Here is a 72,089-nt window from a genome sequence, read left to right as displayed (position 1 = left end):
ACTTACTCAGAGAAATGAAAGACACCTACAGAGAAAATGTCAAGACATTGAAAAAGAAAATAAAACAATATACTAAACAAGGGAAAAGAACTTCCATGATCCTGGATTGGCAGAATTAATATAGTAAAAATGGCTATATTACCAAAAGGAACCTATAGATTCATTGAAATAACCATCAAAATTCTATGTCACTCTTTACTGAACTAGTAAAATCCTTGCAAGAATTCATATGTGACTCCACAATGCTATGAATAGTCAAAGCAATCCTAAGGAGAAAAAACACAGATGGGGTATTACGAGAACTCACCTCTAGTCATATTACTGAGCTATAACAACATAGAGAGAAAGACCAATAAAACAGAATAAAGAAAATGGAAGTAAAATGACAAAGCCATGGCCACCTGAATTCTGACAAAAGAGACAAAAACATGAGATGAAACAAAGAGCCTACTCAAAAAATGGAGCAGGCAAAACCATATATCCATACCCAGAAGAATGAAATAAGATCTCTATCTTCATCCTGTGCAAAAATCAACTCAATGTCAAAGACCTTAGTTTAAAACATGAAAGGCTGAAACTATTAGAGGAAAACATAGGGGATACTTTTCAAGACAGTGGCATTTGAGCGAGAACTTTCTAAAGAGAACTCCAATAGCATAATAGCCCCCAAAATGGGCTTCCAAAAATGAAAACTTTAGCACAGTCAAAAATCCTGTCACCAGAGCAAACAGAATGGAAGAAAAATCTTTACCTGCTATACTTTAGACAGAGGGCTAATGTACAGAATTTACAAAGAACTACACAAAGTAAACATGAAGAATACCACCAAATAGTGAAAGGTTTAATGAAGTAAATAGATAGTTGTCAAAAGAAGAAATAACACTCAATAAACATATTTTAAAGTATTCAACATCCCTACTCATCATGAAAATGCAAATTAAAACCAGTTTGAGATACTACCTCATTTCAGTTAGAATGGCTATCATCAAGAAATGTTGACAACCTGTGCAGGTATGCCCGGCCAGTGGCTGACCAAATCAACTACCATCCAGATCCAGATCCAGTGCTTTGAGTCAGTCCACCCCACCATCTACCCTATCTACAAGCTACTGGAATGTGTGAAGTTGATCCTGCAGAACTAGAGCTGCAGAATCACCTTGACTCTGGAAGCAGCAGGATATCTGAAATGAGTCTTGGCAATGGTCCAGAACTGATGGTGTGTGAGAAACCAGAAACATTGAATCAGACCAATGACTCACTGCAATGGCTCAGTTTGCTGAGGGAACAAATCATAAAGAGATAGTTGCACAATGTCATGGGTCTGTGGAAATCAAGAACAAAGCTATAGCCTTTTGGAGGAAGACAGGATTTGTAGATGAAACTGAAACTGATAGAGTGTGAAACAGGAGAGAAGCACTTTCTGGGAAACTGTTTCTAAGGTGATTGAAGAAGCAAAGATATTGGCTTTACAATTCCCAATGCCACTACAACTAATATTTGATGGAGAGGTGGGAAATATAGAGGAACAGAGTGATGAGATTCAACAGCAGTGATAGGTATGAGAGAAGCCTACAGTGGACTGGGAACATCTTGCTGCTGAGTTGGGCCAACAAAGTGGTACCTAACAGCTGGAGCTTGCACTCAGACTCATAACCTCAGCTACCAAACACACTGCCCAACCACTCGATCACCCTGGTACTGAATAATGATGGGATGTCCAAGATGAAAATGGTTCATTTTCTAGTTTGGACTTCCTTGAAACCCTCTGTGATCTGTGCTGTCCCTGGAGGCCATTTTGGTATCTGTGATTCACTGCCCCAGGTCAGGTTAAAGCCCAAGATTCATATGGATGTCCATGGTCCTATAGCAGGAGCTCAATTGACTTCAGTGGCCTGAGTTACCAAAGAAGGCCATACAGATGTCCTAGGTATGGGGTGCCACCTGAGGCCATGCTGATGTCCATGGGTATACCTTCGGACAGGGAAGTCATGTTTATGTAAGTGGCCTCTAAAACCACCTGAAGTCATGTTGATGTCTATTGTTGCACTGTCACTGAGGGCTGTGTCTGGGTCCTTGGCCCTACTGTAGCTGGGGGCTATATTGATGTCTGTGGCCCATGTTACCACCAAGGGCCAAGAAGATGTCTGGGATATGTGCTGCAACCTGAATCCATGTTGACATCCATGGGCTGTCCTGCCACTGGGGCCCCATATGGATGTGAGTGGCCTACACTGCCACCTGAGGCAATGCTGATGTCCTGGGCCTATATTGCCACTGAGGGCTATAATGATGTCTGTGGCCTATGCAGTGGAAGAGGGCCAAGTCATGTCCATGATCTTTACTGCCACTAGACACCATAGTGAGATCTGTATCATGTTCCGACACCAGAGCCCATATGTATGTCCATGGTCTGTTCTGTCTCCAGAGACCATGTGTAAGTCCATGATTCATGCTCCAGCTGACTGTAAAGGAAGCTACTTTTGCCATGATATTGATGACTGCAGAATCACAGTTGAGAAAACAGGACATAGAAGGCTTCAGCGAAAACATTTAACTCCAGATATAAGCTTCATCTAGCTTCCTTTATGTGATTTTAGACTTGAGTCTGAAGCAGGTATCTAGGAAGTAAGTTTCTATATCCTGGATGTATTCAACAGATTGTAGCCCTTTAACCTCTCAGAGATCTGCTACATATGACCTTTAAAATATTTAAGTTTTGTGCATTGAACCATGACCACTCCTGGCAGGGACCTTTGAGGTCTCCAAGAAGATGATGGGGCCCTGCAATGATGAATCTATCTAGATTGTGATAATGGCACTACAATGACAAATACCACCCAAATATCAGCTTCAGACTAAAACCTGCTCAGGACAGCTTTAAAGAAGTTAGCTAAGAAGGTTCAGCCTCATAGACTACTCCAGTCAGGACTTCAGATAAGTCCTGCACTTTTCCATCATACTGCAACTGGACAGCAGCTAGCTTTCCCAGGACTTGACCATTATCTCAATTTACTCAGGGTCCCCTAAACATACCATCACCCCTAGACAACAGGAAGTAATTTTAAAAACATGATGGCCCACATTCTCAAGAGCTGGGGTAGATGGATTTTGGTCATTCAATGAGTTGTAGATGTTTATCATAATTTAGGTAGGTTGGTTACAGGTTGTTATTGGTCATGGTCAGAGAGGAAACTAAGGAAAGGAGGTTAAATTCAGGGATCTTTTTCTGAAAAGATAAAAAGGGGTGGGATATAGGAATGATAGGATGAAAGGGTAGATCAATGAATCTACTTTTAAATTAAAAAGCTACTTCTAGTCTCAAATATTTTACACTGGTATGGATTTTTGAACATTGATACAAACTTAAGTTTATTTTTCTTTCAACATACCATATATGTATGTATGTATGTATGTATATATATATATATATATATATGTTTCTACTCTTGTTTAAGGTATTGTGTTATGCAATTCATTTAAAAATGTAATGAAAAGTTCTAGTCCTTCAAAGCTATTATTATAAACTATTTAGAATAATTAAGAAATACAGGTTAGTAATTAGTCATCTATAGCAATCAAACTTGCATTCATGTTAAGTATGTTTTCAAGGTCAAAAAGAAATATATTTCAGATTAATAGATGGTCTTCCAACATTTCAGGTATCTACAGACTCTGGCACTTAAGATGTTTTAATATCATAAGTCCTTTCATGACAGTGAGACATGTCTTCTGCTAGTATCACCAATCAACTTCAGAGAAGATAATGAGCATAAAAGAACCTCCAAATGGAGTTTGCTTTCTATGTGGCAAAGCTAGTCATTGGAAAAAAAATTGCCCTTACCTCCACTGCTGACAGTATACTGTCCAAATTGGGCAAGCGGGACATAAAGGAAGTGACTATCAAACTTTGCCAAGACAAGGTAGTACAGTCCTTCAAAAATTCCTGCTTCACAGAAAAGTCTTTCAGATATTCTAGGGCTGTAGGCAGAAGATGGATGTCACAATGTTGCAGAGTAATCTTGGATGACTACTCAGGCAACCAGCTGTCTTGGTCATTTATAAGTATTGGAAGTTGCTGCTCTGTACTTCCTGTTTACGCAAGTAATATTTTATCCTTGTCAGGTCTATGATGTGCTTAAAGATTAGATAGTTATATAATTTTCATTGTTACTAAATTTGGAAAAAGAACTTACAAAATAGATATAAAGTTTATAAGGTTAAGAGACATAAAAGCTTAATAAGATGTTTATCTAAGAAAATGTTTTAAGATCTAAAATGGTCTTTTTAGGATGGGGATACATTATTATAGAAAGTGGCTTTGGTATATAATTTTGAACTCATTAAGATAGGATGAATAGGGTAATTTCTCCAAACTTGCCAAATACAAATGGACTGAACATTATAAATGTAATTCTTACCTGATAACTGTTCTTATTATATATAGTATTATTATATTACAGTTAAAACCTTTCCTTTTTATTTAGACAAAATCAGGGAAATGCTATGGGATGTCTTTCTGTATGTTTTGAATATGTGTTGCTCTGATTGGTTGATAAATAAAGCTGTTTGGCCAATGGTGAGGCAGAACAAGGTTAGACAGGACATTCCAACGGGAGAGAGAAGAAGAGGAAAAGAGACACCAGCTGCCACAAGGAGAAATAAGATGTGAAATTACCAGTGAGCCATGGCCATGTGGCAACATATACATTAATAGAAATGGGTTAAGTTATAGGAGCTAGCTAGCAAGAAGCCTGAGCCACTAGGCCATACAGTTTGTAAGTAATATAAGCTTCTGTGTGTTTACTTGTCTGAGCAGCTGTTGGACTGAGTGGAAAACTTCCAACTACAGGGAAATGTTGCAGTGTAGTTGATTACACTGTGACACTTTGAGACTGTATATAAAGTTAACCTTGCATCAGGGGATGGAGTCAATGATTAGCTAACTGAAATTAGCCATAGATATTTTGGAGGACCCAGGAAACTATATAGAGGCACAGGAAATAATAGGAAGGATCTTAGAAAGATTCAAAAGCCCTTTTGATCTTAGAAGCATGGAGGGAGAGGGTCAGCTTGCCACTTTCTTGATCTATCAGGTTTTTACACAACTATCTGATCCCAAGCTTTATTGCTAATAGAACAGTTTAGATAAACACTTCACCAATCCAGCCACAAAAACCTCTACCACAATTTGTCCTGCCTGCAAGATGTTTTGGGGCAATGGCAGCACAGAACTTGTTGGAGTGGCCAACCAATATCTGGTTTAACATTGGGCCTACTCCAAGAGAGGGAGCTCTTACCCTACACTGCCTGGATGGCCATGGATATGGTCCAGAGACTTGGGTCAGAATCAAACATGACTAGCCAGAGAGAGAGAGAGAGAGAGAGAGAGAGAGAGAGAGAGAGAGACTTCCTCCAACACCAGATGGGAGAGGGTGCAGAGACCCAGCCAGATACGTGGAAAGGGTCTACATTGGAGTTCTCCATCAGGTCCCTCCTTTCAAAGCCTGTGGAATGCCATAGAAGGAGGAGCAAAGATTGTAGGAGTCAGAGGGGATAGAGGACAGTAGGAGAACATGTCCCACTGAATCAACCAAGCAGGGATTATAATGCCTCGCAAAGACTGAAATGACAAGTGCAGGCCCTAGAAAAATCTGTACCAAGTCCTCTGTATATGTTATGGCTCTTAGCGTGGTGTTTTGGTGGGACTCCTAACAGTAAGAGCCAGTATGTCTCCGACTCTTTTGCCTGCTCTTGTGACTCTTTTGCTTCTATTCGTTTGTCTTCTCCAGCCTTAATATGAGGCTTTTTGCCTTGTCTTATTATATCTTGTTTTATTGTGATTGGTTGTTGTCTCTTGGAGGCCTGCTCCTTTCTGAAGGGAAACAGAGCAGGAGTCCATTTGGGGGAGAAGGGAGGTAGTTGAGGAGCTATGAGGAGTGGAGGGAGGGGGAACTGTGGTTGGGATGTATTGTATGAGAGAGGAATCTATTTTCAATAAAAAAAAAGGAAAGAAGGGAGGGAGGGAGAGATAGAGGAAGGGAGGGAGGGAGGGAGGGAGGGAGGGGTGGGCAATAGGAAACATCAGGGCAGCATTCATTGAGCCACTGGTCCACCAAAGTCCTAAGAAGCAGCCAGGTATTCTTGTCCACTATACACTAGATCCAGGGGAATAGGCAGAGACCCTGCCTACAAACTCTAGGTCATGTCCACCCACCTGGAAGCATCCATGCAATTCACCCTCTACAACTGCCAGAAGGCAGTTGGGAACTAATCTTCTCCTATGGTGTAATATGCAACCAGGCAACCCATCCTGAGGCCAATGTAAGATTCTGTCTCAAAAACCAAACCATATTCAGTTGCTTACATTAAGTATTGTATCAAGGTAAAAACTACTGCCTTTATTGTTTCATTGAAAAAAGAATAAACTGCTATATATGTATCTAGTAGTACATATTGTATCAATAGTTAGCTATAATTTATGGCTAAGATAGAAGGTACAATAGTTATTCATATCTTAGCAGAATGCCAACATTTTTATCTGGAATAATAATGCTTGCACCATACAATAGAACCACTGAAACCACATTTTCTAGGTCCTAAGTTCCTTGAAAACAAATTCTATGGACCACACAAAATACACTTATTTCTGTTACAATCATAATTGTGAAATTTTAGGTCATTTTGAGCCTGGATGTGGTCCCAGGGTTTCTAATTTGTGACCAAGGAAGAATCTAGGCCCTTAGAGAAGCTTCCTCATTATAATAAGTATGTTCCTTTCAAACTACAAAGCCTACAAGTTACGTGAATATGACTGCCCACATAGTCTGAGCATGGTACTTCAGAGGATTCTGCTTAAAAGCCAGACTCGGCCTGGATATCTTCAAGCCATCTTTGACTCTTCCACCTTAATGAGCCTTCACGTTCAATTGGTTATTAAGTCTTACAGCTCTGGCCTTCATCTTTCTCACATCTGTTCCTTTATTTCTATTTGTTCTGTCACAAGCATAGTCCTCCATCTGACTAAAGTTTGATTTTTTTCCTCTAGTTTTCCCCTTCATTTCAGTCTTTGAGTCCCTAACCACTTACTTCTCTGTACTGCTGTAGCTGAAGTTTTTGTGTGTTCTGCCCAGTCCACAGCCACTCAGACCCAAGTAAACACACAGAGGCTTGTATTAATTAAAACTGTATGGCCTACTGGCTCAGGCTTCTCGCTAGCTAGATCTTACATCTTTAATTAACCTATTTCTATATATCCATACTGGGCCATGTGGCTCATGGCTTATCAGTATCTTTACATCTTGCTTCTCATGGCAGCAGCTGGCAGTATCTCCTCTGTTCTGCCTTTCTCCTTCTTCTCTAGTTAGAATGTCCTGCCTAGAATGTTAGGACACACAACTTTATTTATCAACCAATCAGGGCAACATATTTTCAGAGCACACAAAAAGGCATACTCCCATCATACTGTTAGTCCACACCCTGACACATCATGCCCAGAAATCCACAAGACAATTACTCCTATAGAAAAAAAAATGATGTCCAGACTGCAGGAAGAGACTCTGAACTAAATTAGCTGTGATGGTGCCCAGTCATTGATTCTTTAGAAAACTTCTCAAATGCCCCTAGTATGTGAATGTTCATGATCCTTACACATCAGGATATAAGTCCTATAGAAGATGTGGCCATATATAGAGGGGAAGATAGATGCCTATATATTAGCATTATTAGTAACAGAATGCCAAAATTTTTAGCTGTTTTTCTCAGGTCCTTTGCAATGTTTTTTCTATTCCTCCCTCAGATACTGTTTGCTTCTAACAGCCCTTAGTACATGCTGTCTTAACCTACTAGAGCTCCTTGATCCCTGATCCTGCAAAGAAAATAAGCAATGCCTGAGCATCCTTATCCACTTAGGGCGGCAACTGACCAATGTTCCTCTAAATTGCAAGCTGAATAGCTGGCTCCTTGCCTAGGTGCAGACATATTCCTGAGGTGTTTATGACCAAGAACACCTCAGCAAGATCAAGTTTATACTTTGTCTCCACAGCACAGAACCTCTTGCTCACTTCCTTGTTCTCTAAAACCTTCGTTCTTCTCTTCCTGAAAAAATTCCTAAGAAAGCACTCTCAAGTCCTCAACACAAGCTCTGTTTTGAAGAAACCAACATATAGAGGAAAACAATCCTTGCCAAATTAGTTCATAACTTGGTTACATAGTGTTTTCTGCAGTTATTCATCATCCCCAAGAGAATTGCTTTTATCTTCCACTATGCTTATTCTGCACAACTCTTCTATTTCTTTCTACCCAGGAGACCTATTTCCTGCTTCAATACTTTTAAAATCAAGACCTATGCCAACATCTTACCTGCAACAAGAACAAAAGTGAGATGGAATGGGTGCTCACACCTCCTGAATCCTGCCATGACCTGTCTACATTTTATGACACTGCTATCTCTTTTATATGTAATGTCAAGACTACCCTCACCCTTTAATTCATTCAACTAGCATCTATATAATTACTATGCTCATCATGTCCAAAACGAAATGCTGAATGAGTATATTCCTGCTTCCATAATAAAGGTACATGCATAAGATAATCATAAAAATCAGTACTGATTTATAATAAGAAATATTTAAGGAGGAAATTATAATGTGTAAGAGATCACTATGCAACAAATATTCTTATCTGGGATATATTTGAATAAGTAACCAATAACCTAGAACTAAGAAATTTTTTTAGGACTTCTTCTTGGACATCTACCCCCTCCCAGAACACTACATAGAACTTTTAGGTAACTATGTGTTATTCTTTTTTTCTGTATTTTTAAATAGATTTTTTTCACATAGTATATTTCGATTACAGTTACCCTCTTCCAACCCTTTCTAAATCCTTCCCACCTCTCTTCCCACTGAAATCACCACTCTTTCTTTCTCAAATTCATTAGAAAACAAATAAGTATCTTAACAATAATAACAGGACAAAAATAAGATAAATAAAAAATAAACAAACCAGAATAGGACAAAACAAACAGGAGAAAAGAGACAAAGAAAAGCACAAAAAACATTATAGTGATATTTTATTTGTGCTAAAATGTGATTTTATTTGTATGTCAATAATTAAAGTTGCCTGGTGATCAGAGGTAAAAGGGAGTCATTAAGCAAAAGTCCAGCGTGGTAGCACATGCCCTTATTTAGATCACATGGCAGGCAGAGTCTCTGTGTGGTCAAGGACACAGCCAAGCATGGTGACAGGAAACTTTAATCCCAGTACCAACCATAGAGACCTGGAGGTCTGTATAGACAGGCAGTGACTCTGTATAGACAGGCAGTGACAAGGAAGTCATGTGGTTGGGTTTAGAGTCAATGAGAAGGCAGAACAGAAAGACAATAAAAACACAAGGAGGCAGGAAGAAACCCTCTCTCTGGGGAAGCTACTTCTGGTGGTAAGCTAAAGTTAGTTGTGGCTATTGCTCTGATCTCTTTGGCTGTTTCCTCTGTATTTGGCTCTGTGTTTCTTATTTACAAAGACTGTATAGAATTTCATCTACAAAACACACATAGACACTGACACACATTTGCACATACAAAAATTTCATAAAAACATGAAACTGGAAATCATAATGTATATGCAAAGGACCTATCAGGTAAAAACAAATAAATAAAATAGCCAGTTGTGGTGGTGCATGCCAGTAGGATTTGCTGAAGGAGGCAGAGGCAGGAGGATCACGAGTTCGAGGCAAGCCTGGGCTACACATTTAAGAAAAAAAGTAAGCCGCACCCCTCCATGGCTCTGCATCAGCTCCTCCTTCCAGGTTCCTGCTTGAGTTCCTGTCCTGACTTCCTTCAGTGATGGACAGTGATTTGTAAGCATAAACCAAGTAAACCCTTTCCTCCCCCCAAAAAAATAAAAATAAAAATAAATTGTAGCTTGAGTTTTCCTGCCTGGCCCACAGTCAGGACAAATCTCTATCACCTGCCAGTCCCACAGCCTCAGACCCGACCAAGTAAACACAGAGACTTATATTGGTTACAAACTGTATGGCCGTGGCAGGCTTCTTGCTAACTGTTCTTACAGCTTAAATTAATCCATTTCCATAAATCTATACCTTGCCACATGGCTCGTGGCTTACCGGCATCTTCACATGCTGTTTGTCATCGTGGCGGCTGGCAGTGTCTCTCTGACTCAGCCTTCCACTTCCCAGCTTTATTCTCCTTCTTGCCCCGCCTATACTTCCTGCCTAGCCAACGGCCAATCAGTGTTTTATTGATTAATCAGCAACACATTTGCCATACATCCCACAGCACTTCCCCTTTTTTTTTTTCCAAAAAGGAATGTTTTAACCTTAACAAAGTAAAATTACATATCATTTGGGAATTTGGGCGTAGCTTCTCTTACTACTTCCTGCTGGAAGGGGGCGCTGTATCTTATGGGGAAACAAAGAAAATTTTAGAATTATGGAATAGTCCATGAAGCTGTATTGTCTGAGCCAGATGCCTTCAAACCATTCTGGATGTTGGATCATCTGGGCCATGGTGTCATCAGAGATCTTTCAGGGGGTCTTGGCTGGTCAAACCTGATGTATCTTAATCTTGAACAAATCCATAGCCTCTGGCTTTCTGTGGGAACAAAAGCAGAGTCTCCTTTCCAAAGTAACATATCCTTATATCCAAATTTTGAAGTCAAGGTACCTTTAAAATATACATTTTGGCATAACTCAACAGCTTTTACAATCGAATGTTTTTCTGCAGTTAAAAATCCCAAAGACAACACAATCCAGATTCTCTGTGTAATATTCATCTTTATGTGGCTTATTTTTTATATTAATTTTACTGTCTCTTTAAAGACTTTATTTTTTAAACTATGTATTTGTTTCTATAACTGTATATATCACCTTTTTTGTCTCTTTTAAGCCTACGTATATTTTACACACATTGTAAACTATTCCATCTGAATCTGTCTTATTGTGAACCTATTGCTTTAAACTGCAGCAGCTGTGGCTGCTGGCTCTGCCCACCTCAGCTTCCCATGATGGCTACGTTTACCGCCAGCTCTGGGAGCCATCCTGGGTCTATGCTTTTATCCAAGCAGCGTGTAGCCCAGAAACCTCTTTTTTTTTTGTTTTGTACTAATAAAGGCTAAATCCACCATGCAGCTTAATGTGCCACTTGCAGAGGCCTCATTCCCGCCAAACTGCAGGTCGAGCGCACACGCTAGGAACCGGCCAGTAGCTCAAACCGGCAGCTGCCGCTCATTTGAGAGAGACAATTAGGAACTGTTTTTAAGCTCCGTTTTAGAATCTTTTCTCAGGTTTTAGGTGGAAACTCTTGCCCCCACGTTGGACGCCATATGTAGATGTAACCAACCTTCTTATTAAATAAGAAACACAGAACCAATGCAAAGAAGAAAGCCAAGAGGTCAGAGCTAAGAGCTAAAACCTTACCCTTCCTCCTGCAGTGGTCCTACCTCTCCGAACTCACTACCCCTGTGTTAATGTCTTTATATAGTGTTCCTGTTCTGCCTTCTCATTGGTTGTAAACCCAACCACATGACCACCTCGTCACAGCCTGTCTGTATAGGCCTCCAGGTTTTCCTTGCTTGGTATTGAGATTAAAGGCATGTGTGTTCAATAATGGCTGTATCCCTGAACACACAGAGACTTACCCAGCTCTGCATACCAAGTGCTGGGATTACAAGTGTACGCCACCACTGCCCTGCTTTCCTATGGCTTGCTAATAGCTCTGACCCCCGGGCAACTTTATTTATTAACATACAAATAACATTTTAATACAAATAAAATATCACCATAATAAATAAAATAAAATAGGGCATCACAGAAAAAAAGATCTTCTAAACAATGCAGGACTGATGTACATATGCATTCACCAAGACTGTATTGTTTCTTTAGTAGATTTTTCTGGTTTTTTTTTTAACTATTATTTGGATTTTATTTGCTTTATTTCACTAGATTTCGAAAGAAGGACTTCATATAAGCTCCAAGCTGATCTCCAGCCTGAAGTTGTTTTACCTTGCCTATAGGTTGTTGAGATTGCTGGAACATACCACCACATCTAGCTTCTTTAATAGGTTTCTAAGAACCCCACATTCTGCATGGTGCCAATCTGTTATCTAATGTACAACCATGCCTGATTCATGGTCTACACGTGCTTTGTTTATGTATTTCCATTCATAAAGTGTTAGTATAATATTAGAGATGCACTCCTCCCACATGAAAACATTCTTTTCCTTCCATTTTTACCTTCTTTCCATAGGATTCAGATTAAAAACAAAACAAAACAAAACAAAAAAACAAAGAGAAATGTCTGTTAGTCATCTCATGAGAAAGAACTAGGCTGAGTTGCTATGACGATGTAAAAATTCTCTTGGTTGTGTTTGCCATCAAGAAAACAAGAGCCACAGGGTGGAATTTTCATGCTAAAATCATCTTGTGTTAGGCTAGTTCCAAACAGCTGTCACTAACTGCTTTTGAGTTCTGTGTCTATGGGGAGTTTATACTGTAATTGTGGAAACTCCCTGCTGCTTTCCCACTCATTGATTCTAAATACCCTAAAAAGAGTTTACAAAATAAAAGCAAAAATTATTAATTGAAAAAGAGGAATGCTAACTACTTCATCATTTACACTGATCAGTTTATAAGGAAAACTGAATGGCACATTAAAATTTCATTACACATACCAACAAAAAATGCATGACTATATAGACAGTGAAAATGAATGTTATGCAATTATAGACTAAAAATGCACATATACTTGTAACATAAATTTGCTTTTAATAGATTATATTAAAGAATTTTGTGTAGGTTATGTAGGCTAATTTTGTCATAATTTCTAATTTTTATCAATAAATATGTAACTGTAAATTAATAAAACAAGTAATATTATACCAAATACCAATACAACATAAAGTATTGTTGAAATAAAGCAACTGTTTCTGTAACTCTTACTTGAATCTCAGGATTTGAAATATTCCAAGGTGACATAATTGTGTAAAATGTGCAAAACAAAGGTATTGGCACAATCAGATATGATAATTAAAGGAATAAAAGACTTTTGGGTTCATTGTGTATGCTCATCAAAGATAAGTAGAGAGAAAGAGTGCATAATTATATATTCTCAGTTTGGTAATTTCCTAAGCATCAAGCCCACAGAGTCTCAAAGCCAGGTTGCTGCTAGAATCTGCCAAGCATATGGTATCATGTGCACACATCAATATTTTAACAGAATACCAGTTTTGAGTGGTTCAGGAACCAAGTACCATATTTTAAAGTTTTATTTAGCTTTCTCATAGGTTGCCCGTTTACCTTTGGCCTTTACATGTATGTCATTAAGTGTATAGACTAAAATGAAAGACACACACACACACACACACACACACACACACACACACACACAATATTAACATTTAACAGCATTCAAGAATAAAGTCTAGTACAGTAGGTTGAGATCCAAAGCTACCCTCACAGCAGTTGGCTTGCCATTTCGGATTGAAAGTTTTCTTTTCTTATTAGCTGCAGAATTGAGTGTGACTAAGAACTCATGTATCAGAAATAAGCTTCTAATAAGACTTTCAGAAAGACGCACACATACAGAGTTACTTCTGCATCGAGGTAATGATGACAGAATGAAGGACTATATGTTCCTGATAGTGTCATGATGGTTTCTGTCCTAGGAGTCTTTGGCCTCAGTTGATGGTGTCTGCCCTGTTCTGTCTTTCTGGGAACACTATCCTCCCATTGGACATAGTGAGTTCTCCGCACTAATGCTCCACTCTTCTGTTATTTCAAAGCAAGTAAATAAAAAATGTAGTAGACTATAAGGATTACTTTGATTTAGCTGTAATTTTAAAATAATTGATTCCAAACACCAACATTTTAATCAATAATGACAAATTATCTGGTTAACGCTTCATGAGTGGTATGCCAATATGTTAATATAAGAAATGGGAAAAATTGCTAGCCTGAAACAATGAAGTTGAAAGCACCTATTTTCACAAAAGAACTGAGAAATGTCTGACAGCACCACTGAGAAAGGAAATATTCACTGGCCACTTAGTGCTGTAGAGCATAACTTTCCTGCCTGGAACTCTCACATGTACTGAAATATTATTCTAATTTTTTGTTTCTTACCCACTGAGTTTTTGCCAGGGTAGATAAGGATGAAGGTGATGGTGACTAGCAAAGAAATTTATGTCTCATAATAGAGTGGAAGAAGTCTTGTGTGTGCTATATATGTAAGACTATGGTATATGTATGTACTATGGATGAAATGATGCTAGAGACCAGGAAACAGTAGCTTCACTGTGCCCCCAAGAGGGCTCACTGGGCTGTGGTGACTAGCAGAGGCTCACTAAAATCACTGGGAAAGGTTCACAGAGTTCATTTAATTGTCAACCCCAGCAGGTTTGCTCAAAAGAGATTCATACTTGAGTTGCTTTCCCTATGCAAATTAGACAACTCAAGAATTTTTAATAACAATGGAGTTTTAATTGGCATATTAAATCCCTACTTCCCACACTCAGCAAGCCAAGGCACTCCTCCAGTGACTGTGATTAAGCCTTTTGCAGAATTATGAAGTTGGAGAGGGATTGAACAGCAGGGGAGATTTAGTCAAAGATGTCACAGCTCCAGTCCTTACCCCCAAAATCTATCTCCCAAAATTAAAAAAAAAGAAGAAAGAAACAAAGAAAAAGCTCAAGCATTTGGCTTGACAATACATTTGATGTATTCCTATTTTTCCAGGAAGGATTAATTCATGACTACTGTATGAAAAGTTATAACCCAGAAGAAAATTATTAAATTCATGTGGCATCCCTTTCAGTCAAAATGTTTTATAACTTTCATCTCTGGGTGACAGTAACAGTTATTTGCAATTTTATATTAACATATTAACACACAAACTTTCTCCACAGTTTCCAAGATACATAAGTGCCACATTCATACATCTCCGTACATATGAATGAAGGAGCAGTGATTAGGTGGTTGAAAGCTTGAGTTAAAAAAAAAAAAAAAAAAAGAATAAAGCCAAACCTGTAATATGTTCCTGAAGTAAAGCATTTTCCCAGAGAGCAGAATGATTTTCAGCTTTCTTTGTGACAAATGGAAGGAATCCTGGAGTGCATCATCTCCTTAAATACATAAGTGATCTTTCTCCTTTGTATCTTCACAAATCTTTGATACTCTGGGTAGTTTTGATATTCAAGTAACTTTTGAATTATGATCAGGAAAAGGAAAGTTGTCCTACAAGTACTAAATAGTTGCTTTGTGGCAGGTACAATGGTAGGTAGGTCTGGAATCAGAAGGGTTAAAGAAATGCTGCTTCTGTCTTCTGATGAGCAAGGTAAATACACAATAAATTCCTATCCATTATGATAAAGATCACAATACAGTAGTAGCCATCAAATTTAAGTAAGTGCACTTTGATAAGATGAAGTCAAGACAAAAAGAGGGAAAGAAAGGAAATGAGGAGGGGAAATAAGCAGAGAGAAACATCATGAGTCATGTCCCTCAAAGATCCTTTATAACTAACCTTGGAGACTCATCTTTTATAACCAGTCCTGGAGAATCATTTTTCTCTGGCACTTTGAAGAAAATGCTGAGTGATAAGAGGGCCCACAGTCCCCTTAAATATTCCTTCTGTTATACATTATCAAGAATAATAACAGGTCAGTAACTAAAATTCCTAGTCCAGTTTATTAAGCAAAATACCAACTGCAAGTTAAAACTTTTTTCTTCTGTCAAATTAATAGTTCTCAGGAAGCCTTGAGTGGAGAAGACAACAGGGCATTCCATCTAGTTCTGCACCCTGAACTATTCACCTGTCCAGTTTTCATTTTCACACACAAAACTGCCTCTGCCTCATTTAAAGCATACCTGGAAATCTATGCCATGGCTGTAATATTGGAATCTGAACAAAACATTTTCTGTTTCAAAAGGAGTTTTGAACCAAATATGGTGCCATATGCCTACAATCTCTTCTACTTATGAGACAAAGGCTGTATGAGTTTGAGATAGCTTAGATCACATAATGAGACTCACTATCCTTCAAAAAAAGAGTAATTTAGATGTAAACAAACAAAGGAGTATTCAGTAAGACAACCAATGTCTCTGATTTTATGGAGTAAATAGTCTTATTTGTAAGTCAACATACAATTTATATGTACTACATAAATCTTGGATATAGATATATGTACTGCACATACAATTTGCTAGTGATAAAACTCATGGGAACTAATTGAGCAGAATAAGGGAGTCAGAGTACTTGAAGAGGGAGATGCTATTTTATTTAGGGCAGTCAGTCAGAAAAGATTTCTCTTCACAAACCTGGCCGGGGGGGGGGGGAAGCATTGTACTTTATGTTATGCAGACATCAGAGTGTATCTGATATGTTCTGTAGAACATTCCAGATCAAGGGAGTTATAACTGCAAAGGCCTTAAGGTCGATGAATGTTTGGTATGTTTAGAGGACACCAAGTATGCTAGCACTGTGATAACAATAGAAGAAGAAAATAATGTTGTGGATGAGGTTATGGAAGCAGAGAGAAATCGCATCATGAGGCAATGCCTTTGGACTTTCTTATGACTGAAGGCATTATTCTGGAGGGTTATGGAAAATGGGGGGAGGGGCTAACAGCAGGAAGTACATCACTGGGGCATGCTCTTGGGCATATCCTATCTTACGGTCCTTAACAGCTTTTTTAAATTTTGTTCTTCCATGATGTGAAAAACCTCTGCCTGTTGCCATGGTGTTCTGCCTTACCATAGACCAAGGACTGCAACTGCTGAACCTATGCACCACAACATCCTCAACTAAGCTTTATCAGGCATTTTGTCACAGTGACAAACTTCTGAGACAACATCCTTTGGTTTTTCTAAGGGCTCATTCATTCTCAAGCCATGTGTTTCATAGCCCAAGATGACATCCAAATAGGAAAAGAACCATTGTCTAAGTTTTCCCAGCTCAGGTCATTACATCCAGGGATATAGGATATACATACTAAGAATATCCCAGAAGCAGTCACTAGTAAACAGAATATAATTTTCCTGTTGAAATGTTCAAAGTGAGATCTATGTATCAGTACCTCCCCAGGCATTTTTGTTACAGTCTACAACAAGTATAGAAGTTGAAAGTGGTTGGAAGCCTTTACTCCAATTTGACAGAGTAATTAAATATAATATATACTATTAGAGCTTCTTGTAGTTGGAGTTTTCTTCAGTCCTGCCTGGCCCATGGTCAAGACAAATCTCTCTCACCCATCAGTCCTGAAGCCACTCAGACCCAATCAAGTAAACACACAGAGACTTATATTACTTATAAAGTGTATGGCTGTAGCTCAGGCTTCTTGCTATCTAGTTCTTCTATCTTAAATTAACCCATTTCTAGTAATCTATAAATTGCCACATGGCTGGTGGCTTACCGGTACCTTACATGTTGGTACTCATGGTGGTGGCTGGCAGTGTGTCCTGATTCTCTGCCTTCCTGTTCCCAGAATTCTCTTCTCTGCTTGTCCTGCCTAGACATCCTGCCTGGCTACTGGCCAATCAGCATTTTATTTTTACAGAGTGACATCCACAGCAGCTTCTAGTTTCAATGTTTATTTAAGTGTCATTTTTTCCTGTGGCTTGTTTTTGTTCTCTTTTAGCTGTGTATTAGTCTATTATTTCTCACATGCTAGATACTTGTAATTAAGGTTAGCATTTGAATTGCTGATCCCAGGAAAGCCTACAGCTCCTCTCAATATAGGTGAGTAACATTCAATTGTTTGAGGTCATGAACAAAACAAAATTGTGAATTAAGGAGAGCTCACCCCTTTTCCTAACTGCACAAAAGAGCAGGACCAGGTCAAGAGGATTACAACATGAGCTTTCCTAGTTCTCAGAGCATAGGAATTTGAATGACAGCAGGTTTCCAGTTCTCTAGAAAATAATAGGACTTTCTCACCTTCATGGCTGCATTAATCAATTATTTTCTGTTTTGTTCTTTGAAACAAGGTTTCCCTATACATCTCAGGCTGCTCTCAAACACAAGGTGCTCCTGTGTCATACTTTTGCTAGGATTACAGGCATCTCCCACACCTAGCTTGAAGTCTTCAGAGTGTGTGTGCACTTGTATGTGTGTGTGTCCATGTCCTGTTGATTGTTTCTCTGGGGAATGGTGTTAATTGACTCATCTTCCAAGCCCACAGGAGATTTTTATGGAGAACATTCTCTTACATCATGAGAAGGGGCAAAATTAAATCCACCAGAATCATATAGCCAGACTTAAGGAAGCAATAAACTCTCTGAGATGGACTTTGGCTCTTTCTTCTCTTATTGGCCCTTATTCAGGGTTCCCAGTAAGCATTTACTATTGGTGAAATTATTAAGTCCACTCCACGTAGTTAAAAGGAGATTTATTTAATGGCGTAACTTACAAATTAAGGGATAGGTAGGTTGCGGGGTCTGGGGAAGGTGTATCGCAGTCCAGCAGTGTTCTCTGGAGCTCTGCTTGGCTCACCTCCACCATCCAGGGTCCTGGAACCGCGGGAGCGCTGGCCGATCCAGATCTCCAGTCTCCAGGCACCTCCCTTGGCCCTGCCTTGTAGGCGTGACAGTTGCCGAAGCCTCAATGGGGGTTGGAACTTCCAGATCAAAGCTGGAATGGCTACCCACTACATCTCCCCCTTTTTGTCTAAATAAGAAAGTTCTAACCTAATACAAGACTATATACAAAGGAATGGTTATCAAATATTGTCCAGGAATAATGAGGGATAATCACCTAGATAAGATGGAACTACAACCAATGCAAACAATATCAAGTAAGAAACACATACTAAAATCCAGAGAAGTATAGAGCATAGGTAAATGGCATGTTACAAAGATCATTTCAAAAGGTGTCCTATCCTAAAGAACCTAAATCTAATACTTAACATGTTCTATCTACTAAGTTGTAACTATAACTGTTAGTCTTCAATCTCATCAAAGACCTGAGAAGGAATATAATGGTACCTGAGAAATGGTAGATGGATGCAAGCAACTTTCGGGAATCTTGCAAGAGTAGACCGAGACAGCTGGCAGCCTGGACAGTCACCTAATGTTTCTCAGCATTGTTGGTGCATTCAAATTGGCTACAGGCCTAAAGTATCTGACAGACCATTTTCAGAAGCAGGAATTCTGAAAGACCATCTTACCCTGTCTTGGCAGAGCTTGGCTGACTGAAGCTCGCTGGAGTCAAGATGGTGGGAGCCAGAGCCAGCGCAGGAAGCGAGGGAATGCCTCTTTTGCTGGTCTTGGGGCTAAGCTAGGGAACTGAGACCGGACTAGCTGCTCCCAACCGTGTAGGCGTTCCCTGGTTATATGGAACTTTGTAGGTGGGTTTAGGTACCCTGCTAACTGGGGAGGAGGCTGAGGGCGGGAGCCACCCAGGCCTTTGGAATTTGCCCTACATTGGGCGCCAGATATTGGCGAAATTATTAAGGCCACTCCACGTAGTTAAAAGGAGATTTATTTAATGGCATAACTTACAAATTAAGGGATAGGTAGGTCGCGGAGTCTGGGGAAGGTGTATCACAGTCCATTGGTGTTCTCTGGAGCTCTGCTTGGCCCACCTCCACCGTCCAGGGTCCCGGAACTGCGAGAGCACTGGCCGATCCAGATCTTGGGTCTCCAGGCGCCTCCCTTGGCCCTGTCTTATAGGTGTGACAGTTGCTGAAGTCTCAGTGGGGGTTGGAACTTCCAGATCAAAGCTGGAATGGCTACCCACTACAATTTACTCTATGAGGTGTGGAGAGATGGTTCAGTAGTTAAGTGCTTACTTTCATTCCCAGCACCCATGTTGGGCAGCTCACAGCCACCTTTAACTCCTGGCTCAGGGCACCCTTTATCCTCTTCTGGCCTCCATAGGCACCCACAAACAACACATGGTGTGTGTGAACATTCTTTTTTTTTTCATAATTCCCAGCTGTGTATGGTGGCCCATGCCTTTAATCCCAACACTTGAGGGGCAAAGGCAGGAGAATCTCTGTGAGGTGGAAGCCAGTCTGCTCTACAGAGAGAGTTTCAGGACCACCAGGGCTATACATAAAAATGTGGTCATGAAAAACTAAGAAAAAGAAAAAAAAAATGTCATCTTCAAAGAGCTTTAGAAGTAGCCCCTTTTATAAGCTAAACATTATATAGCCATTCATCTGCTTTTCTCAGTTAGAAGTTTTATCATGAGAATTAAAATACTCAGAAGGCTTTCTTAAGATAGAGGAATACAACAAACTTGAGCTTGATAAGTAGCTGTAATAACTAAGCTGAATTTCTTGGCAATAAAGTTTGGAAATTTTGGAATCCTATGAGGAGTCTGAAGGAAAAATTATTTAAGACACAACTAAAATTCAAAGTTTTTCATTGAAAACTACATTTTTGGAAACTGTTTTATATTAGTTTGCTAGGGCAGTTTCATGACCAGTGTGATGGTCAATTTTGGTTGTCAGTTAATGAGATGAGAATCACCTAAGAGACATGACTCTAGGAGGGTCTACAAGGGTATTTCTTGGAAGGATTGACTAAGGGAGGAAGATCTTCCCCTGAGTGGCAGAACCTTCCAAGTGAGTCCCAGGTGTAAGTTCTGAAGGAAAGGCATTATCCCTCTTACCTTTGCTCCTTGATGGTAAAAGCATCTACTCTGTGGCTGGTTATTTGTTGTCATCCTTGACTTGCATTGGAACCCAGCTCCTGGCTGCTAACATGGATTAAAAAACAGTGGATCTTCTGGAACTCTCCAGGCTTTGAATGAAAGATTGGGAATGCTGATGCCTCTACCCTCATAGACTGGGCAGCTCTTGGGTTCCCTACCACTCCATTGTAAAGCCCATATCATGAAAACAATCAAATAAATCCACCTATGATAAATATCCATCCTATCAGTTGTGTTCCACTAGAGAACCCTATTAAAAGGAATATTCAAGGAAATTTGGAAAATTGTGGTTTTTATTTCTTTTTTAAAACAAAATAGAGAAAAACATGTTAAAAAATAAAATTTGAAAAATAATCTGAAGGAGAAATTTGGAATTTGTTGTGATTAAAGTTCTGTAGGTAGCACTTGGCCACAGAACTCCTTGTTTATTTCTCTGCCATTAAGCTACAGCACTGGCAGCTGGCACAGAAGTGTCGGCCACACTCCAGCTGGGTCATCTCATGGGAGCTACAAAAATCTAGGTTGGCATTGTTATTCCAAAAAGTGGTAACTGGGGCTCAGACTAGTTTATTTCTTTTCTCAATCATTTGGATTGTCCCCCAGGGACCTTGGCACTTGGGTATCTGCACATTTTTAACATAAATTAGACAAGCAATGTGAAATTTCCTCTGTAAAACATTAAATCACCTTTCAGTGCTCAGGCAAGGGCTCAGCAAGTGCCGGCCTTCATATGATGCTTCTCTGAGATGTGTAGCTTTTGTCTAAGTGAAATTCACAAGCAATTGAGAGGCCAATGCTCTTTTCAGAAAATATAACTAAGATAGATGGCTCCAGTAATTTCAACCATGCCCCATATAATCAGTGGGTAAATGCTCCCACACTTTCCATGCGAAAGGAAAAGCCTGTTCAGTGCTCCCTGAGGCATCAAGTTAATCTAATATACAATTGCGTTGCCTCAGTAGAGCAGGTACAGGTAGCCAGAGCCATAAACACAATAAGCATATATTCCAGTACTGGCCCATAAAGTTGCCATTATTGAAAAACAAAACTGTCACTGTAATTTGATAGTTTCCCTCTTCTTCATGTAAACATCATGGTTGTTTATTAAAGACATACACTGTCTTTATTTGACCTGTGACAAAACTGCCTTTAGCAAGTCACAAGACTTTTCTTAAGAATTAAGCCGGGCGGTGGTGGCGCACGCCTTTAATCCCAGCACTCGGGAGGCAGAGCCAGGAGAATCTCTGTGAGTTCAAGGCCAGCCTGGGCTACCAAGTGAGTTCCAGGAGGGGCGCAAAGCTACACAGAGAAACCCTGTCTCGAAAAACCAAAAAAAAAAAAAAAATTAAAGTACTTTAGATAACTATCCATTAATACTATTGATAACTATTATCAATTAGACAGTACATCTTAGGACAAATCATCTTCATAATAATTCACAGGCAAAAATGCCCAGTAGAGTGGGATGCTTCCATGAGGTAAACACATTACATTATAGGCAGTGGGGATCTCCCCACTCCCATTCACATCATACCAGACACCAGAGGAAGATGACAGCAGCAAACATGTAAAGGCACAGCAGAAGTAAAAGACATCCTGGAGTCTGTGGTCTTGAGGCCGTGCCTATCTGAGATTCACCCCTCAGGGATTCTCCTCCTGGTTGGCTGATGCCCTGAAGTCAACTGCCATCTGCTGCTCCTCTGACATAGCCACTGGCAGAACACAGTGATGTAAAAGGGGAAAAAGGAATAATAAAACAGGTAGGATTAAATGAGTTGGAAGATAAGAAGACAAGGCAGAGGAGAGAATATGTGGGGGAATAACTAACACTAAAGACCATCTGAAAATATCATATGAAAAAAATAATAATGTACAAGCTTCCAAAAATACAAACATATACATATATAAAAAGAACTTAAATTAAGTTGCCCTAAAGTGTTGGGGATGTCTTTCTGTATGCTATGAAAGTTTTGCTCTGATTGACTGATAAATAAAACACTGATTGGCCAGTAGCCAGGCGGGAAGTATAGTATAGGTGGGATTAAGCAGAGAGGAGAATTCCGGGAACAGGAAGGCTGAGTCAGGAGTTGCCAGCCAGATACGGAGGAAGTGAGATGTAAAAGTACCAGTAAGCCACAAGCCACATGGCAACTTATAGATTAATAGAAATGGGTTAATTTAAGATATAAGAACTAGATAGCAAGAAGCCTGAGCCACAGCCATACAGTTTATAAGTAATATAAGTCTCTTTATGTTTATTTGGGTCAGAGCAGCTGTGGGTCTGAGCAGGACTGGAGAAAACTCCAGCTACACTAAGGAGGGGCAAAAAGTCCACTACTAGACACTGCACAGGCTAACAAATAAAAAAAAAAACAATATTAGGAATAAGTTGTGTGGTAGTTTGAGTGAGCAATGTCTCCCATAGTCTCAAGCACTTGAATAGTTGGACCTCAACTAATGGTTTAGGAAGTAAGCCCTCACTAGAAAAAGGATGTCACTGGTAGCAGCCTTTGAGAGTTTTAAAGTCTCACATCATTTCAAGTCCACTCTCTTTACTTCCAACTTGTAGTTTAAGATGTGTACCCTCAACATCCTACTCTAGCCTGCTGCTTGCTGCCATGCTTACCTCATCCCTCTGGAACTCTAAACCCAAATAAATTCTTTCTTCCATAAATTGCCTTGATCATGGTGTTTTATCACAGCAATAGAAAAGTAACAAATATGGAAATGGAGAAATGGATTAGCAGTTAAGATAACAGGCCACTCTTCTAAAGGACCTTGATTTGAGTTCCAGCATCTACATGGTGGATCACAACCATCTGTAACATCAATTGTAAGGAATACAATACCCTCTCCTAGCCTCTGGCCTCTGTGGGCACTAAGCATGCACATGATGCACAGACATACATGAAGGCAAAATATCCATATGCAAAAAAATATGATGATCATGATGATAATGATAATGATAAATTTTACTTAAAAAGCATTAAAAGTATAGGTTACTTCTGGAATTATTGGACAATAAGTTCCTATAAACCACCAAATATTGCAGGCTACTGTCATTACTTTTGGTTATCCTCCAGAACTTGACAGTAAGACCATATTACTGAAGACCTCACATTTGTGAGTCATAGAACATGGAAAAAATCAAGTTGGTATTCACCTGGAAGCTTCATTCCTATAGACTAGCTTTTATAGGTGTTTTATAGAAGAAAAGTAATCATCAGACTTATTCAGTTATGAACCCTTAAAGCTACCATAATGATTGCCGTGGTAAGATATGCCCATTTTTGCACAATAGTGCCACGAATATTGCAAAATTAACCAATAACTTTCTGATTGGATTTAAGACCCATATCTAGTACCATTATTGGGAACAATCTATGGATAGACCGGCCATAGACCCTAGATAAGAACCAACTACTATTACACTGTTAGTATGACATAGTATTAAACTGACTCTTAGTGACTTAGTATTATACCCAAAGAGTAGTGCATCTCCCAATTCTTCTCAGAAAAGTTTCCTTTTGCAGTAGATAGAGATTAATGCAGAGACTCACAATAGGTCCAGCTGCAAAGAGTAAGGAGCCTGTGGAATGCTCAGCTATAAAAGAGACATCTACATCTATATCATACCCCTTTCCCCAAGGCCAGAAATTGCTGCATCCAGCACAGCAAAAGCTAAAACTTGGATTTTCTTAAAGAAAAACAATCACCAAGTGGGCAGAGATTCACATGGACTCTCTGAGTTCCTTCTACAGAGAAAAGAGAACAATTTTATTTTACTGTCTGGTATATTTCAAGGGCAAAATAAGATTACTAGAACTATCAGGCCTTGTCTAGAACTTTAAAGGTCATAAGGGCTCAGAAATACCTCTTGAACATACTTCCTCAAAAAACACACTTAAAGGCATTTTTCTGCTGGCTATCATATTGCCTTGCAGTATTCCGAAGAGACATGTATACACCAATGGGAGGATTAACTGAAATCACACCTTGACCTTGAATTTAGGTTTTCCCTTGAAGAAAGCTTCACAGACCTTCTGTATGGCAAAAGGAATCATTGTAGAAGAGGGGCTGGATAGACCATAAGAGTCAAATTTGCTGGTTGACTATAAGTAAACTATCTTTTTGTCACAACAGGAAAGTTTGTTGTATGGATTCACAGTGGTTGTGACATGCTCAAGCTCAAGTCAGATAAAATTGAATCACAGAGCGGGAAAGTAGGCAGGAAGTCCCACTCTTAGCTGAAGAGATAATGGTATTTGATAGCTAATGGGAGATGAAGATCTAGCTTTCTTTTAGAGCGTAGCCCCTGGTAGGTCTGTCACACTCCAGTGGATGGTCACACTCCTAAGAGTATGTGGGGAGGGATGAAGATGTCTTAGCAGTTAAGAACATGAACTGATTTTGTAGTAGAACTGAATTTGGTTCTGAGAACCTATGTAGGGATGTAATTCCAGCTCCAAGGTATCCAATATCTCTGGCCTCCGAGGCAAACTGCACTCATGTACATATAAATACTTCTGCACTGAAACACAAAAAGAGATATAAACATAAAATTAAAAATATTTACCTTTTAAAAAGAATATATGAGTAACACGAATAGGATGTGATGGGTTTAAAATAATGAGTACACAAAGTTGGGTGGGTGTAGAACAGGAGGAGGGATCTGGAAGAAGTTAGGAAAGGGAGATGAATATAATCAAATTATACTGGATGAAACTTTCACATTAATAAAAATATTTTTAAAAGTATTCCATAAAGAGTGTATACCCCACCTAGTGACTGGTATGTGTGTCCTCATCACCATACCCTCTAATTAATCAATTCTACCTCCACCACAATTCAGATACATAGTGGCTTGAATGAGATGCCCTCCACAGGCTCAAATGTTTGGATATTTAGTCCTCAATTGGTGGAGCTCTTTCGGTAGGTTTAGGAGTGTGACCTTCCTAGAGAAAATGCTACTGGGGACAGGCTTTGATGTTTCAAAAGCCTTGACCATTCCCAGGGAGCTCTCTCTGCCTCCTGCTTGTGGTTGTAAGCTGTCAGCTGCTCCTAACATAATGCCTGCCTTGTGCTGCCATGATTCCTTGACATGACAAATTCTTATCCCTCTGGAATTATAAAGCTAAAGAAATGCTTTCCTCTATAAGTAGCCTCAGTCACGGTGTTTTATCAGAGCAACAGAAAAGCAGCTTACAAAAGAGACAAAAGTGAAGGGGAGTTAAAACCAGTTTGAATATACATCGGACTTGCTTATGTGAAAAATATCTAAAGTTAAAATGCCTTTGCTATTCTTTCAGAAGAATTTATTATGTCTACTGTTATCTGTGTTCTGTAGCCAGAAACATCTAAACTTGACTGAACTTGGGTATACATGTAATTCACCACAACTTCTTAATGCTTAACTTTATGTGTCAACTTATCTGGGACACAAGATACTCAGATACATGGTTAAACATGAGGTCTGGTGTGGTGATATTGTGTTCCCCAATATATTATGCACCCTAATAAACTTATCTGGGGTCAGAGAACAGAATGGCCACTAGATATAGAGGCCAGAAAATGGTGGCACACCCACATCTTTAATCCTAGCATTTCAAAGGCAGAGATCCCTTTGGATCTCTGTGAGTGCAAAGCCACACTGGAAACAGCCAGGCTTGATGACACACACCTTTAATCCCAGGAAGTGATAGCAGGAAGCAGAGAGGTGTATAAGGCATGAGGACCAGGAACTAGATCCTGTTAAGCTTTTAGGCTTTTAGCAGCAGTTCAGCAGAGATTCATTCGGGTGAGGACTCAGAGGCTTCCAGTTCAAGGATACAGGATCAGCTAAGAAGTTGGCGAGGTGAGGTCAGCTGTGGTTTGTGTTCTGTCTCTCTGGTCTTCCAGTATTCACCCCAAATACCTGGCCCTGGGTTTGTTTTTATTAATAAGACCTTTTAAGATTCATGTTACAGCCTGGGTGTGTCTGCAAGACCGTTCATGAATGACATTATCATTTGAAATCATAAACAGTATGCCTTTCCACTTGCACCACTCAATGCATTGAAGTCTTAAAGAGAATGAAAAAGCAGAGGAGGATCAATTACCTCTGTTAACTGTTGGAGCTGAAACACCTATCTTCCACTATCCTAAGAATTTCTGTTTCTTGGAACTTCATAACCAAACCAGAATTAATTCCCCTGGTTATTTACCTCTCAAGCCATCTGGGTCTACAATCTACTGAGGCAGATTCTGAGACTCCTCAGCATCAATTTTTCTATGAACCATCAATATCTGATGAATATCCCCCTTATACACACACACACACACACACACACACACACACACACACACACACACACACACACGTATGTATGTATGTATATGCATATATATAGAGAGAGAGGGGGAGGGTTCTTGCTTCTCTTTACTCTGAAAAATCCTAATACAAATCTCATACTGATTTTTCAAAAACTCAAATAAAATTACACAAAAAATTTTGGAGAGAGATAAACATGAATATGAAACTAACTACAATACCACAAAATGACAGCCATTAAAGCACACCCTTTATTTACTACTCTGAATATTAATGGTATTCATTCTCCAATTAAAATATACAAACTTGAACAGTGAATTTAAAAAAAAAAGTCATCAATCTATTTTTGCTCCCCAAGGAAAGCATCTGACCATCAAAGGCAGACACTATCTGGGAGGGAAAGAATGTAAATAGGTATTCCAAACAAAGAGGTTTAGGAAATAAGTGGTAGTTGCTGTTCTAATATCTGAAAAAAAATGAACTTCAAAGCAAAGCTAAAAGAGATGAAGGATGTCAATTTACATGGATTGAGGTGATCATTTATCAAGTAGACATTACAAATACAGATGCACCCCATTTCATAGAACAAATACTGTTAGATATAAGGACACAAATTAATCTTAATATAATAATAGTGTGTGATTACAGTAGCTCACTTTCACCATTAGACAGGTCATTCCAATGAAAATTAAACAGAGGTACAGCTTAGTTAAATGATATCATATGGACCTAACACATATACAGGATGATCAGTTAACATTAAATAAATGACTTAAGGCTGTACCTTATGGTCTCAAAAAATAAGCCAAAAATAAAATTAAACTATAGGCAACTAAAAAATGCTGAGACTGGTAGAAATAGTCTTCCCCAGGGAAAGGCATACTGATTGGTTATCCAATATGAAATGGTCAGCTCTGAAAACACAAACATGTAACTTTATACAGATGAGGGAGGTTATATTAAGAATGTATATGAATATACATATGCATATGTACATGCAATAATAATTAATGGAAAAAGAAGCATGAATGTGAATGAGAGCCAGGGTGAGTAATTGGGAGGGTTTGGAGAGAAGAAAGAAAAAGGGTAAATTATGTAATTATATCATAATCTCTAAAATTAAAAGTTAAAAAATAAAATGACAGAAGAATCTAATACTCAGTCTGAGTTTCTAGAACTTGGTAAGCAGTTTTCACATGATACAGCAAACTAAGGTGATACTAAGCCTCAGAACTAAACAAATCTATTGGCAATTCTCTCAAACTTGACTGACTTCAGTGCTGGGGATAGGATGAGTTTGCAAGCCTAGGTTATGACATTGGTTCAAATAAGTTTTGGTGGGAAATCCTCTGATGATAAAGGCTGCCTTTGAAAACACCTTGTGACAGAACCTCTGAGGATCTTAAGAATGCAATCCTCTGAAGCCAGTGTTTGACAAGCTGGGAAAATGAAAGGTTTCCTGCCATGAATTTTCTATCACAGATGTGACTCTTGGTAAATTTAATGGCTCTTCCAATCCTTTGCAGCAGATGAGCTTAACTAAGTGGGCTAGTTTGGTCTGAAAGAGCCAAGGCCAAGAATAATTCAGAGACTTTTTCAACTGTCACTATCACACTTGCAAGCAGGTTGATGACCTTTTTCAGAACATGGCTGTACATTGCAATAAGACATCCTATTTTTGCTTAATTTGTGGAGGCAAACATTACTGAGTAACTTTTTATCCTGTGCTTGTTCTTCACAAGGCTTTTGGGAATTAGTATTTAAAAAATATATCTAAAAGCTAAAGAACAACATCCACAATACGAGGAATCCAGTTCATGAAACCAGTAGCAAATGATTCAGAAGTCAGGGTCTGGGTGTGTTTTGTAAGCTGCTCTGGCCTTGGATGGCACAATGACATGTCCAGATTCCAGCTATATGTCACAAAGACCCAGCACAGTTGGAAGAACATAACATGGGTTTAAACCCTGATTCTTGTACAGTGTAAGTCTATGACTGATGGAGTCCACAAGATTATGTAGTAGATTACAGCTGATATTTAGAAGCCCAACCCACAAGAAATATACTTATCTTATTGAGGACAAACTCATATGCAGGATGATGAGGATTACGGCCTTTTGAATAGATGGCTGCTTCTTAATGTAAATTTCTTGTGTGATGCCGTCCCACCCCCTATAACAGCTTTGGGACTTGTCCCACAACCTTAGCAGTGTAAATTCTTCATTTGTCAGGCACAATTGGAGTTGTAACCTCCAACAAGCATTTCATCCTGAGTCTGTTACACAAATATAGTGAGGTGGTGAGAAGGGAGAGGTATAAAAATCTCAGAGGGTATTAGGAGAACTCAGAATGGCAATGTACATGAGAGCAACTAGCAAACAGTAGGCCTAAGCTGGTACCAATTTGTCTTCATTTCTAGTGTCTAATCTGTCAAAGGTTCATCAAAAAATATGTCACTGTTGCACATGCCTGCAATTTGGGCTCATCTATAATCTTCCTTAAATTAAGTCAACTTTAATCATAAAGGTTTATTTTTATTGAAATTCCATATTTGTTCTTTGTGAATGAAGAACTGAAGTTTTGTGTTGAGAACTGTAGTCTGGTGTGTGTGTGTGTGTGTGTGTGTGTGTGTGTGTGTGTGTGTGTATCCTACAAATGCAGGATGGTCCTTGTTGTCATATCAAGATGTGTATCCTACAGTCACAGAGCATAGTCTTGCCTACCACAGATGAAGTCAGAATTCTTACATTAGCCTTCAGTTATATTAAATCATCTACCACCTTTCTTATTTTATAATACAACATAGAGTATCTTATGAAATTCCCCACACTGCTGCTAAAGATCACGATTTTTATGTATTTGGTATTTCCTTGATGAGGCCTGTTTGAGGTACTCAAGCATAAGAATGGTTTTATTGGTTGAGATTATTTTGCATCAAATAATAAGCTACTCAACTGGTTTAACTAATTAAGGAAATTTATTGCTTCCTATAACTATAGTATCCATAGGAATTCTTGTGGTTTCACTCAGTCAAGATAGCTCATAGATTGCTTTCATGGTGAGAGTGAGGAACAATTTTGGTCACAGGAAACTTAAGTGGAAGTCGAGAAGTTATTGAACAATTATCTATAACTTCTCAATGTAGGAGAGGAAGGAAATCTCATGTTCATTCTCCCCCAATCATTCAACATACCAGAAGACTGAGGCTCAGGCACATGAAGTCACTAAAATTATACAATTTTGGAGTTGACTAAGTAGGACATTATTGTTTACTACCATCTTGACTGTATATTTAGAAGCTGGGCAGATCATTGGATGCCCATCTGTGATCAGTGGAGCATAGAAAATTAGTCAGGACAAGAAAGAGTAGACTCTGTTCTATTACGAAGAGTGAAACATGTAACAAGCAGCAGAAACACAAAGGAAGTGATGGCACAGCTGAAAGGTGTGAAGGAAAAGAAAGGGACATAGTGTAAAGAAGCCACACCACATGACCCAGCCCTATAGCTCCTGAGCAGGGAGAGGAACAGACGCTTCACCTGATGTGACTTCTTTTCTTCTGTTATTATATTTTAGTGGTGTTTTTATGGGGGGCTTCATTTTATTATTTATCTAGATAGGAATATCATACACATGCCACAGAACATGGGAAGGAAGTCAGAAGGTAATTAAAGGGAATTGATTATTGCTTTCCCTCATAAGGCTCTGCCTTAGTGTTCTACTTCTGCGACAAAGCACCACGCCTAAGGCAACTTAGAAAAAAAACAACTTGATTGTGGGCTTGCATACAGCTCAGAGGGTCAATACGTGACCATCATGGCATGGACCATGGCAGCAAGCAGGTAGACAGGCATGGCACCAGAGGAGTAGCTGAGAGCTTACATCTTATCCACAAGTGGAAGGCACAGAGAGAATGAGAGAGCTCTGACTGGAATGGCATGGGTTTTTTAAACCTCAAAGCCCATGCCCAGTGACATACCTCCTCCAACAAGGCCACATCTCCTAATCCTTCTCAAGCAACTCACCAAGTGTGGAACAAGCACTCAAACATATGAGTCTATGAGGGCCATTTACACTCAAACTACCACAGGGTCTCAGAAATTGAATTCAGGTCTCGGGCTTAGTAGCAATTGCCCTTACTCACTGACTCAATTTGTTGACCCATATTGGTTAATTTTTAAACTTTTGTGTTTTAATTTTGTATTCACCTTATATTTATCTAATTTTGTTCATAAATTTTAAATATTCCAGATTTTTCTTTTCTTTTATCTCTTGCCCATTCTTCTCCCCTTTAATAATATTCCCTAGTCCTCCTTTTCCTTCCATTCATTTAACCTCACTTTTCCTATATTTACTCTTTAATGCCCCCATCCTTTATCACATCTGTAAGATAAATTACACATGTAGCCTTAATTGTTTTAACTTCATACCATACTCTGTTATTTTTTCTTGTTTTGTGTTGTATTATCAAGGAGAACATATTACTATCTTTTAATTCATTTTAAATGCATTTATATGTCTTTTTTGTTTAGTAGTGGTAGTGTGACAGCAGTTTGTTTTCTTCTCTCTGGTGGTATTAAGGATTGAGGTCTTAAGCATATTATCTCAAAAATAAGATCATACCCTACAAAATAAAAACAAACAAACACTACAGGAGACATATTCAAACCAATGGAAATATAAATCATAACACAGAAATACAATAAACACAAAAATGCAGGGCAACATTACTCCTTATAAGAATTATAGCTCAACTACTGAAAAGGGTAAAGTACCAAATAAAAAAATTCAAAAATTTCCTTGTAAAATGATCAATGACCTCAACAAAAAACAAACACACATATTCATATATACATATATATGTATGTGCATATACATAGACTCATACTAGCAGAATAAATAACAACAGGAATAAAGGATAAAGTCAAAAAACTATTACACAGGAACACCAACAAAGAAAAATAAATAAGTAGATAAGTATGACCACAACATCAAAGAATTCTGAGATTATTCATTAAAAGCATATAAAAATCTAGCCAAGAAAATTATAACAGAAAATTTCTCAAGGCTCACTAAAGAAATTGATACCTAAACACAACAAGCTTTTACAACTGAACATAGACATGAGCAGAAAAGAATCACCCTATGACATTTAGCCAATATGCCAAAAGTTAAAAAAAAATGCTCAAAGCTGTAGGGTTTATACCTAGTCAAAAACCTGTGTCTGGAGAAGTTATAAGCCCTGAAGCTCTAAAGGGAGTCTGCTACTCTTGTTTTTCTCAATAGACATGTTGTAGCTGTCAAACTGTCTTTTAAAACAAAGTGAGAGAAAGAAAATGACTATTAAGATGTCAAAGGCTAATATATCAGAATAAATCACATCTCTAAACAAAATCTGTAGAAAAATAGGAAAGTCAAAAACGTATATCAAGCTTGAACAAAAAGAACTGTCAAACAAGATTACTAGTTTTTTTTAATTGATGAATAAACAAAGATATTTTAAGACCAGCACAAATAAGAGCATTTCAATCCAACACTACAGAACACAATTAAAAGACTCTTAAATACTGAGGAACAGGAAAGAGAGTCCCAATCAAAAGGACACAGAAACAATAAACTTCATCAGAGGAATATGTGAACAAATCAGATAGAACTCATAGTGTCCAACACAGTAAACCAGCAAACTTATATGCAAGTAGCTGACTGGGAAAAAAAGAGTCCTAAGCCAGCCAAAAATAAAATCAATCAACCAGATCATAATAATTAGCAAATTTCCCTGAATAATAACCCTATGTACACATGCCCTTAAATTTCTAATTAAAAATGTACTAACTGGTACATTTAAATAAGAGAGATAAAGAGAGATGCCATTATCTATTTTCTCTAAGAAACACACCTCATGGTTAAAGATAGTTTGAGACTGAAACAACAGAAGTCAACTTACTAAGCAACGTAAACCAAAAACAAGCTACCATAATTATTCTAATAACTGATAAAGTGTGTTTCAACCCAAAATTGTTTTGAAGACATAAATTAGCCCATTTCATATTATTAAAGAGAAAAATTCCATCATGAAGTTTTATCAATTTTAAATATATAGTATCTGTCTTTGTTAGGAATCCTATTGCTGTGAAGAGATACCAACTCTTATAAAGGAAAACATTTAATTGAAGTGGCTCACTTAACAGTTCTGTCCTGTCCATTATCATCATGACAGGGAGTATGGTGGTGTACACAGATATGGTGCTAGCTACATCTTGATCAGAAAGCAACAGTAAATGAATTGTGTCACTAGGCAGTATCTTGAACATAGGAAATATCAAAGCATGGCCCTACTGAGACATACTTCCTGCAACAAGATCATATCTACTGTAATAAACCACACCTCCCAATAGTGACACCCCTATGAGCTTATGGGGGCCAATTGAATTCAAACTGCATAGTCTACTCCCTGATCCCCATCAGCTTGTCACAATATCATAATATAAAATTCATTTAGTCCAACTTCAAAAATCTCCATAGTCTATCAGTCTCAACAATGTTTAAAAGTACAAAGTTCAAAGTCTCTTCTGAGATTCATGAAATCTCTTAACTGTAATCTCCTATAAAATCAAAATTAAAAAATAGATCACATAGTTCCAACATATAATGGCATAGGATATACATTTCTATTCTAAAACCTAGGAAATGGAGCATAGTGAGGAGATACTGGGTCAAAGCAAGACCAAAATCGAGCTGGGCAAACTCCAAACTTCACATCTCCATGTCTAATGTCAAAATGCTCTTCAGATCTCCAACTCCAACTTCATTGCCTACATCACACTTCTTTCTCTTGGGCTGGTTCCACTCCCTATTAGTGATTTCTTCAACAAGTATCCCATGACTTGGGCATCTCTAACATCTTGGGGTCTCCAAGGCAATCCAGGCTTTAACTTCACAGCTTCATGCAATAGCCTCTCTAGACCTCCATTCGGGGACACCCTGACACATGCCTGACTTCAGCAGCTTTATTTAGTCACAGAGGCAAATTCCATAACCCCATAACCCATTTCTTCTATCCTTAACTCTAAAGGCAGAACCACATGTCTGAACCTGTCAAGTTCTGCTGCTTACTGGAGCTAGTACATGCCCCCCCTCCCCCCACTCAATTACATCTTCACCAGCTTTCTGTCCTTCACTGCCTAAGTTTGTCTGTCCTGAAACTGGATCTATAGACCAAACTCAGAGATCTGCAGCCTCTCCCTTCCCAGTGCTGGGATTTAAGTCATGTACCACAACATCCAGCTCTAAGCTTATCTTGAATTCCTTTTCACCAAGTGGAAATAGCTGAGTGGAATGTTTCCCTGAGGTTACCACTCCCTTTATTCAACTTCTTAATTTGTTTATCTCCTTGAACACAGGATTTAGGTGTATTCCATTTTCTGTGCTCTTTTTCTCCTCAAAATTTACATTTTGTAATTTACCTAATTCAGCATGTTCCTTTTCATTATAAGTCTTCATTGGAGTTACCACTAATAATCACACAAAAGAATTTATATTAGACTGTTTTGAGATTTCCTTTGCCAACAAAATTAATTCAAAACTCTTAACTTTAGCCTCAGGCAGACTCCAGACAAGGGCAAAAAGCAACAACTTTATTCACCACAATATCACAAGAATGATCTCCAAGCAACATAATAAAATTCTTCTCCTCTGTAACCTCTTGAGGACAGCCCCCACAGTCCATCAAATCACACTCATCATCACTGTCTTCCATGCTTCTACTAGCATGGCCCATTAAACAGCACTTAAAGAATTCAACTGCTTTTCTTTTTTTTTCATTTTTTATTTTATTTTATAATTTAATTTAATTTTACATGTCAGCCACAGATTCCCTTGTTCTCCCCCCTCCTACACCCCCCTTCTTCCTCCCAGCCCACCCCCAATTCCCATCTCCTCCAGGGCAAAGATTCCCTGGGGATTGAGTTCAACCTGGTAGATTCAGTCCAGACAGGTCCAGTCTCCTCCTCCCAGGCTGAGCCAAGTGTCCCTGTATAAGCCCCAGGTTCCAAACAGCCAGCTCATGCACTGAGGACAGGTCCTGGTCCCACTGCCTGGCTGCCTCCCAAACAGATCTTTTGGTTAGTTTGGATAAGGGCTTGTCTATCTTGTTGATTTCAACTGCTTTTCTAGTCCAAAGTCTCAAAGTCCATATTACTCCAAACAAAGACATGGTCAGGCCTATCACAACAATGTCCCAGTCCCTTGTACCAACTTCTGTCTTAGTTAGAAATTCATTTGCTTTGAATAGACACTATGGCTGTAGCAACTCTAATAAAGGGAAATATTTAATTAGCATTAGTTGCTAATTAAAGTTGATTCACTTACAGTCAGAGGTTCAGTCCATTATCATCATGGCTGGGATCATGGTGGCCTGCAGACAGACATGGTGCTGGCCACATCTTGATCAAAAGGCAACAAGAAGTGAATTGTGTCAATGGACAGTATCTTGAGTATAGGAAACATAAAAGCAGTTCCAGGACAGACAGGACTGATATACAGAGAAACCCTGTCTTGAGAAATCAAAAAAGAAGGAGGAGGAGGAGGAGGAGGAGGAGGAGGAGGAGGAGGAGGAGAAGAAGAAGAAGAAGAAGAAGAAGAAGAAGAAGAAGAAGAAGAAGAAGAAGAAGAAGAAGAAGAAGAAATACAGGTAAGTAGTTAGTCATCTATAATAATCAAACTTGTAATTATATTACATATGTTCTTGTGGTTAAACAGAGATATATTTGAGATAGGTGGTCTTCAACACTTGAGACTCCTATAGAAAATGACATTTAAGATGTTTTACTCACCTAATGCTTTTCATGACAGTGAGACATGTCTGCTCCTAGCAGCACCAATTCACTTCAAAAAAGGATGATGGGCATCAAATAACCACCATATAGAGTTTGCTTTTGTTGTGACAAAGTTAGTGGCTGGAAGAATCCAATTAGTACTTTTTATAAAATGATCTCTCTTACTTTGGGGATATTTGATGCTAATCTCTCCCAAGAAATTATTGTAAGCTCTTTGCCAATGTTCATTTTCTGACAATAATGAGGCAATTTCAGCATTGGTTAAAGGTACCATAACTTCTGATGGGTCTATCCCTGCTAATTGATGAAGTCTCAATTTTCCTTTTAGATTCAATTCAGAAAACTTTATACATCAGTCTTTCATTTTTTACTCTGTTTACATGGAAAAAATATCTATTCTAAGATATTCTCTTCTCTCTGCAGAAGAGTTTGTATAGGAGAATGAGTAGAAGGTAAAATATCCAGAACACAATCAAGCTCTGGATTTAAGTGATCCACATGTGCATCCTCTAATTTCTTTCCTACCAAATCCAATTCTCTCTGAGCTTCAATTAATAGTTTTCTTGGAGTTTTTAGGTCCTTATCACTGCATATTGCTTGAAATAAATCACTTAGGTCTTGAGTTGTTAATTGAATTGTGGGACATAGCCAGTTTATATCTCCTACCAATTTTTGAAAATCATTATGAGTTTGTAATTGATCTCTCCTGTGGTGGTATTGTGTTCTCCAAAATATTGTGCACCCTAATAAACTTATCTGGGGTCGGAGACAGAACAGCCACAATATTAAACATAGAGGATAGGCAGTGGTAGCACAAGCCTTTAATCCTAGCACTTGGGAGACAGATCTAGGCAGAAATCCATGTGTTTAAGGATACAGCCAAGCATGGTGACTCATGCCTTTAATCCCAGAAAGCGAGCCTTTGATCCCAGGGAATGATGGTAGAAGGCAGAAAGATATATAAGGCGTGAGGACCAGGAACTAGAAGCATTTGGCTGGTTAAGCTTTCAGGCTTTCGAGCAGCAGTCCAGCTTGAGATTCATTCTGGATGAGGACTCAGAGGCTTCCAGTCTGAGGAAACAAGATCATCTGAGAAGTTGGCCAGGTGAGGTGAGCTGTAGCTTGTTCTGTCTCTCTGATCTTCCAGTATTCGCCCCAATAACTGGCCTCAGGTTTGATTTTATTAATAAGACTCTCTATGATTCCTGCTACACTCTCTTGATTTATACTTTCTGTGGTTGAACTTTTTTGTAAAACTACCTTATATCCTAGGTAATTAATAGAATCTTCTCTCTGTATTTTTTTTTTCAGGAGCAGCTTGTAATCCCCAACAAGACAAAATTCTCTTTACTTCATCAAACATTTTTTTTCTAAATTATCAGTATTTGAATCAGCCAATAAGTTATCATCCATATAATGGTAAATTATAGATTAAGGAAACTTGATGAATTTTTCCAGTGGCTGTTACACAAAATATTGACATAAGGTAAGGCTGTTTAATATTCCTTGTGGAAGAAATTTCCACTGATACCTTTTAACAGTCTGGGAATTATAAGTAGGCTCTGTAAAGACAACTTTTTCTCTATCCTGTTCTAGTTAAGGTATAGTAAAAAAGCAGTCTTTTAAATAAATTAGTGTAATAGATCATCCTTTAGGTAATAAATAAGGTAAGAGATTTCAGGATGTAAAAATCCCATGGACTGAATAATCTCATTTATATCTCTTAAATCTGTTAACATTCTCCTTTTTCCAGATTTCTTTTTAATAACAAATATAGGAGAAATCCAAGAACTGGTAGATTCTTCAATATGTTAAATATTTAACTGCTCCTGTACCTGTAGTTTTTCTAATGCCAAAGGCCATTGACCCACCCAGACATGTTTGTCAGTTAACCCCTTTAAAGATAGGGCTGTTGGTACCTTTGAAAGATTAGCAGCTGTTATGCCCTGCCTATGTACAACCTGAACAGTCAATAACTGACCTTGATAATACCTTTTAATACTTTTCTCAAAAGCATATGATAATTTATGGTTTGTTTCTGAGATTGTAGGAATATTAATCTGTGTTTTCCATTATTCCATCAAATCATCTCCCCATAAATTCATGGCTTTGTTAGCCACATATGGTTTTAATTTTCCTATTTGTCCTTCTGGCCATATACACTCAACCCATCTTACACTTTGTTTTACCTAGGATAAAGTTCCAATCACTAGAAGCTGAACATATACCACCTGGTGAGGCCAATACAGATGCCAAAATTGTGGTGAAATTATTGTTACATCTGCACCTGTGTCTACTAAACCCTCAATTTCAATGCCATTTATATGTATTTTTAGCTTTGGTCTTTGATTGTTTATAGAAGTATGCCAAGTTCTTGTTCTATTATCTCTCCTGAAAACTTTGTTTTATCTATTGAAGCTGTTCTGTCATGCAGAACAGTATGGTTTTTAACAACAGGCATTAAGTCTTTTAATTGCTCTGTGGATGGTTTTCCCAATGATGACAAGGAATGATTGAACCAAATTTGTCATTGGAGCCTGCAAGAGCCCACCTAAGGTGTTTATCAATGGCAAAGGATTACCTTACCTTGACTTTCTCATGTTGATCTGCATTCAATAGTCCAATACCAGCCTTTGCCACACCTGAATATTCCAGAAAGCTGAGACCTTCTGTTTAGATTATTTCTGCAAAAATCATTTGCAGAGGGATGTTTCTCCAGTCCTGCCTGGCCCAGAGGTCCAGACAAATCTCTCCCACCTACAATCTGCAGATCCTTATAAAATAATCACTCAGAGGCTTATATTAATTACAAACTATATGGATCAGGCTTCTGCTAACTAGCTTTTTCATCTTAAATTAATCCATTTCTATAAATCTATATGTTGCCACATGGCCATGGCATTATTTGTCTGCTAACATCTTGTTGCTCCTTGGGTGACCAGCTCACATCTCCCTTGACTCTACCCTTCTTTGTCTCATCTTCAGTTTGAATGTACTACCCAACCATATCCTGCCCTGCAACAGGCCAATGCAGCTTTATTTATTATCAAATGTGAGTCACACATATTCACAGCGTACAGAAAGAAATCCCATAGCACTTGCCCTTTTCTGTCTAATCAAAAAGGAAGGTTTTAATTTTAACATAGTAAAGTTATATATAGCAAAATTGTTATCAAGCAAGAATTACAGTGACAATATCTAGTCTTTGTATTTGGCAAAATTAGAGAAAATATTCTATTATCTATCATGTTTTTATGAGTCTAAAGTTCCATATTTAATTTATCTTTTATCATGACTAAAGAAAATTATAATTATAACTATCTAGTCTTCAACTCCATCAAAGACCACAGAAGGATATAATATTACCTGAGAAAACAGGAAGTGCAAGTGAGCAACTTCCAAAATTCTAAAAATGACAGGGACATCTGGCTGCCTAGACAGTCATCCAAAGTTCCTCTGTAATGTTGGGGCATTTGTCTTCAGCCTACAGGCCTAGAGTCTTTGGCATAGCTTTCAATGAAGCAAGAACTTTTAAAGGCTGTCCAGCCCATTCTGGCAAAGTTCATCAGTTGCTTCTCTCCATGTCCTGTAGGTGTCTGGCAGTTTCTTCTATGAAGCAGGAACCTGAAGGACCATCTCACCTTGCAAAGATCAGTGGTTACCTTCCTATGGGTCCTGCATGTCCAGTTTATACAACATACTGTCAAGCAGTCCACAAGAGCAGTTTCTTCCCCAAATGTCTAACTTTTCCCATAAAGAAAGTAAACTCGATACAGAGTTTCTTTGATTCTCATCATCTTCTCTGAAGTAGATTGGTGCTGCTAGGAGCAGACATGTCTCAATGTCCAGAAAAGTCTAAGTTCTTAAAACATTTTAAATGTTATATTCTGTAGTTCTTTAAGTATTTGAAGATTACCTACCTAATTGAAATATATCTATGTATACCTAGAAACCTTAACTAACATGACTGTAAGTTTGATTGTTACAAATGACTAATTATTAATCTGTAGCTAGAGTTTTCCTGCCTGTCCCATGGTCATGGCAAATCTCTCTCACCTGCCAGTCCCACAGACGCTCAAACCCAACCAAGTAAACACAGAGACTTATATTGCTTACAAACTGTATGGCCGTGGCAGGCTTCTTGCTAACTGTTCTTACAGCTTAAATTAATCCATTTTCATAAATCTATACCTTGCCACGTGGCTCGTGGCTTAACGGCATCTTCACATACTGTTTGTCATCATGGCGGCTGGCAGTGTCTCTGACTCAGCCTTCCACTTCCCAGCTTTATTCTCCTCCTTGTCCCGCCTATACTTCCTACCTGGCCACTGGCCAATCAGTGATTTATTTATTGACCAATCAGCAACACACTTGACATACAGATCATCCCACAGCATTAATCTCTATTTCTTAATTGCACACTACAATTTTAATTGAGTTGCATAAACATGATACCTTAAATGAGAGTAGAAATATATATATATATATATATATGGTATAACAAAATTAACTTTAAATTTGTATCAATAAACCAAAATTCATAGCAATGTAAAACATTTCAAACAAGTTTTTGCTCTTTAAAAGTAGATTCAATAATCTACTCTTTTATCCTATCATATCTATATCCCTTTTTATTCTTTAGAAAGAGATTTCATTTATAATCAAACCACTTTAAATATAAACATTCATAAACAATATTTTGGGAATTTGGTCATAGCTTCTCATTCTACTACCAGCTGATTGGGGGCACTGGCAATCTTATGGGGATCCCAAGAAAATTAATAATTATAATTGAAGCTTGGCTGTAGTAGTCTGTGAGGCTGTATCATCTCAGCCAAATGCCTTGAAGCTGTTTTGGATGTTGGATCATCTGAGCCCTGGCTGTCATCAAAGACCTTTCAGGGGGTCTTGGATGATCAAATCATATTAGCCTGGAAGCAACCTTTCCACAGGTTCTCATCTTCTATTGAAACAAAAGCAAAACCTCTTTTCCAAAGCAAAGTATCCTTAGACACAACTTTTAAAGTAAAGACACCGTTAAAATATACATATTGGTTTAACTTAGTAGCCCTTATAATAAAATGTCTTTCTGCAGTTAAAAATCCAAAAGACAACACAAAAAAACTGCAGTATCCAGATTCTTTGTGTAGTTTCCATCTTTATGTGGCTTATTGTATTTTTATATTACTTTTACTCTCTCTTTAAAGACCTTTTAAATATTTATTTCTTTATATAACTGTCTATATTCCTTTTCCTCTCTCTTTTGAGCCTACATACATTTTTACATACACTGTAAACCATTTAGAGTTTTATTACATCTGAATGTGTCTTATTGTGTATCTAATCCTTTTCTGGCCAGGAGAGATTTTAAACTGCTAAGCTGAGAAGCAAGTTTGGCTGTTGACTCCACCTCATTCAGCTTTCCAACATGGTGGATGTATGTTTAACACCAGCTCTGGGAGTCATGCTCACCGCCAACTCTGAGAAACAATGTGTCTATGCCTCCATCAAGAAGCATTAAGCCCCAAAACTTTTTTTTTTTTGTCTATACTAGCAAAAGCTAAATCCACCACACAGTACACTGCAAGTCTTGTAGATGCCTCTATGTACTGGTGGGAATCTGACATGCTATGCTCAAGCTCAAAAGCCATGGTGTCTCTGTACAGTGGTGTCTCTGCATCACCACCTGCATGAGGCAAACAAATAGGAAGCTGTTCTTAGCTGAATTTTAGAATCTCTTTTTAAGATCTTTCAGGTTTTAGGTGGAAACTCTTGCCCTATGTTGGGCAGCCAAATGTAGAGGGAAGTTTCTTCAGTTCCCAGGTCTGGAGATTTCTCCCATCTGCAGTCCCACAACCACTTATAAAATAATCACTCAGAGGCTTATATTAATTACAAACTATATGGCCTATGGCTCAGGCTTCTTTCTTACTAGCTCTTTCATTATGAATTAACCTATTTCTATAAATCTATATGTTGCCATGTGGTCATGGCATTACCAGTCTGCTGACATCTTGGTAATCCTTGGGCAACCGGCTCCTGTCTCCCTTGACTCCACCCTTCTTTATCTCATCTTCAGTTTGAATGTACCACCTAACCTTATCCTTCCCTGCCATAAGCCAATGCAGCTTTATTTATTATCCAATGGAAGCCACACATATTCACATCTTACAGAAAGATATCCCACAGCCTTGCCTACAATCCCTTTTCAGATGGCCTTGTTTATGACACTTAAGACATCTGATCTCTTGATTTTTCTTAAATTTTTTTGAAATCACTTCTCTTATCCAAGTATCATCATAAGTATGGGATCCAATACCAGCTATATTTGAGATCCATTCATCTGTGGGTGCTGATCATGCCTTTAAAGACCTAATCACCCTTCTGCATTCTGAATTAGCATTTTCAAAAGTCATAGATTCAAATATTTATCTAACTTCTAGATCTGATATAATTTTATTTACTGCTGAAATGAATCTTTGTAAAAAAAATCAGTGAAGGCTTCTTTTGGGCCTTGTATAATTTTAGTAAATGACTCAATTCTCTTTCCTTATTCTTCAACCCTATCCTAAGCATTCATAGTTGCTATATGGCATAGAACCAAGATATTATCATCCAATATAGATTGTCTGCAAATCAGCATACTGGCCCTCACCAAGAAGCTGGTCTTGGGAAATCTCATGACCTCTAGCCCTACCTCACTGTGCTAGGATCCTAGCTTCCTCTTCCCAATATGTTTTCCATTGTAACTGAGGACCAGATTCCAATATTGCTGTAACTAAATCTTTGCAGTCTTGTGAAATAATCCTGTTCTGAGTTGCCCATGAATTTAACATCTGCTTCACAAAGGGTAAATGCATACTATAGGAAATGACTGCATCCTTAAATCTCTTCAAATCTAACATTTCTACAGGATTCCAATTAACTTCTGCATAACCTTAGGGGTGCCTATTATCTGGCAGTTGTTGTATGGTAACTTGATAAATTAATGTTGGTGTTCTAATAACCTTAGGCTACTCCTCTTCAGTTTCGTAATGCAATGGTGCAGTAGATTCTGTTCTAAATTCTTCTTTCTGCTTCTGAGTGTTTTTCTTAGTTTGATTAGTAGGTCTTTGTAAAGCTTGTATATTATCAATAATAAGTCCTCCTAAGACTTGTATCTTATCAGTAGTAAGTCTTTCTAAAGCTTGTTTCTTATCAGTCAAACTATCATATTTGGCACAGTTATAAAATCACTTTTTTCTTTATTAACAAATATTTTATTCATTTTACATACCAACCACAGACACCCCCCTTCCAACCATCCCAGCCTTTTCCTCCCAACCCACCCCCCATTCCCTCCTCCAAAAAGGTAAGGCCTCCCATGAGGAGTCAGCAAAGCCTGGTACATTCAGTTGAGGCAGGTCCAAGCCCCTCCTTCTGCATCAAGGCTGTGCAAGGTTTCCTACCATAGGTAATGAGCTCCAAAAAGCCAGCTCATGCACCTGATCCTGATACCAGGGGCCCCTTAAGCAGAACAAGCTACACAACTGTCTCAATTATGCAGAGGATTTAGTACAGTGCCTTGGAGGCTCCACAGCCATTGGCCTAAAGTTTATGAGTTCCCATCAGCTTGGTTCCATTGTCTCTATAGGTTTCAAACCACTTTTTTAAGGATAAAATATTAATTAACAAACTGATAGTAAATAAAACTGACACTTCCAGTTAATGTCAATTATCCCCTCATTTAAACTTTCCATTTTCAAACCATCCATAGCAGTATTGTACAGGGCCCTTTTACACCCTCCATGTTCCCTCTCATAAAGAAATTCCCAAGTATCTCACCAAATATGCTGACTTCCCAGCTTGTCCACAGTGTCAGTGGCAAACTCAAACCCCTCCTGAAATTTCCAAGCATGAACCTGCTTTCTAGAGTCCCAGCAAGTAGCAACCAACTATTGTGAGTGTTTGCATGGAGAAACCCAGACAGCAACAGCAGCAAAGCCTGCTGGCATGACCTCTTTCTGGGTGGTCATGCCCCATGTTGGGCACCAAATGTTGTTTTAACTTTGGCACAGTGGCTGCTTCTTAATCTACTGCTATTTCAGCCAGCAAATGCAACTCCACAGTTACTGGCCTGCTTCTCTGGCAGCAGCCTGGCCACTCAGGCCATGGCCTGGCAGGAATTCTGTTCCGGAAGTCACTGGCTCTGCTACTGCCACTAAAGGTAGATTTAACTAAATCTCTACCATCCTATTCATAAATAAAACTTAAGATTCAAAGGCTAGGATGAAAGCTTGCTAGTTCACAGAGGTTGAGTAGCACCTGGCTAACCTTCTCTCTTTGCTGGCATCTCCCAAAGAGAGCATTCTTCTGGTCCACCAACCAAAAATATCTCAAGACTCCAAAACCCTCCCTTCTACTTTCATTGCATCTCTCTATCTCTTCCAGATTCCCTTTGATGCCCTATGATTATTTTCTGTTAACTAGTTGCTAAATCAGGCTCTGAACCCAAGGTTAATTTTATTTATTCAATGCAAATGCAAACTCGGGCTTCACAGTGTGATCAAATATCCCCGAACAGATAGCCTTTGACAAAGCCTAGTATTTGATCATCATAAAAATCTTGAGGAAATTAAGAGTAAAAAAAATATCCTATAACATAATACAGGCAAATTACAAGTCTTCGGGATTTTGGCAATGCAATGAATTAGAAGCCGTGTCAGAAAGGAGAAATACAGGATAAAAAGACAGAAGACTAGCTGGAACTTTCTCCATAAAGAAACCAGCTAGTGCATGCAGCCACACCATGCTACTTGAGTCCCACCAGGGAAGTGTTCAAGGACTCTAAGCACCAGAAACAAGAACCAAGAAGAGAATCATTTATAGTCCTGTAAGTTCAAAGCAGAGGATGAATTCAAAGTGTCCAGAGAAGAGAACAGACAACCACAAGAAAGACTGAGACACAGCACCAGAAATGTGGTCTAGGAGTCTGAAGTCTGGAGATTTTTAAGGCCCACCATCCCCTTCCCCAGCCATTGCCTGTAAGAACAAGGTGTGCAGGACTGGTGGAGGTTACTGCTGTGGAACTCTGAACATAATGCAGCACCCTGGTAGGAACAAGAGACCTCAAATGGTACAGACTGTGAGAAAGATACCAAAGAGTTGAAATCCTCTGAAATTGGCATTTTCAAAACCTGTCAACCTATGCTTCCAACATGATATAAGGGATTTCAAGGAGTAGATTTTGCTATAGTATCATGCCAGACTACAAAAAAAAGGTAGTAGCAGGTGTACTTCACACATTTTCAGAGCCCCACATGGAAAGCCCTACTATAGATTGATTGATCACCTACACACACACACACACAAAAAAAAAAAAAAAAAAAAAAAAAAAAAAAAAAAAAAAAAAAAAAAAAAACCACCAGAGGTAAGATTGGAATGTGAAACTCCAAGGACGAAGGAGGTCTGTAATACAGTGATCGTAAGTCACAGAATTCCTTCTCTCCTGAAACATAGATTTATTTAACTTTGTTGAATTGCTGTGCTGAAGCCCCCCCCCCCGCTGTGGAAGAGGAAGAAGAATGGAATGGGAGCACTGATAGGGGAGGGAAAGAAAGAGAAGAAGAAAAATAATGCTGGGAAAAACCATGCCAACCCAACTTGGAAAAACCTCAGACTGATAAAATATCATCTTCTGCTTATTTTTATTTCTCATTTTTATTTCTATTACTTTAATCTATAGTGCTTTTAATTTTTTAATTTAAATTTTATTTTTTAGTATTTATACTTGTCTAATTGTTCAGTTGCTGTGTTGTAACTTCCAACTCACTGCACAGGGCTTTTATGTCTGACTTTCCTGTCTTTAGGCTTAATTATACAGTGTTCTCTACTGTTGTTAATACCTGTAAACTATGTACTTTCCTTCCCATTTTTATATTACCATGTCTTTCCTCCTTTCCCATTCCCTCCTAACTCCACTACTTAAAAATTGGTACCTTTAACACTAAAAACATATAAACTACATTTCTCCCAGCCAGAAGAGCAGTGCCACTGTCTCTGAAGCTTACACAATACATAAGTGATATGCACAGTGCTTCTCCTGAAGTCAACACTGGGATTGAAGTCAGCAGCATCCTCCCTGGAGATTAACTACAAGTTAACTATAACTACAACTCATCAGGAAGACTAATGTAAAATATAAGCAAACAGCAATAGTAGTGAGAGAAGGAGGAGTACTAAAATCTGCAGTACACACACACACCACAGCAAACACACAGGACACAACAAAGAAACAACAAAAGGAAAATCATGAAATGATAGCTCACTGTGACACTATCCCAGGGTGATGGTTTCTCAGAGCTGGAAACTATGATGAAATGGCTGAGATGCCAGGAGTATATTATGTAGTCTTCTTTTTTAAATGGATCCCTGACTCAAAGAAGCACATAAATAAAGGTGTGGAAGGTGGGAAGCCAATCAGGACCTAGACAAGAAAGTTTCTACAATGGGTTAAAAGATCAAAAAACTTGGACATGTTTTAAAACATGGAGGAAAACTTTAGCAAAGAAAATGACATATTGAATGAACCAAACAAAAGTTCTGGAAATGAGAAAGAAATCAGCCAATCAAATAAAAACCAGGGTAGAAAACATCAGCAAAAGAGAAGGTCAAGCAGACAAATGAACTTCAGGGAAGGAAGACAAGGTAGAGATTGTACAGCTACAGGTGATGTAAAGTCAGCATTGACAGAAATGACCAGTATGGTCCCGCACAGAGAGAGACAAGCTAAGCACAGCGGTGTGTCTACAAAAATGGCAGAATGAAACCCATTATCTTGTACACTATATATACATGTGTGTATGTGTGTGTGTGTAATAAAGTACTAGTGTGAAGAATAATTAACAAACTAACAATTTGATAAAAAGGAAAATAGCAACCTCCATATAAGTAAATAAATAAAACCTAGATTGCAAGACCAAAAGATTGATGAAGACTCAGAAGAAGAAGACATGGTAAAGGAGTTTTGCTGATTTCCCATAATAATAAGGTCAAAGTAAATGATTGTAAAGAAAAAGTACAGATTTAGGTCAGGGCTATTCTTTCTGGAAAAAAAATATTAAAACTGAAAGCACATGGAAAAATTCAGTTAACAATGTGATAAATTCTACTGAGTTCAGCAGACCAACTTTTGAGGAAAGTTAGAAAAACTACATATTCTAAGGACCAGAGAAGCAAGAGGCCATTCCCTGGGCCTTGGATTCTTTGGTTCTGAAGTATTTTGGTGGCCTGTCTGCTATACTCTGCATTTTGAATGTTTCTTCAATGGTCTATGTAGATCCCAGCCCATGACACTACTGGGAGGTAGAGAAACTTTGTGTGTGCATTGGGAGGGGAAGGGTGTATTTTGAAGCAGTCTCAGTAGGAGGACCAAGCTCACCTGGAACTTCCTGTGTGGCCCTGACTAAGAGTAAGTCAGAATCTCTCTCTCTGCCTTGTTCCCAGCCCACAGGCACTGGTGATCTAGGCTTGTGCCACCATGCCTGTTGCTAGTGCAAATTTTATAGGCAGAACCCAGTGGAGGAGGTATCCAAATGGTTAGGGGCATGCTCTCCATGGCCATTGTGGGATCCTGATCTCTTCCTCTCCTCCCTCTCTATCACAGGGAGGGATGTTGTGGAGGAGTTGGGGTGACAGTGACAACTATGAGTTGCATAGTCCACAAAGCTGGGTGCTTTAGCGGGGCAATCTGGCACTGGAAACAAAGGAGAGGCCTAGAGAACCATGGTCCTGAGTCCACAATGAAAATGATGGTTCTAATATTATAGAACTTAACAGCAGCAGCAGTGACAGGGCAAAATAACTCAGTGGCAACAGGGAAGACCAAGGAAGTGAAAAGTGAGATAATCTTCCTTCTGCCATGCCTTTTTGACCTGCTACCAAACAGTGGTACTCAATCAGGGTGGGTCTTCCCACACCAATCAATGCAATCAGAACACTTCTTCAGGTGAGGTCCCTACTCAGGTGATACTAATTTGTGGCAGGTTGACATTAAAACCAGTCCCAGAAGAGACCCTATGCAGGAAAGAGAGGCTCTCATTATTTAAATTTCCCAGCACTCTCAGCAAAACACAGGTCTACAACAGAGGAGAGTACGGTATTGTTTTACCTAGACCAGTGCATAATTCTGAAGGAAATGGAAGGGGTAATCTGCACACCTAAAAAGGACAGCATCTTTGGAGTAGCTGTGACTCCTTAAAAAAAGTATGAACAAAAGTAAAAAGCCTGTCCCCAAGCCTGACATTAAAGGACTAAATCTGTACCTAAAACCATTCAGTTCTCACTTCTTGACAAGAAAGAATCAAAGCTGGGAACGGGATTCTAATTACAGCAGGAGTGAGAACAGACTCTCCTTGTAGAGTCTGAAAAAAGGAAGCAAAAATGAAATAACAGGAAAAAGGGAAAAAGTCAATAAGAACTTCATGCTACAGAACCTTCATGTTCCAAATCTGTTCACAAAAACAGTGCCCACTAGGAGCACTGCTGAGAACACCTGCCTTGAAAGAACACCATTAATGGCAGAAAGTTTTGGAGTATTGATGCCAGGGTAGGATACTATAGGGTTGGATTTGGGGGAAAAGTAAAAGAGCTGGGTGAGGAGAGAATCAAAGAAGGCATTCCATGAAGCTCCCAGGTACCCAACGGGCACAGGCAGCTGCTCTCTGCCTACTACCTAATGAATCCCAATCTCCTGGCCCTACCTCATTCAAGCACATGAAATGCACACAACCATCTGTACACATTCTAATGCCTAGCTCCATATTGTGAAGATGGTCTATCTTTAAGTGAGATCAACTCTCCATATTGTCTTAAATACATTATTGGAGACAGTCAAACATGCAGGTTCTATTTCTAGCTGTAAAAGTTACACTTTAATCCTTCCTAATCCTGTGAAAAGAGAGAAGTCTGCAGGGTGACTCCAGTAATCAGGTGGCCTTGAGTATCTCAGTAGATGTAACTTAAGCCATTTAAAAGGATAACTGCAAATTAAATTAGTTCATTCTAATTATGCAAAAATGATAAATTCAAATAAGCAAGGTAATTCACTTCTAAATTAAATTTTTTTCAATCATTTGGCATCTCAAATCAAAGCAAATGGGTAATGTTACCAATTATATCAATTTGACTCTTAAATTTAAATACATAAACATGTGATGATCTGAATTAAAATTCTTATTTGATATGCACCTAACTTACTAACATTTGCACTAGGGAAGGGGACTGAATTCAATAAGTAAGCCAGGGTTATGACCTTGAAAACTGAAGGAGATGGTTACAGGAGAGCTTTTGTGAGAGTATAACAGCAACCAGAATGTGTCCCTGAAAGAGAATGGAGGTAGATCACAGAAAAAAGGGAACACAGAGGATGGCCCAACAGTTGTTAAGGGAAATATCTGAAACATAATTAAAATATTCAGCTTTAGAACATTGTGTGATATGCTGAGCTTTACTGTGGTAGCTCTTACTATTACAGGACAAAATTAGCACTTATTGAATGTTCAAATGATAGCATCAGGTCATGCATATGAAATGCTGTAGCACTGAAACTAGAATTTAAGCCTCCTTTGCTTACACATCAGTTGTTTCAGTTACATCTGCATCACTTCTTCCTAATCAGTACTTACAAGTCTTACAGATTCTAAAATATTTGCTTAAATCTTTCCCAAGACTTCTGGTCTACAGAGATTTCAGTTTCAAGACTAATAAGCAAGAAAGTAATTCCTTTTCAGTGAAGATCTCACTACATTACACCAGCTAATCAGCTTAAAACTCCTGGGCTAAAGACTCGTGCCTTACCGTCCCAAGCCAATAGGACAACAGATACATGCCACCAAAACTAGTTCAGTAAAATGATCTTTAAAAGAAAGAAAATTATATATAGTTTAAAATGTATTTTAGGTGCAGTATTAGTTAGGGTTTCTATTGATGTGAAGAGACATTATGTCAACAGCAACTCATAAAGAAAACATTTAATTAAGGTTGTGGCTTACAGTTTAGAGGTTTAGTTCGTTATCATCATGGCCAGTAGCATGGTGGTATGCAGGCAGACTTGATACTGGTGAATTAAAAAGCCTATTCAAGATACTTGAAAGATTCATACTTATACTTCTGTTACTCTAGAACCACTCTGGTAATAAAATCTGTATTAGTCAGAGTATCGAGTCAGAGAACTTATAGAATGAATAGATAGATAGATAGATAGATAGATAGATAGATAGATAGATAGATAGATAGGCAGACAGACAGACAGACAGACAGACAGACAGACAGACAGACAGATAGATAGATAGATAGATAGATAGATAGATAGATAGATAGATAGATAGATAGATGATATAGATAGATGTAGATATAGATATACATGTGTATATATACATATATATCCCATATATATTGGAATATATAAATTTATTGGAATATATGAATTTATTGGAATGACTTACAGGCTGAGTCCAACAATGATTGTTGTGAATAGAAAGTCCAAGAATCCAGTAGTTGCTCAGTCCCACAAGACTGGGTATCTTAGCTCATCTCCTGTATATGCTGGAATCCTGAAAAAGTAGACTCCAATGCAAGAGAAGGAATAGATGTGTTGACAAGGCAAAGGAGGAACACACCCCATTACTTCTTCCTTTGTTTTTCCAGAAGAAGGTATGGCCCAGATTAAAGGTGTGCCTTCCAGCCTCAAGGTCTGGATTAAAGGCATGTGTCATTCAGCCTCAAGATCCAGATTAAGGGCATGTTGTCTTTTTGCCTCAAGGTCCAGATCACAAGTGTGCCCTCCATTTCTATATTATAGTTCAATCCAGATATAGTCAAGTTGACAACCAAGAATAGCCATCATAGATGGTATCATAAATCTTTGGAATATTTGATAAAGTATATGCGTTCTTTATGATTTATATAAAGATAAAAGCATTATATTCTGGTTGCCTTTTACTAGGTAACAAATCTCAGCATGGCATAGAACTTTAAAATAGTACTTCAAGTTCTTGCTTGACATCTTTCTGTAAGTACAGTCAAATGCAGCCTGGACCTTCAATGTCACAAAGACTCAACTGAGCTGTTCATCAGGAAGAATCATCAGATGCTGCTATTAGCTTCTATGGCATGGCAAACTGGAATGTCTCTCCATGTCACCTGGGCTTCTCACAATGCAATGGCTAGGCTCTAGAGCAGAACATCCCATGAATAAATGTCCCAAAAAGCCAGGCTTTTTATACAGTAGCCTTAGAAGTCACAGAAGGTCACCTCCACAGGACTCTATTGAGCTACTCAACAGTCAGCACACTTTTGAAGGTGGGTAAGATAGCACCAGCTTTCACATGAAGGATAGCATGATCATGGGAGAAAGGAAGAAAATGCCCATCACTTCTTAGCCTCATGTTTCCCACCCTGTACCTTCATTCTACCAAACAGTATTAGAAGGGAAAACATAGTAATTTCACAATAAATTACTTTGATATATTTTTGCACTTTCCTAAATTTATGATTTTTTACTTTGTTTCCTTAAACATTTATATATGACTAGGTTGTACTTACTAGTTACTTTTTTGTTGCTATGATAAAACACCATGACCAAGGCAACTAGGAAGAGCTGATTTTGATTTAAGTTTCCAGAGGGATAGAAGGCTGTGATAGCAGACTGGAGGCATAGCAATGAGCACAGCCACGTTGGCAGAAACAAAAAGCTGAGAACTCACCACTTAAACCTCAAGTACAAAGCAGAGAGAATAAACCAGAAGTAAGGCAAGGCCCTAAGCTCTTGATGACTGCCCCTGTGGCATACTTCTAACAAGTCATACCTCCTGAACCTCCCAAAACAGCACCATCAACTGGGAACCAAGTGGTTAAATGTCTGAACTTCTAAAGAGCATTCTCACTCAAACAACTCTGTTTACAGTAAATGTATTTTCCCAGGTAACATCCCACCCTCTCTAAACTTGTCCCTCCTTAGTCCTGTTAGTCCTTTCTGTGCCCCTCCAAGCAGTTGTATTTCTACTTTTCTATAGAATGTGCATGTGGCATACAAACCACAAACACACACACACACACAGAGAGAGAGAGAGAGAGAGAGAGAGAGAGAGAGAGAGAGAGAGAGAGAAAAGGAGAGAGACAGAGACAGAGAAATGGGTAAATAAAAAAAAATAAATGTAAATCTCTGAAGTACCTGATACAATGATATAGAACCACATTTAAGAATTTCTATTCATTCATTCTTTCATTTAGTCAAAAAATACATATTGATTTTCCTACAAACTGACTCTCACACAAATCAGAACATTTTCCCAACTTAAGAAATTTCCGGGCCTGGAGAGATGGCTCAGGGGTTAGGAACACTGGTTGTTCTTGCAGAGGACCTGGGTTCAGTTCCCAGTACCCACATGGCAGCTAACAACTGTCTGTAACTCCAGTTCCAAGAGATCTGACACCTTCACACCAGTGTACATAAAATAAAGTTAAATAAATTATTTTTTAAAAAAGAAATGTCCTGGGTACTATAAAGGCACTAGCAACTCAGCAGTGTCTCCACACTATCCAACTGCTTATTAATGGATATCATTCTCTTTCACTCTCACATATTCCAAAGACCTACAAGATGAGGACAGACTAGTGAGGAGGAGACTATAAAAAAGTATGAGAGAGGCAGAGACAAGAAGAGAATAAAATAAGCAAGGACTGAAGGAACAGAGGTTGCTCAACAAAATAGTCACAGTCCCTGCATGGCTTAGGTTGAGACACATAATCTTCCTGTTTCCTCGTCTGTTCCTTTCTTTCACTCTCACCCAATCATGGGGTCTTGGTTTGTTCTTCCATGGCCATGGAAGCAAGCCAGATTGTACAAGGGTCTTGTAATTAAATCTTCACTGAGTAGGATCAAAACTCTACGAAGGCTGACCATAAGTCAAGCCCATTTTCAAGGGTGTGTGAAAAATGAAAAAGTAGACAATGCAAAAGTAATCATTATGTCTACAAGATGGAGTATCAGAGCCAGGAACTCAGGAGATAATGTCAAGAAGGAAAGTCAAGTGTGAGAAAGACTTGAGGGGAAGGAAAAAGAAAATACAAGACCTCCATAAAATAAAATGTTCAAAGCAATAACCAGGGAGCCTTCTTTGGGTTCTATTCTGTGTTTTGTTGGTCTGGGTTATCTTCATTAAAAGTAGATGATTTGAGCAAGTAACTTCTTTCTTTATTAGGCTTTTTTTCTGTCTATTGATAGTTCATTAAAATCACCAACCAGTTCTGAAGCTGTTCGGGTATGCTTGTGTGGTTGATATATTGTGCACCCCAATAAACTTATCTAGGGGTCAGAAAACAAAACAGCCACTATATTAAATGTAGAGGTTAGGCAGTGGTAGCACATGTCTTTAATCCTAGCACTCTGGAGGCAGAGATCCATCCAGATCTCTGTGAGTTAAAGGCCACACTGGCAACAGCCAAGCATGATGACACACACCTTTAATCCCAGCACTTGAAGTCTCATGTCTTGCTTGGGAAAGACATATGCCTTTAATCCCAGGAAGTGATAGTAGGAAGCAGAAAGGTGTATGACCAGGAACTAGAAGCTCTTTTAAGCTTTTAGGCTTTTTAAGCCTTTAGGCTTTTAACAGCAGTTCAGCTGAGATCCATTCAGAATAGGACTCAGAAGCTTCCAGTTTGAGGAAACAAGATCAGCTGAGAAGTTGGCCAGGTGAGGTTGGATGTGGCTTGTTCTGTTTTTCTCATCTTTCAGCATTCACCCCAATACCTGGCTCCAGGTTTGTTTTTATTAATAAGACCTTTTAAGATTCATGTTACATGCCTGCTAACGTATCAGCCTAATGCAGTTTGACTTGGCATTAAGACAAGTATACTTTGTGGAAACAGAAAACCTGAACAAATGGTTCACCTGAACAACAGCACAAGTACAACTGCCTGGACACCAGAAACTAAAGTGAGTATCATGCCTGACTTAGCAGCAGAGAGTTTACAGAGCACTTCCCATGTCTCATGAAGTATGTGCCCAAAGAATATTAACAGACCAGCATCATAGACCAGAGCATTTTAAACTTGTTTCACTTGGTAAAAAAATCAGTTACATGGTTTTGAAACTCTTTACCTTCTCTTACTCAGTTTAAACCATAATTTTCTAAAGACTAGGATTATCATGACATATTCTTTTTAAACTAGTTCTCCTAAATTTTAGCTAAGCCTCAAAAAGTGCACTCACCATACCCTGGATAACCTTCACCACTTGGAAAACAGTACTTCCACATTACCTGTCTCCCACAGAAGAGCAACTTGTTCGGTCAACCAGAAGTTGAACCAAGTGATAAGTGTCAGTACCCAAATACTGATTTTATGTATTCTCTTATTTTCCTTCCTGCATTTTAGAGAAAATGGAACAATAAATGGTTCTGCTATACAGCCCATACTCTACGGGGTCTTTGTAGATGATATTTCTATGTATGTGTATTGCATGGTGTGATATGTATGTGCATGTGGTATGGCATGTATATGTACATGATGTATGTGTGCGGTGTGGGGGGTGTGTATATCTTTATGGCCAAACAATGTGATTGCCAAGATGGAGTGGAAACAGAAAAATTGTTTGTGCACATGAACATTAATATCAATAAGATAATAGGATCTATAAAAAGAAATGTAATTTGGGTGATGTAATATTCTGGGGAAAGCTTGCCCAGCGGTAAAGAGGTACAGCCAGAGAAAGAGTCATTTACCTGAGGGTGAAGGGAGGCTCAAGTGTGAAGCTTCCCAAGTCCAGGCCCCAGAATTGTTCATTCTAGTAAGAACTGTAGCGTTCTTCCCAGTCTTTCTCCCTTCCCACTTCCCTCCTGCCCTTCCAAGGAGAAGTCTCTTGTACTGGTGTTTCAGTCCTCCCCCAGGGGAAACCAACCAAGACCAAGAGGGCCAGATGGGGCTGCAGGCAAAGATGTTGCTGATCCAGCTCGTTCGGGTCCCACTCTCCATCTGCCAATGCTTTGGGTGGTAGGAGGGCCTGGTCCTGATGAGAGCACAGTTCCCACCCGGAAGCAAGCAGCGTGTGCACCAGCAGGCAGCTGTGCACCTAGCTGCAGTCCTGTGCTTGGTCTGCGCTGCAATGTGCTGGTAGATGCTGCTTCCATTTCACACTTCACACACTGGCTTCCTCTCAAGACAGTTATTTGATCACTAACCACTTTGAATATCATGATCATCGGCTCATTTATTTTTTTCTATTTTAAAGGATGATGTGGGCAGGACGCTGTGGTATCGATTTCCACATTTGCTAGGGCATCCAAGTGTGAGCTGCCTATCACAGTGCCAACCTGAAAAAAAGGGGGTTATTACTGTGTTCATTATTTAGCATTTATACAGCTCTTCACACTTACTTACCTAATATTTCTCAGAGCACCCCTGTCAAGTATTAGCAACACCCATGTAGAGGCAATAAATTAGGGTTCTCAGAAATGTTTTAGGGTTGTCAAAAAAGACACAAAATGAATTACCACAGACCTGACACCTCTGGCAGCTTTGGGCAGCTCATTCATTTCACAGTTCTAATGCACAGAGCTTAAGGGACTCTTCCTCATAAGGGGACTCTTCCCCTTCTTGTAGGTTGCACCTCAAATATCCCCTCTGTGGGGACACCTTTTCTGACTTCCCTATCTACAATATCAGTGAGTCCCTTCCAGAGCATTCAGTACTCCATCCCAGTGTCTTGTGAACTTAATGGTGCATGGTGCTACCTTGAATTACCCCCATTTGTGTATTTGTTTTCTTGCTTATTTTTGTCTTTAGAGGACAAAAGTCATCTCAATGACAACAGAAGCCTTGTCTGAATTGTTTACTGAGTCTCCTGTGGTCATTAGTACTGGTCACCCTGAATTGACCACAGGTGAGTATATAACTGGCTGGAAGACACCAGCCCTGTGGTAGTATGCAAAGTAGTAGATTTGCTAAAATCATCACTTGCAAATGTAAACTGACTTTGATAAAGATTCATAAAAGGAAAAAATACAGAAGGGAAAGGTGAGGAAGGAGAACAGAGAGAGAAGGAAGATTTACAGCATGAAAAAAATTGAAAAGATGTTTAAAAATCTGGACTATAGATAAGGGATGAGATGACTCTGGTGTCCGCCTGCTAGGATGTGAGTCTAGGCTCAATTTTCTGCTGGCTGTGAGCTCCCTGAAATCTCAGGCTTTCTATCTTTCTAGTTAAAATTAAAATTGTGCCTAGGTTACACTTTTTTTTAAGAATCAAGAATCTCAGCCAGGCATGGTATCCCATACCTGTACTTAGAGGCTGAGGCAGGAGGATCACAAGTTCAAAGCCACTACAAGGTACATAGAAAAACCCTGTCTCAAAATGAAAATTAAAAAACAAAAAACAAAAAACTCATCTCTGTTAATGTCACAACAGCAGAGTACATAGTAAATGCTCAGTAGATATCACACCTGACAGCGTAAGTCTGAAGTTGTTGCTGCACTGAGTAATTTGGAATGAATGAGGAATTACCAGGAGGAATGAGCTATTGGGCCCTTGTAGGGGAGGTGATCACTTTGTAGTGACTTTGTTCCTTCCATGCTGAAGACTGAAGTCAATGCTGTCTTCCAGGTATGCATTCTAGGCTTGTTCTGTAGCTCATTTTCTTCCCTATCAGCTTTTACCCCATCCTTTATTCATTCGGTCATTTTGCTACTTTGCACTATTTCAGGTCCTTTGAAGCCTGTGAGCTTCTCCTCATTTAAGGATCCTGTGAAACAGACTAAACATACCTGTTTCCTCTGACTCTTAAATGCTCTGGGCCAAAGAGGAGTGTGTTTCCTTTGGTTGAGTGCCAAGCAATTTGGGGAGTTGGGGAAGAAATTTTAATGACACAATAATTGCTCGTGTAAGCTCTTTACTTTTTCGTAGATGAAAAATCAGCATATGAGAATAAAAACACATTGCTCTGGTTTCATGCAGAGAAGTGGGAGGGGAAAGGAGGCAAAGGGAAGTCTGGGACTGTGTATTAAGAGAAGAATGGCCCCCAAAACTCCAGCTTGAGGTGCTACCTTCACCACCTCCCTCCTCTGCAGAGGGAAGGACCTGCTGTAGCAGCCCATAAAACTGGCACAAAATGAACAAGTTCATTGTGCTAAAGATTTTTCTATTGGTTGAGTCTACCACAGTGCCTTAGGGAATAAGTTTATAGGGTGTTGTTCCCCAATTAAACCTGGAAAAAATGTGCTCTATGGAAGGACATCAGTAACTGTAGCCACAGTTTTGTTATCACTGTTTATTAAGTACTTACTTTGTGTAAGGAACTGTCATGATTTAGAAATGACCCCTTTAAATATCCCAGCAACTTTGTGAAATAAAGACTGTGACACTTATTTTGCATATAGACATCAGACTATGTACTTTGGTTTCTCTCTCTCTCTCTCTCTCTCTCTCTCTTCCCCACCCCCACCCCCATGTGTATTTCTTTATATTTATGTGTGTGTGGTTAATTAAGCAATATATTGTATTGTATCATTATTTTACTATATGACTCATAATAAAAGTAAGATAGCAACATCCAATTCTTCCCCTATTACCAGCTGAAAGACTGTGTTCCTGCATAAGTTTTTCCCAGGCTGTGGTGGCACATACCTTTAATTCCAGAATTTGAGAGGCAGAAGCAGGCTTGTCTTTGAGTTTTTAGGCCAGCCAGGTCTACAGAGTGAGTTTCAGGACAGTTCAGGGCTACCCAGAGACACCCTGTCTCGGGGAAATAAAAAAGATAATCTGCATAGGTTTTTCTCTCCCTTTATCACACAGCTTTTCCAAATCTTCTTTGGGGTTGACAACTGTAGTGATTTTAATGAGAAATGTCCCCCATAGGCTCAGGTATTTGAACACTTTGTCCCCAAGTGGTGCACTATTTTGGGAATGTTATGCAATCTTTAGGAAGTGTGACCTTTCTAGAAGTACATCACTAGGGGTGGGCTTTGAGGGTTTAATAACCTTACTCCATTTCAAATTCACTCTCTCTGCTTTGTATTTAAATTTAAAGATATGTTCTTCCAGCTTGTTGCTCTTCCTTAAGTTCCCTTTGGACAATATTTTATCACAGCAACAGAAAAATAATAAATCCAAATACCCAGCTTTATAGTCCACTTGTACCATCTGTTTCAGAGGTTCTGAACTCAGTATTTTCAAAATAAAATACTACTTATATATTTGAAATGCTTTGAGAAGCCAAACTGGTGACACACATTTGACATTCTGTCACTTGGGAGGTAGAAACAGTAGGATCACGGGTTCAAACCCATCTTCACCTACATACCAAGTTCAAGGTCATCTTGGGTTACATAAATATCACAAAATAATGTCTGAAAGAGTGGCTGGCAGATGATTTATACTCGGGAAAGTCCACTTGTTTGCAACAGGACATTTGCTGGAACAAAGTCACTTCTCCACATGAAAAACTGACTTTATTGCTTGTTGGTGTATTTGCTTTAAAAAGTCAGACATTCTTCTGATACTGCCAAGGAGTCTTTGCTTCTCTTTAGTACATTCTGTGAGATGCTCTGACAAGACTTTCTTAGTAACGGCCCATGAAAGATGCCTCTGTCCACAGTGTGGGTAGCTCCTTGGTATACAGAGAAAGCATGTTCTATTCCCTTTAAGGACAATTTTGGAGAAGATATTTTCAAGGCAGATGGTAATAGATTCAAATCTTGTCTTTAGTCTACACTGCAAGTGGATTTACTTTTTTCTGCAGGGTGGTCTATGACTGAGACAAGACCTCTTGTGAATGTTCACTAAACTTTAATTTAAATAGACCTTGGAGCAACTATGAAGTTCCACCATTTCCATGAATCCTATGTTGTTTGAAGCACCTCAATTCATGGGTACACAATACCTGGTTCCATACTAGGGCTATATAACAATGTCTCAAAAAAGCTTTTAATTTTGTATATTTCAAATTAACATCTAAAACTCAAACATAGTCCATTGTTAGATCATGTAAATTCTGTTTCTGCCTCTTTTTCTTAATATATAGTATAGTACAAAGTAAATATATTAATGTCAAAATATTTACTGTACAAATAGCAGTAAAGCATGCAGATATGCAGCAAAGTCCCTTTCTTTACCTTTTATCTTTCAGTTACCACAGCGCATGGATGACACCACTTTGGTGGCTCTTCTATTGCCCTGCTTCACATAACACGCATAATATAAAATGCCAGGAAGAGAAATCAATTTACTGGTGAAATTCTTACATGTTTGTAACTTAACAGACAAATAGAAAATTGTATTTGCAGCCCCTTGAGATTAGGTAGCTTACCTGGGCATGACGTGGACAGCAATAAGCCAAGGGACCTCTGACTAGTAGTCATAGCAGGTCTTGGTATATAACCCATCTCTGCTGATCTGGACCAACTGTCCCTTCATTTGTGTATAATGACCCAAGAGCCACAAGGTTATGATGTCAGTGTATGAGTGACAGCATATGTGCCAATGTAAACAGCATCATAAGACAGGTTATACTTATTTTATAAGAGGAAGTCTTTTGTGACACAAATCCGTCCATCATGTGGGCAGAAAATGAGAAGCCCCAACAAAGGTTTCTTAGCTAATGAGTCTATAAGATCCCCTGTGGAGAGGACTTGTAAAATTCGTAGGCCAAGCTGGCATGGCTTACAAGTTGAAAACTGCTGCTTTTGAGAATTAGTAGGCCACACTGTCCTATAAACCTTGTGAAACAGTGCTGAGCACACAGCCATAGTCAAAATGCAAAACAAAGACAAATCAGTTTATTTTGTTTGCTGTGTTCTAAGCATATTTTGCTAACTTTACATGTATTATGTGTTTTCTCAATAATAGTAAGTCAATAATATATAATAGTAATAATATGTGCATCTTATAAATGAGGAAAGTGAAGCAAATCAAGAACTAAGAACAAGAATTGGGACTCAAACTCAGACTTGGATGACCCCATTTGGCCCATGGAAGACAGGCTGACATCAGTAAACTCATTGTGATCTATACTCTAACTCCCTTTGACCCACAGTACTGGCTCTTTATGCCCTCTGAAGGGTACCTTGGAATTTTAGCAGGCCCCAAGTCCTCAAAGGTTTCTGAGGCCCAGCTAAACTTCTCTCAGCCAGTGGGAGATCCATCAAGACAGTGCTTAGCCTAACCCCTGTTCTGTAACTGACTCATCTTACCCCAGACCTCAGCCTTGGCTATCTTCTGTGAGAATTAGGTACATCCAGGGAATAAGAAAGCTATCAATGGGTATCCTCATCAAACTATCAATGAATGGCTTCATCAAACCCCTCACCTTCAAGATCAAGGGACTATGCAGAAGAGAAAGAAAGATTGTAATAGTCAGAAGGAATGAATGACTACATGGAAACACTGTCTCCCAGATGCAACAGGAATGACACTTATGAACTCACAGAGACTGTGGCAGCATGCACAAGGTATGCACAGGTTAAAGCCAGATGGGATCCCAGCATTGAGAGGCAGAAGTAGACACTGGTTCCCAGATACGGGTTCAACAATCTATCTGCAGTTGATGTCTGCTTGCAAAGGGATATTTAGTTTTTCTCAGTGAAGTACCATTGAGTACTTTAACCACATTTGAGTATATTAACCACATTTAAGGGTAGGCCCCATGCCCGACAGTAGAAAGATGGCCAATACAAAATGAACTTAATGGTACTTTTTATAGACTTTTTGTCTCATATTGCTCTGTTTGGACTATTTTTTTTCTTTTTGGTCTAATACTTACATACTATGGTTTCTATGTTTTATTTGTGTGTATGTGTGTGTTTCTTGTGTTTTTTCTTTTGTTTTGTTTTGTATTTTATTCTGGTTTGTTTGCTTGTGTCATTTGCTTGATTGTTTTCTAAACTTTAGACTCTAAAGAGAGAAAGAAATGGTGTGGAGGTAGGAGGAAGGAGAGGTTGAAAGGATCTGAGAGGAGTTGGGAGAAGGAAACCATGACCAAAATATACCGTATGAAATTGTTTTTCAATAAGAAAGGAAAGCCATCCACCCAATATGCAAATACCAAGCAGTACAAACCAGTGAGTCATCCTTCACAGCAGAAACAGTTGTCTGCAGGTGAATTCTATAGAGTAGCACACTTAACGATAAGAGACAGCTGGAGACCTCAATCCCAGTCCTAGCTGTGCTTATGGGACCTTGAGCTCTTTTCTTGTGTTCTGAGCCTGTTTCCTAGAAGAGTAAACAAGATATTGTGTTACCTTTTCCTTATGGGTTGAATAGAACTCAGCAATATTTTATTTAATATTTTAAGGGGTTTTTTTGCTTTGATTTCTATAGTATATTATAAAGGGCTACTTATATGATCACTTCTATTTGGAGATCTAAAGACTTCTTGTGTTTAGATGTCCATGTCCTTCTCTAGGTTTATTAAATCCTTTCTATTTTTTTGGACTTTTAACTTTTATCTCTGATTCTTCTTTGGTCTCAATAATTCTTAAGTTTTATCTTCTGAGTATACTAGAATTTTCAGACATTTTAGTCATACTCATTCTTTAGTTTGGTTTAGTTTAATTTCTTATTGATAGTTTTTGTTTGTTTGTTTGTTTTTTGTTGTTGTTGTTGGGTTTTGTACTGGGATAAAACCCAGGGCTGGTACACACTAGGCAACACTCTACCGTTAAGCTATATAACCAGCCTTCTTCTATTGATAATTGAATATATTTCCACAACTTCATCCTCCATCACTGGTATTCTTTTTTCTGCCTCATTGAATTTCTGACAGTGACTTCCACTGCACCTTTTTTATTTGATTCACTGAAATTTTCATTTCTAAAATTTCTATTTGTTTTTTTTCAAAGTTCCAAACTCCTTGCTCAATATTTTTTTCTTCAGTATACTGACTTTAATCCTATTGCTCATTTTCTCTCATTTCACTGATCCTGTCTTTTGTCTTGCTGACTTTCCTTTTTAGGTTCAGGATTGAATTCATCAGTTTGTGTGTATCTGCTTTGGATTATTGATCATTTTTACTAATAAACTTTAAAATTCTTCATCTAGCATTTTACCTATTGCAATACATTTAAATTTAGTAGTTGAGAATTCATGAGCTTTCAGAGTTCTATTGCCTTGCTTCTTCATGGTTCTCGTGCCACCCAGGGCCATGGTGGCATCCAGGCCCAGGCTGCTTCCAAGGACCATGTCTGTGTCTGTGGTCCTACATCAGTCAAGGTCTATGATGATGGCAATGGTCCATGTCACCACCTGTGGCCATGTTGAGTACCGAGGGACATGCTGTGACTCAGCCCATGACAATCTGGTTAGCCTGCACTGCCACTGGTGACCATAGTGTCAACCAGGGCTGATTCCAGGGGCCATGTTTGGGTCCATGGCCCTACTGGAGCCAAGGTCTGTGATGATAATAGTTGCTCCACTGAAGGCTGTGCAGATGCCCTAGATATGGTCTGACACCTGAGGCCCTGATAGTGCCCCAGGGTCATGCTACAATAACAACCCCATCCCCCACCCCCGCCTCTGAGGCACCACTTATGAACATGTTGGAGTCAGAGGGACATGTTGCTGCCAGGACCATGCCAAACTTGGTGGTCTGTGCTACCACCTGTGACCATGGTACCATCTGGGCCTGTCAAGGGCCATGTGTGGGTCTGTGGTCATACCACAGCCAGGTCTGCATTGATGTCCAAGGCTCCATTTACCATCAAAGGCAATGCAGGTGCTCTCTGCCACCTGACCCATGTAGATTGATGTGGCCTGTGCTGACACCCAGGACCTTCAGTCTGACACCTTCAGTCATGATAGAGTTGGTCAGATAGAGTTCTAATTCTAAAAATAGACTTCATCCAGCTTCCTGAACATGATTTCAGGCTTTAGTCTAAAGCAGGTAATTAGGAAATAAGTTTGTGTATCTTGGATGTATTTAATAGATTGCTGCCCTTCAACCTCCCAGAGATCTGCTGAATATGACATTTAAAATGTTTAAGTATTCTGCAATGAACAATGACCATTCCTAAAAGTGACCTTTGAAGTCTCCAAATGGACATTGGGGCCTCACAACGATGAATCCACTTGGATTGTGGTAATGCCATTAAGCTGACTAATACCACACAAATATCAGCTTTGGACTACAAAATTACAAAATGCTCAGCACAACTTCAAAGCACTTAGCTAATATGGTACAATCTCATAGACTACTCCTGTAAGAACTTTAGATAAGCCTTGCACTCTCCCATCATACTGAAACTGGACTACAGCTAGTTCTCCCAGAACTTGATCATCATCTCAAATTTTTCAGGACATGACACTCACATTCCCAAGAGGTGAGGTGGGTGGTTTTTGGCCATTCAATGGATGCTTGTCATCATTTAAGGGAGTTGGTTACAAGTTGTTATTGGTCATGGTCAGGGAGAAAACTATAGTCAAGGATTTTGCTCTGAAAAGAAAAAGAGATATAGAAATGTTAGGTTAAAAGGGTGGATTACTGAATCTACTTTCAAACTAAAAAGGCAACTACTAGTCTCAAATATTTTACATTGGTATAGATTTTTATATATTGATACAAATCTAAGGTTATTTTTGTTATACTGTATGTACATTTCTACTCTTTTTAAGATATTTTTGTATGCTGATACAAATTCAAGGTAATTTTTGTTATAGTGTATTTTATGTTTCTATGTCTTGTTTATATTGTACATAATTTAAAATGTACTATAAAGTTCTAGTCCTTGAAAGCTATTTAGGATAATAAAGAAATATAGGCTAGTAGTTAGTCATCTATAACAATCAAACTTATAATTATGTTAGGTATGCTTTCAAGGTCTATCAGAGACATATTTTAAATAGATGGTGTTCAAACACTTCAGAGATCTAAAGTATATGACATTTTAATATTTTAATAACAACAAAGCTTTTTGTGACAGTGGGACATGTCTGTTCCCAGCAGTACCAATTTACTTCAAAAGAAGATCCCAGGCATTGAAGAACCTCCATATGGAGTTTGTGGCAAAGTTAGCTCCAGGGAAGAAACTGTCCTTACCTCAACTGCTGACAGTATGCTGTCCAAACTGGACAAGCTGAACTGAACAGAAAAAAGAAAAACAACTGCCAAACTTTGCCAAGACAAGGTATGACAGTCCTTCACAATTCCTGCTTCACAGAAAAGTCTGTCTGATATTTTAGGTCTATAGGCTGAAGATGAATGTGCAACATTACAAAGGAACCCTGGGGTAACTGTCTATGGACAACCAGATGTCTATGTCATTTCTTAGTTTGGATGTTGCTTGCAATGCACTTCCTGTTTACTCAGGTAATATTATATCCTTTTTAGGTCTCTGATGGGTTTGAAGATTAGATAGCTATAGATACAGTTTTCCTTAGTTATAATAGAAAGTAAATTAGGTACAAAAGTTTGAACTTACCAAGATAAAATAGATAATAGAGTATTTTCTCTGAATTTGCCAAGCATTAATGGACTAGATGTTGTGAATGTTTTTCTCACTTAGTAATTGTTCTTATTTTATATACTTTTACTATGTTAGAGTTAAAACCTTTGCTTTTTATTTAGACAAAAAGGGGGGAATGTGGGAGAATTTTTGTAGCGACATTCCATTAAGCCAATAAAGCCACCTTGAATCAAGGGACTGAGTCAGTCATTGGCTGATCAGGACCAGCCATAGAGTTGCTGGAGGACTGAGGAGGTCTGTTAAAGAGGGACAGGAAGAGAGAAAAGAGATTCTGGGAGGGGGCAGATTTCTGGGGCTGGCAAATTGGGAAAAACGTGGAGAGAGGGTCAGTCACTTGACTCTACTGTTTCTTGGATTTATCAGTTCTTTATCTCAATTTCTGACACTTGAGTTTTTATTATATTGGAACAATTTAGGTAATTGTATCAGACTTCAGTGGATTTCTTTCCACCATTAAATAGTATTATTGGTCTAAAATAAATAAGTAAACTCATACTTTATAACTGTGTTAATATATAATGAATATTAAAATATATTTTTTATATTACACAGCCCAGGCTGTTTTAGAACTCACTATATACAACAGGTTGGCTTCAAACTTACAGTGATACTATGGCAAACTATTAGGCAGCCAAGTCTGATATAAAGTTTAAAAACATTTAGTATATGGGTTTTCAGGGATTAGGGGACTAGAGAATGACTCATCAGTTAAGCACTGGCTGCTCTTCCAGAGGACTAAGATACGATTCCAAGCATCAATATGGTGGCTCACAGTCATCTTTAACTCCAGTCCTAGGGAATATATTTCCCTCTTCTGGCCTCCTTGGGCATTGCACACGTAAAGCACAACACACATGCAGGCAAAACATGCATACACATAAATTTAATTAACGAATTAATTTTAATGTTTGAACCAGAAGATAAGCTCCAGAGTGAAGTTTGTGCCTAGTACAGGCAGCAGCCTGCGTCTGAATCCCCACCACTACCCAATATAACCTCAACTATTTTGAGAGCAACTAAAATGATTGTGTAAACAAGGACTAGTGCCTCCTATGAATAATGGAAAATACAGGAAGGCTGTTTTATTTTACTTTTACTTTAAAGTTTTGATTAGCACATATTAATTAAACACAGCACTGGGTTTCATTATGACATGTTCACACATGTGTAGAACATGTTTTGATCATGTTCACTCTCATCACTCTCTATTGCTCTAATCCTGTTCTTACTGAACCTTTCTTCTATTTAGCTAATCACCATATACCTTCATCTCTTTCTTTTATTCTTAGTAGCTCAAGGCATTTAATTAGGGCTTCTTACAGAAACATGGATAAGGGCTTTTATACAGAAGCATGAGCAACTCACCATTAGCTGTATTATAGTAGGCAATGTGCATACTTCTACTTCCATGTCATATATACATACATAAATGTATGACTCTATATAAAATCTATGTATCTACATAAAAACATACTGTATTTCCGAAAGTGACCTAATTCACTGTTTTTTCCACAGAAACCATTAACCACTTATTGGTCCTCAGGAAGAGGTAAGGCCTCATAAGCTCATTTCTCTCCTGGGTTGGTTAATTATTTGTCAACTTGACACAAACTAGAGTCATTTGAGAAGAACCTCAATTGAAAAAAAATGCCCCCTGTAGGCCAGTCTGTGGGGCATATTTTCTTATTAATTATTAATGTAAGAAAGACTACCCCACTATGGGTGGTTAGTCCTAGGAAATATGAAAAAGGTAGCTGAACGTGAGTCAGGAGAGCAAGCCAATGGGCAGCATTCCTCCGTGGCCTCTGTTTCAGTTTCTACCTCCTGAATCCTTTTGTGTTCCCGCCCTTATGAGTTCCTTTTTTGTTTTTGTTGTTGTTCCTTTCATGATGGACAATAACCTGTAAGACAAATAAACCTTTTCCTCCCCCAGTTGCTCTGGTCAGAGTGTTATGTCACAGCAATAGAAAGCTAACTGAGACACCTTCCCTAAATGCTGACAGCCCAATCATATGTGCAGATTTCATCTAGACAACCATAGCTCCTGAGATTTCCAGAATGTGGCAGCCATGTCAAACCCAGAAGACAAAATTCCATAACATTTCCCCCTTTCTTCCTGCTCGCTCTTGCTGCCCACCCTACTACGATGAGGTTCCCCAAGTCTTGGAGGTATGATAAAGATGTCCCACTTATGCTGAACATTCAACTGTCACTTTTCTCAGCACATTGACAAATTCTAAGTCTGTGCAATAACTGCTATCCACTCAAAAAAAAAAAAAAATCTGACCAAAGCTGACAGCAGCACTAATCTATAGACAGGAATGTAAAGAACATAAATATTTAGAAAAAGTTTTGACAGACATATCTTGTTCATTGAGCTAAACAACCACAGTAGCTTCCTGACTAAGGCCTAGGGCCTCCCCAGCCACACATTTTTTTTAACCAGACTTATATTACCAGATGAGAATTCCTTTCTGGGAAAGAGCCTCAAACCAACTATAAAGCAGTTAGCTGTCCCCATAATAGTCATGCTACTATTGTACCAGTGAGCACATCTTGCCTAGGTGGTTGGTAGTATAACATGCAGAATGTACAGTTAAGTATAACTGTTAATGATAATTCTCCCCAGTAGCCAGCTATGATCTTTTGAATAAGAATGCCTCCCACTAGGCTCATATATTTGAACTGCTTGATCATTAGAGAGTGGTCCTACTTGACAACAGGGATTAAGAGGTATGACCTTGTTGGAGTAGGTGTGGCCTTGTTGGAGGAAGTGTGTCACTGGTGGCTGGGCTTTGCAGTTTCAAATGTTCAAACCAGACCCAGTCTCCTCCCCCTCTCTCTTTCTCTCTCTCTTCTTACTGCCTACCAATCCGGATGTAGAACTCCAGGCTCCTTCTCTAGCACTATGTCTGCCTGCATACTTCCATACTTCCTGACATGACAATGGTCTAAACCTCTGAACCTGTAAGCCAGATCCAATTAAATGCTTTCCTTTATAAGAGTTGGTATGGTCATGGCTCTCTCCACAGCAACAGAACATTGACTAAGATACCAGCAGATACTAAGATTCCATTACTTTGTAAGCTATCCAGCTAGAAGGAAGCTTCCAGCTCAGTTCCGTCTTTATTTCTATATGCTCCGCACCCAAAGCATGTGGTGTTTTCAGCAGTAGGAATCTTATCTGTGGTTCTGATGGACAATACAACAGTGGAAATAGCCTATATTATTTTTAATGCATCATATACCTTCCTAGACATCAGCTCATGTAGAGGTAACCTACTTCTGGCACAGGGATTTTCATTTAATAACTTCATTATTCTTGGAGCAGGTTAATCCACCCATGCAGGATATCTCCACTCAACCCTTTTGATTTTAATTTTTTAAGCTATTGTGCATGTATATACCATATGGTGAGCATGTTCCCCTATATAATATCCTACCCTCTGTATTTTCTCCCCTTCATTAGTTTCCTTTGTTTCCCTAGACAGTTTTACTTCTAATTCTGTAGTTATTTGTTTTTGAGCTTCTGGGGGGCCACCACCCAGCTCCCAAATAAATCACACAGAGGCTTATTCCCAATTATAAATGCCTGGCCTTAGCTTGGCTTGTTTCTTGCCAGCTTCTCTTAAAGTATTCCATCTATCTTTTGCCTCTGGGCTTTTACTTTTCTCTATTTCTGTATACCTTTCATTACTACTTATTCCATTGCTCACTGTGTAGTTGGGTGACTGGCCCCTAGCAGCCTCTCTCCTTATTCTCTTGTTCTTTCTCTTTCTTCCCTCAGATTTCTCCTTCTATTTGTTCTCTCTGCCTGCCAGTCCCATCTATCCTTTCTCCTGCCTCACTATTAGCCATTTAGCTTTTTATTAGACCATCAAGTGTTTTAGACAGGCAAAGTAACACAGCTTTACAGAGTTAAGCAAATGCAACATAAAAGAATGCAACACATCTTTGCATCATTAAACAAATGTTCCACAGTATAAACAAATGTAACACAGCTTAAAATAATATTCTACAACATACTTCCATGTAATAAATGCATACATACATACATGATTTTATATTGATATAAAAACATACTACAATGGTCTTTCTGAGACTAACCTAATTCATTTAATATGGTTATCTCTAATTGTATCCATTTTCCTCTAAGTAATACATTGCTACACATCAAAGTACCTTGAAACTTAGTAAGTAAAGCAATAAATATCTACAACACTAAAGGAGGGTTGTTGTAAGTTGTTGAAGCCATCCTGTACTACACAGTGGAACCATGTCTCAAAAACCAAACTACAGATATATAAAACTTCTTTGTAACTTAAGAAGGGAGAAGCAAGTTTAGGTGGGTGGTTGTAGCTCAAAGTTACAAGACAGTCAACATCAAGGTGTCACTGGAGGTGTCATTTCAGAACTCCATTATAGAAAGGGTCCATAGAGAAGCTTAATTACATGCAAACTCCGTAGAACTGCATTCTTATGGCCTCTCAAACACTAGGCCCTCTCTGTTAGGGTAGCTTGGGCTGGTTTTCATAGTAACTGGGATGAAAGTGACACATAGAAGGGGAGAGAGGGAGGAAAGAAGGGAAGAAAGACAAGAGAATACACATCAGAGATATAAAAGCAATAGGATTGAGATTGGATTCAGACTTTGTGTCATTATCTTGAAATTGAATACCATGACTTCTGGCATAGATTCACTAAGACCAACACAGGCCCAGAGGCAGAGAAACATACAAGGATGGATTACTACAACAGGTGGGAACTGTTGCAAGGCATGTTAGAGGCTAACTACCACACAGTGTGTGTTAATCAGGTTTTTGTTCCTGCCATAGTTAGCATCAATTATCAATTTGATACACCTGGTAAGAGGGTTCCTCAGATGAATTTTCTCCATTGGATTGATCTGTAGGAGTGTCTGTGGGATGTTTTCTTAATTAGCAATTGATGTAGGAGGATCTAGTGCACTATGAGCTGTCTATTCCCGAGAATAGGCCTGGGCTGCATGAGAAAGGTAGCTGAGAAAGCCAGGGAGAGCAAGCCAAAAATAGCATTCATCAATGGGCTCTGCCTCACTTCTTGTCCCCCAAGTCCCTGTCTTGATTTCCTGCCTTGACTTCCTTAAATGATGGACTATAAGCAAAAAACAAAAAAAAAAAACAAAAAAAAAACCAAAGCCCAACCCTTTTCTTCCCCCAAAGTAACAATAACCATGGCAGATAGTTTAGAAAAATTAGTTAAAGGAGGAATGGTTTGTTTTGACTTACCACTCCAGAGGATTTAGTCCATGAAAAGCTGGTTTTACTGTTGTAAGCCTCTGATAAAATAGGAATGTGTCCTAGAGCAGAATTGTTCCACCTCACAGTAGCCAAGAAGCAGGTGGGAGGAAAGGAAGGAGAAAGGGGAGAGAGGAGGGAGAAAGCCTGGAACAAGATATCTTCCAAGGACATATCCCAGTTAGTTAGTTATTTAAGCCAGGTTCAACCCCCTAATGTTTCAGACAACTCAAAGAAGATAAAAGTGCCAACCTCAGGGGACCAAGCTCTCCGTGTGAAAGCCTGTGGAGGACATTTCCCACCCATCCAAACCATTAGAGCTGGAAGGCTCCACCTCTTGGACAAAGGATGACACATAGATGCAGCAGGAAGTTACAACCTCCTTCCACAATGGTAGGAGGGAGACCCCCTCAGACTGCAGGAAAAGGAGAATTCTGATTTCTTTCCAACCTTCTAGGATGTCTTCCTGAAGCATATTGAAAAAGCAAAGCAGCCCTTCTGCTGACCTTCAGCATCTTTGTCCTATGATTTTTAGCATGGCTCCTGTGATAAATTCAGCTTCCTAAACTTTCATGTCACACTTGGATTTGGGGTAATATTTGTTTTTAAAATCCAAATAAGTGGTGCAATTAAATGCAAACTGACTTGACTGGAACGGAGCCCGACTTGACTCTTGAAATATGGTTTCTTCAGAAAATGGCGGTAAAGCCCTGTCATTGACCCCTTGCAGCATGTGTGTAGAGCTAGCCCAGCACCTTTCTTCTGCCGTCACAGAAAAGGATAGACTTGAGGAAACAGTCATCTCATTTCCACAGTCGAGGACAAGCATTGTGTTATGTTTTGTTTTGTTTCCTGTGACACCATCTCTGTAGCCCAGGCTGTTCTGTAATTCACAGCAATCCTCCTGCCCTGGACTCTCAAAGTACTAGGATTACAAGCATGAGCAATCAAGCCTGAATCAAGTACCAGTGATTGTATCATTATTCCCATGCCCCTGACTTTGTTTACCCTCACTCCTAGAATTTTCTATCCTCTGCCCTGCTCTGGCATGCATTCTTGTTCTCAGAAATGTGGATTATTGTATAGGGGCAAAATTCTAAAGGAGATTGAATTTTAATGTCGTTCATACATACACTTACTTATAAATAAAGCATAGGCAGCTCTTGAATAGTGCCGTTCTGACAATCCTGGCCTTTGTTGCCTGTACAGCTCTCTGCAGGGTGGGGCACATTTACAGCTGTAACCTGAGGATGACAAACCTCCCTTCAGCTAGCTTCTGTCTACTTGACCCCACTTTCTGAGTTTTCATAAGTTAACTTGCAGGAGAGGACATGGCCTACTTAATATCTTCCTTAAGAAGGCTGACCCTTAAGGAAGGTAAACTGTAAATTCGTATTATCTTTTCCTGTGGCTACTGATTACACCACAAACTGTTCTCTCTTCTCTGCCTGAGCACCATTTAGAAAGCTGTAGGTGTGCCTATTGAATGGACAGTCATCTTAAGTGGGTACTCACATAGAACACTGCTTCCCTACTCCCAGATCTTTGGAGTTTAAGTGACATCTCCTGCTCTCAGCTTCCTCATTTGGGCCTTCATTTCCTACCAATCTGTCTCATCTGGTCTATTCCTGAGTGACAGCAAAGTGCTCAATAAATGTAAGACATAATGACTGAAAAAAAAAAAAAAAAGGACCCCCCCCCCCACCAAAGAATCTTCATCTACGTTATTAGCAGCTTAATTTTGCTTCTGGTTGGCTCATAACCACTTTTGTTTAACCTGCTATTAATCCTGGCCAAAGTAAAGAAATCCCAAATGGTCCAAGTCCAGGGTCAGTCTTTGACGGGAGCCTGTGAAGTATGCCTGTTTTTCCCAACTGAGACAAAGTTGTTAACCAGGGGTTAGTTTCCAAATCATTAAAACAAGGAGCTGGCCGAAAGGGATCGGTCCTTGCAATTTTCTGGGATTTGGTGGAAGGAAACAAAGAAGAATTTTAAAATGCTGGCAGCGACGGAAGCAGTAACTGACATACATTCACCTCGCAACAAAGGTGCTTTTAAAGCAAAGACTGCCGTGAACAGACAGGGAACGGACACTTTGGCTGCCAGCTCCTCTGTCTCCTCTGGGAGGGTTATGCCTCTGCCTGCTGCTGTTCATCAGCCTTGGTTTTGATGGGGAGATTTTTAGTCAGCTGCCTCCATCATTCTGGCACAGACAGAAATGCTTTAAAAAAAAAATGTTACACTTCATCAAAGTGTATCGAGAGACTTCACGGTCATTATCTCAATGGCCGCTCTGATGTGCTACAATTGGCAGAGACACAAACAGTAGGGGGTGTATGAGAAGAAAGCCAGCATTTCATGTGGAAAGCTGTCGAGCCTAGCCAAGCTTCTGTCAACAACTCCGTGGTCTGATCCGAAGCACTGGGCCCGCTGATGATGCTCTTGTTTCTGGAGGAAGTAAACAAGAAAATGAATTCCATCGCGCAACACAGCCTCTTTGTATCTTCAA

This window comes from Peromyscus eremicus, chromosome 2 (genome assembly GCF_949786415.1).
Source record: "Peromyscus eremicus chromosome 2, PerEre_H2_v1, whole genome shotgun sequence".
NCBI classification, from domain to species: domain Eukaryota; kingdom Metazoa; phylum Chordata; class Mammalia; order Rodentia; family Cricetidae; genus Peromyscus; species Peromyscus eremicus.
This window is presented reverse-complemented; position numbering follows the sequence as displayed.